The 72,089-nt window shown below is 34.7% G+C and overlaps 2 protein-coding genes and 1 long non-coding RNA gene across 4 annotated transcripts in view; all 3 read right to left on the bottom strand.

Annotated features, from left to right (window-relative positions):
• Positions 1-2,033, bottom strand: part of LOC115724178 (uncharacterized) — a 3,196-nt gene extending 1,163 nt beyond the window's left edge. The window contains exons 1-3 of one of the 2 annotated variants that reach the window (XM_061104119.1): positions 1,685-2,033; positions 1,375-1,533; positions 325-543 (exon numbers count right to left, since the gene is read on the bottom strand). In XM_061104119.1, coding sequence (XP_060960102.1) covers positions 325-543; positions 1,375-1,533; positions 1,685-1,906 — 600 coding nt within the window. In that variant the 5' untranslated portion in view covers positions 1,907-2,033. The remainder of the gene's footprint in view (positions 1-324; positions 544-1,374; positions 1,534-1,684) is intronic. The other variant, XM_061104120.1, reaches the window with a different exon arrangement.
• A 38,741-nt stretch (positions 2,034-40,774) lies between these two features.
• On the bottom strand, positions 40,775-42,279 carry LOC115724060 (uncharacterized). Its single transcript, XR_004012985.2, has 2 exons — positions 41,760-42,279; positions 40,775-41,191 (listed from the first exon to the last, which is right to left on the bottom strand). It is a non-coding gene; the product is annotated as an uncharacterized LOC115724060 (long non-coding RNA).
• A 4,050-nt stretch (positions 42,280-46,329) lies between these two features.
• LOC133031462 (uncharacterized) lies at positions 46,330-49,683 on the bottom strand. Its single transcript, XM_061104964.1, has 4 exons — positions 48,775-49,683; positions 47,406-48,368; positions 46,575-47,089; positions 46,330-46,471 (listed from the first exon to the last, which is right to left on the bottom strand). The coding sequence occupies exons 1-4, from the start codon at positions 49,681-49,683 to the stop codon at positions 46,330-46,332; spliced, it is 2,529 nt and encodes an 842-aa protein (XP_060960947.1).
• Between the last annotated feature and the right edge of the window lie 22,406 nt (positions 49,684-72,089).

The raw sequence follows: 72,089 nt of genomic DNA, 5'->3' as shown, positions 1-72,089 counted from the left end.
TTCTTATGGCTAGGTCCAATCTCCTGGCCATTCAAGGAAAAAGAATTTTGTGCCAATTATGATTTCCCTTACCTAGGTGTATAGTGAACCAGATCGGTGGTCTATCATTTGATACACCAGTCATTTAGAAATTGAGAGTGATTTTATTGAAATCTCAGGAAATTCAAGACAGTTTACTAGAAAAGATATTGCTCAATACAAATAAGAATGTTGTTTTTTAAGTAAAATACTATCAATTTATTAAACTAAAACTAAAAAACGTACTAGATGCTATGTCAAGTGAACAAAAACAATTTTAATCAATCAAAAGTCTATTGCACAAACCTTGGGCTCAAGGACTCCGTCCAGAAAGAATGATGTAAGGACAACCAGTGAAAAAAGAAATGCCAATCCCATAGTTGATGACAGCAGCCAGTTCCTTTCATCTGATAGCTCATTTGTTTTGAAGAGATTCATACAGTGATACTGTGGCTTTGCTGTATATTTTAGTAAAATCAAAGTTGCAGTGAACTCTAGACTTTGAGCCAGAAACAATGATACGGCCTGCGCTAGAAAGAAGAATTGAGCAGATTCCAATCATCAATAGACATGTTGATCGATTATCAAGCTACAGCTTTGTCAGCTAAGATTTTACATACCATCGTCCATTTTATGGAAACTTAAATGATAAACAAAGACCTGAATGCTGGAGAAGAATGCTACTGAAGGTGAGAGTCACAAACTTGTAAATGATACCACAGAGCTAAAAATTTGAAGTTAATCCTTACATAATTTACATATAATATCTTACAATTATACAAGTTACTAGATTTAAGATTATCCTGTAAGTAACAGTGTTCATTTATGTTTCTCAGTCTTTGCCCCCTCTCTTTATTGAATTTTGGTTCCTCGACACTTTAAATCAACCCCCTCTTTATATAAAATAATATTTATATATATATCTGAGTTCAACACTCCATCCCACATGTATTTAATTTTAAGTTTAGTACTAAATCTGTATCATAGAGATATAAAAAGGCAATAAAGTTTCTCTCCATAATCCTTCACTATGTTTTCTCTCTTCTAATTACTCCTTCCTTAGCTTTTTTAATCTTTCATCTTTAGTACCAATAGCATTAACATCCCACATGGTTAAACCATGTGTAGACTGTAGAGTAAAATTCTTATGGCCCAATTTCTAGCTGTAATCCTTACTTATATCGAGTGAGGATTAATTGGAAACTTGACCATGTATGAAGAGGGTCTTAAGCACATTCTGTTTCAAGAAACATTGAAGGGAAACTAAGCCTAGATACTGTTTCATCGTTCTTTCCAAACATAATAAGAAAAATTTGCTAAAGAGATGCATACACACACACATTTATATGTACTGACCTCAGTCTGAGGGTCAAGATTAGGTTGTTGGAGTATTTCAGCCACCACAGAAAACCAACCAAAACTCAAAGGAATGTGTAAAGTGAACATATAAAAGGCCATGGTGCTCCAAACAGTTCCACTGTCCCATGGAGTATCTAGTGAGAGTGCCGAGAAGGTCTATGATTGATTAAAAAGCAAAAATGTCATTCCCATACATACTTCACATTTCATATTTTTATGGTACACAAATAATAATCATCAAATGAAACCAAAACAAAAGAGCTCAATATAGTATATTTCTAATCACCCTTATTGATTTATGTTGTACCTGAGGCTGAGAAGAAGATTGGTGGATGTTGTCGTTTTCAGCGCAGAATCGTTTGAATTTGAAGGAAGCAAGGGAGGTTGGCTTAGAAGAATTGTTGGAGTTGGAGAGACAGAGAAGAGTAGTGGAATAAGAGAGAGACAAATTCAGTGGAGTAAATGTTGAGGTTAAGGTTGAGAATGTAGGGAAGTAGTTGAAAGGTTGGTTGAGGTGGTTTATGATCATTTTGCCCACAAAACAAACATGCTTCTCTCCTCTGAGTCTAAGTACTCTTCAGACACAAACCAAATATCCTAAATCTCGACAGGGTATCGTAATTCGTAAAGCAACTCGTAAATGGATTATGCATACGCCTCCACTAATCAAAATCCCTTATTTCTAATATAGGGCCTTTGAAATTGGGTGTCACTGAATGCAATAATATGTAATTTTTTTTTTTTTTTGTTTTTGTAAAGAGTGTATTTGTTACTTTTTGTTGAAAGTAATTAAAAGGAAACTTATAAAATATTAGAATTTGAGTTAATTTTTATAAAAATATTATCACACGGGAATTTTTTTTTAAAAATATTGTGTTTTTATAAAACAATAGTGGAACACAAAATAGAACAACTAAAAAGTAAAAACAACAATAGAACAACTAAAAAATAAATGTAAAATAACAGTAAAAACTTAACACAGTACACTGTATAAAACTTACACAGTATTTTTAAAAAAAAATTTGCCCCACAATATAAAAGTAAAAAAGTTAGATGTAATTATCCCTAATTAAAAAGTACTACAAAATTTAAAAATTATTATTTTTATGAGTAATTACTAATTATTTTAAGGTGAATTCTTATATCCTATTAAAGTAAAATTATTACAAAAATATAATGGGCTAGCCTATTAAATTTTTATACAGCTCAAATATATTTTATTACTAAAATATTTCTTGCTCACAAAATTTAGTCGCACTAAGGATACGAACCTATGCAATAATAATTCTAATTCTACAACGACGCAACAACTCCAGCTTCAATAATACTCCATTAATTCTAGTGATACAACCTGAAAAAACTAATAACCCAAATTGAAAAATCAACCAAAAGGTTGAGCGTTTAATTAAAAAAAAAAATTGTAGAAAAAATAGTTTGAAACATTAAATTGAACCATGAAGATTAATTCAAATTATGATAAATTAATTATTCTAAATTAAATTTAGAGATTGCTAAGATGTAGATCTGGAAGGAGGTGATCTGGAGTTTCCCGACCAATCAAAATAAGGCATTATATAATCGTCATATTCTAATTGTTTATGTGAAGAAATAAAAATATCCACTAGTTCTAGAAGTTATGAGCTGTCATAATCGAATGGTGTGGTCCCAATGCATAACAATTCTTGTTAGAATATTTCTTAATGTAATAATTATTTTGTAATTGTGTAAAAGGGTCTAGGTCATTATTTTATACAGAGGATAAGTCAATATAAATACAATCATTTAGCCAATGTTTTTGTTGAGTTGAGATTTCATTCCTTTCTTCTTCATTTCTTTTGCTCTTTGTTTTTCTCTAGTTTTCAAACTTGGTATCAAAGTTATTGTCAACACTAGTGGTGTATCTATTTGAGTGAAATGGCTGAACAAACTCCTGTGCATGGCGAACAAGGCTCGACATCAAGACGCATGCCCAGTGGCATTTCTCAAATCTCAACTCCAGCAACAAGTGTCATTGAACCTCATGTAGGTAGTACTCTAATGCAATCCTTTGCTTTGAAATTGGACAGGATCAACTTACGCTATGGAATATAATAGTTTCAACGATAGTTCGTGGTCATCAATTGGATGGGTATCTTAATGGTGCAAGGGTGAAGCCAATCAATTTCTTGCCCTTTAATGTATCTTCAGGTGAAGATGCAGTGGTTGTTAATCTAGAGTTGGAATCATAGATCGTGAATGATCAACTTCTTGTTGGGATTTTATGCCTTAAATAATACTCATTTCAATCTAATCTGATTTGTTATCAATGAAAGATTAGAAGTCATTTATGTTTACATGTAGTTTTCATGTTTATGGTTTAATATATACAAAATCTGGTAAGTCCTGAACATATTGTCTGAAAGTATAACTTGTTGATTTTAATGATCCAGATTACCAAGTTGATTATCTTTAGGTTGATTGATTTCAACATATGAATTTTAGACTTGAATTGAGAATAAAGAAGTAAAACACACAAAGATTTACAAGCTTCATCTGCACTGAGAACACATCTCAGCCGACTAGTGCTTGGGTTCCCCGAACCAGGGTAATCTCATCTACTAATTCTCAAGAGTTTCGTATTACAATCTCCAATTCTCTCTAAAGGAATCTAATACAAACTTTACAGCAATTAGTAATGAATTACCAACAACAATCAAGAATCCTGATTGCTAGTGCACAATCCCTTGTGCAGCAACTGAGTTCTTCTTCGACATTTCTTCAACCTGAAATCCCTTCAGATCTGATGACGAAGTTGACACTGAACTCCCTTCAGTTAGAACTCAGCAACTCCAGGCTCTGATCTTTCCGCCATTGATGACCATCTTCAAGCTATATAATCAGACCTGTAGATACAACAACAAGAATAGCAAGATACGACTCTAACTCCCACGATAACAACTGAATTAACAAACTATTACGATTTAATGGATAAACTGTTTACAGAATGAAACCGACTATTTATACCCAACAAAACAGTCCACCTGGCACTAACTAACACCTAACGATAACAGACTTAACAGTTCGCTAGTGCAGATATAACAGACTGAAACTCCAGACATGACTAGACATTGTACTTAACTAATCTGTCACAAAATAACAACACTTACATTCTCCCCCTTGACAGATTATGTTCAATGACTCAAAAAAAACTAAAGACCACAAAAGAAACAGCAATCACAAAATTAATGCACCAAAAATAAATGTCTTTAGAAATATAAACATAGCAACCATAAATAAAAAAAAATACAAATATCTCCCCCTTCATTGAATATGAGCTGCTTGATCCTCATCTTTGCCAGACTCCACCTGGGAAGGTGGCCCAGTCGACACCAAGGGTGTTGCAGTGAGTACTGGAGACGAGTCAGCTAGAGGATGCAGATCCGGTTGGGCTGGACTGGTGACAGGGGCAAATACTGACGGCTCCCCCTGCACATGTGCGTTACTTCCAGACGTATCAGAGGATGCTCCAAACGAATCTCGATGAAACTCAGGCAGAGAAATGTCAGGCAGAGAATCCCCAGGATAATGGTGCAAAAGAGTAGACTTGATAGTGCGAACCATTTGATACATGGAGGCCTCAAATGCAAGCTGACGCTTTTGATCCTTCTTATAGCATTGTGCAAAAGATTGAAACTCAGAAAACATTTGTACCTGCCAGCTAGAATCCGAAAGCCCTTTGAACATAGGAGACTTGCCTTTACTCACTTTTGATGCAGAAGGAGTGGTTGATGAGGGCTGCCTATTGACCACAGAGAGAAAGCTCTTACTGAGAACAGGATTTTGAACTTAATAGTCATGCGTTGTAAGAGGCGGGTGAGCAGCCATAAGAACTCGTTGAACAAGGCTTGGAAATGGTAGCTTGTTACGAGTGCCAGTAGTTTCTGAAGCTTCAAGTATCCTTTCAAATATGAGAGATGGCAGATCAATGGACACATGAGTTCCTACAGGATACAGAAACTTTCCAATCTCAAGTGTAACTGATGACAAATGAGAATTAGAGAACCAATTGTACAAAGCTACCCGATGAAGAACCCTATAGAAGGGAGTCAGATGAGTGACTAAGATTTCCTGTTTGTCCCAAATATAGTCATCCCTGCCAGTTAGCACTCTACCCATCAAAGTTTGATCTGGATTGAATTGTTTCCCATATGTTGGTTTCCTGATGGACTCAACTTTCAACATGCATGCAATAGTGGATGGACCAAATGGAACTCGATGACCCCTAACAAATGCACTCACACACCCTGGATGACCCTCAGCAATAACAGTCCTATCTAAGTTGGCATAGAATTCTCGAACTAAAATGGGATGAGGAGCAGACAAGTTAGTGACCGTGTTTACCCATTTCCTAAGTTTTAAAAACTCATGCATTTAAGGAAAATCATCTAATATGACCACTTGTTCGAACCAAAGCTCACGACTACCAAACCATCTTTGATAAACAGAAGCTTTGGAGGCATCAACAAAGCATTGTACAGAGGCTGGGTCGACAGTTGATATAGGGGCTTTAGGAAGTTTGGATTTTTTAGAGCCTCTGGACGACTGTTTGGGAGACGAGTCTGTAGATGGGACTGGAATGGGTTTGGTCTTGGATTTCTTTTCAAGTGGTTGATACGTGGTATCACGTGAAGACTTTTGTTTTGGCTGAACTCTTTCACTGGTTTGGGAAGGAATAGAAACCTTAGATGGAGGATGAGGAGGTCCTACGGGTTTGGATGGAGGCTGTAGACTCGACGATGAACGAGTGACTCGTTTTGACACAGACGAAGGGGTAACAACAGAGAAGGACTAGCCTTTTTAGACAGGGGAGGAGCCTTACCTTGAAACGTACGAGGTTTCTGAATGACTGGAGGTGAACGCGGAGACGGAGTCGACTCAGAACTCGAGTGGCGAGCAGAACCACCAACCTCCGACTAGTAAAGGACAATGTCACGACAAGGATTAGACAGATTAGTCTCGACTGTAGATTCGACTGCAGGATCAACAGTAATTGCCACTGATGGAACGAACATAGCAATAGGGGGTACTGCAATGGGAGTGGTATTCTCCATTTTAGAGAGAAAGTTGTGAATGTTGCAGGACTTAGGGTTTCTGAGAGTAAATTGAAAGAGTGAGACTATTCACTTTCCTTAGGCCTTAAGTATAGGCTCTCTGACACCAGCTGACCAGGCAAAGAAAAAGAATGATGATTTTTTTTTTTAAATTTGATCTTTGCCAAAGAAAATGTACACGCCCAAATTGAATAATTTCCACCACATAATACGGCACACAAAACGAAACAAACCAAAGTCATCAGGCAATGAGAGTAGTATAGAGACTTGAAATATTTCAAATATGCCAGCAATATTTGCACACAACCCACACTTGACAAAGAAGATAAAAAAATAGACACTTAGAGATACTCAAAATTTTAGAAAAACAAACAGGGATCGACCGATCAATGAACATGAATAGAGCTTCTAAGTATTAAAAAAAATGCACACCTTGAGCAACAAATCATTTCATCACACCCATCCACAATGATACTCATGGGATCACTAAGACTTGAATCTCCATACGTGTGTGAGCAGTGATCTCATGTGGTCCAAGAAGAGAGGAGATCAGCTGGACCACTCTCTCAATTAAGCATAAACTAATATGTGAATATCTAAGAATGTTGTTTGTTTTTTTTTTTACTATAAAGCCTTTTTTTTTAAAACACTCTGGCTCTTTCTTTAGTACCCAGACATGGCTTTCACTCTCTTCCAGAGATGTAGCCGTCCTCTTTGATCCCCAAGAACTAATACAGAAGGAGCATACTACTTATTAGTAAAAAGTTTAAGAGTGCTCTTCCCATTGCATGTGCAAGAGGTAGCCTTTTTATCTGGGGAAGATTCAAGCTTAGTATCATTCGAAGTAGCTTATAGTAGATGGAGATAGAAAGAACAACACACCGCTCGAGGTACTTTGAAAAACAAGAATACTCATAGGCAAAAAAAAAAATTGATCAGATGACACTAAGAACAGTTTAGATAGTACAGAGACCAATACATGTTCTTAAGTGAGTAAAAGTTTGAGTATCTAAAGCTTTAGTGAAAAAGATCTGCTAATTGATTAGTTGTGGGCACATGAGATATTGACAGCATATTTGAATCAACTAGATCTCGGATAAAGTGGTACCTGATGTCGATGTGTTTAGTTCGAGAGTGCTGCACAGGGTTTTTAGAGATGTTTATGGCGCTTGTACTGTCACAAAAAATTGTCAGTGTGTGTTGTCCATAATCAGTGAGCATTTTGTTCAGCCATATTAATTGAGTGCAGCAGCTGCCAGCTGCAATATATTCTGCTTTTGCAGTAGAAAGTGAGATGGACTGTTGTTTTTTGCTATACCACGAGACTAGATTATTCCCAATGTAAAAGCATCCCCCTGAAGTGCTTTTCCTATCATCTAGACACCCTGCCCAATCAGAATCACTATATCCTACCAAAGATGTATTCGTGTCACAACTATACCAAAGACCATAGTTAACTGTCCCAGCTAGATATTTGAAAATTCTTTTGACCGCAGAGAGATGGGACTGTTTAGGATAGGCTTGATACCTGGCACATAAACCGACACTGAAGGATATATCAGGTCGACTCGCTGTGAGATACAGTAATCCACCTATCATACTTTTGTATAGAGTGGGGTCTACAGGGTCACCAGACTCATGTTGGATGTGGTGTCTATTGGTGTATGTGCATGCTTGACCTGTGAAAATCCAAACTTATCTAACATAGACTTGACATATTTGGACTGTGATATGAATGTGCCATGATCTAGTTGTTTTATTTGAAGTCCTAGAAAGAAATTAAGGTCACCTATCAAACTCATTTCAAACTCACTAGTCATTAAGGTGACAAATGTATGTACTTCACTTTCACAAGTTGAGCCAAAAATGATGTCATCAACATATATTTGGGCAACAAAAATTCCTTTTTCAATATGTTTAATGAATAGAGTGCTATCAGCTTCCGATGAAGTGGAGACTGCATCGTCTTCAGAATTAACTGGGTGACAGCTTTGGGCCATGAATGCCAGTACCTGCTTATCCTCATCTGATCCTTCACTGTCAGTGGAGTTCTTCTCTTCTTCACTATCACTCCAGGTTGCTGCAAGGGCCTTCTTCTTTTTGAGTGTGTTGGCGCACTCAGCCAGGATGTGGCCATATCCATCACACTCTCTGCACTTAATTCCTCGACCTTTTTGATCAGTAGAAGCTTGTCCTTGTTTGAAATTTACACCTTTGTTTTTCTTGAGAAAATTTTCTTTGTCAGCTGGGGAATTTCTTCTGTAGTTTTTTTCAAGAATTTTGCATAGTTTCTTGTTAACGAGGCAACGGTGCCATTCAATTCTTCTAGAACTGGTTTCTTGTTTTCTTGATGAATAAGTGAAATACTCACATCAGATTTTTCCTTCACTACATCCTTCTGTTTCTTGGTTTTCTTCCACCTGGACAGTGACAGCTCATAATTTTGCAAGGACCCGATGAGTTCATCAAGATCAAGTTCCTCAATGTTTCTCACTTCTTCGATTGAGGTAACTTTGGACATGAATCTTCTGGGGAGAAAACCAAGAACTTTTCGAACCAATTTTGAATTTGAGTAAGTTTTCCCCAGAGCATAGGATTCATTGGAGATATCAGACAATTTTGCATGAAATTCTGCTACGGACTCATCCTCCTCCATGGTCAGATTTTCAAAGGCCTTGGCCAAGGCACGCAATCTTGATTTCTTGACAGCATCAGTTCCATCGTTTTCAATTTTCAGCTTCTCCCATGCTTCCTTTGCAATTTCACAATTGGCAATGACCTTCAACTGATTCGTGGAGACAGCATTAAACAGAGCATGAAGGGCCTTCGAGTTGAAATTATCTCTTTCCATTTCAACTGTGGTCCATTGGCTCATAGGTTTGGGGATAACGATTTCATTCTCCATCATCATTGGTTTCCACCACCCTTCTTCTATGGACATCCATACTCTTTCATCTACAGCTCTGAAGAAAGCATGCATCTTGGTCTTCAAGCATCGGAGGTCTCGAGGTAGATCCTCCTTCTCTAAACATTTCCATCCTGCACAGAGAAGTAGAGAACAGACACACAATTGTTTTGTAGTTCTTCGAGAGAGAACTCAGAGGTGGTTAGTGACGACGAATTAATCCTCAAATATGAATCAAGAATCAAGGACTAAGAATCAGACAAGAGTAGGATCTAACACAAATTTTTAGAAAATTTCAAGCTCTGATACCAATTGAAAGTACAACTTGTTGATTTTAATGATCCAAATTACCAAGTTTATTATCTTTAGGTTGATTGATTTCAACATATGAATTTTAGACTTGAATTGAGAATAAAGAAGTAAAACACACAAAGATTTACAAGCTTCATCTGCACTGAGAACACATCTCAGCCGACTAGTGCTTGGGTTCCCCGAACCAGGGTAATCTCATCTACTAATTCTCAAGAGTTTCGCATTACAATCTTCAATTCTCTCTAAAGGAATCTAATACAAACTTTGCAGCAATTAGTAATGAATTACCAACAACAATCAAGAATCCTGATTGCTAGTGCACAATCCCTTGCGCAGCAACTGAGTTCTTCTTCGACATTTCTTCAACCTGAAATCCCTTCAGATATGATGATGAAGTTGACACTGAACTCCCTTCAGTTAGAACTCAGCAACTCCAGGCTCTGATCTTTCCGCCATTGATGACCATCTTCAAGCTAATCAAACATGTAGATACTGTTGGGTTTTATGCCCTAAATAAAACTCCATTTCAATGTAATCCATTTTATTCAACATCAATAAAGAAACAGAAGTATTTTTCATTCATTTGTGTATGTTTTGGTTCACCTTATCAATTGCTTGTCTATTTGATTTATAAATTCATCTGAAACCCTTTTCACATACTTGATCCTGTTTATTTTGTTGTCAACATATTAGAAAGTAAACATGACTATGTGAATAAAGATTCCTAGATTTATCAGACATAGGGTTTACTGATATGATAATCTACAACAGAGTTTACTTGCATTTGGAGAAATGTTATGTTCTTTCCAGAGCATTGGTTAAAGTAAAGCTTAGGTTGGGTGCATGGAGTATGCATCTATTCAAGTCAATATCGCCTAGTTGATCCTAGATCAAATGATCTTAATCCTATTATGATTAGGCTCAATCTCAAGAGGTTATTCGTGTTCTTTGATTTGTTAGTTAAGCGTACTTTTGGGTCAGGGTGATACGTACATTTTGGGAACACGGTAGTGCAATTGAGTGCGAGCGCTAACATAAACATGGAATCTATAGCTTTTATCTGGCGAATAGTAAGTAAAGGATGATCTCCTTCGAGCTTGACCAAACAAAAATAAATGGTGGAGTACTCATTTACCATAAGCTGAAATATCATTTATACGGGGTTAAGTGTTTTAAGGACAAAATACATTGTAGGGTGTAACGGTAATCTAATCCCTTTACAGTGTAGATCATTCATATAGAGGATCGTTGATCAAATTAGGATTATAACAATGGATAACTAATGATGTGTCTATATGGTGGAACATATAGAGCATTCTATATACTGAGAGTGCAATTCTAAGTTCTATGCGTGGATTCAACGAAGAATTAATAAGTTAGTGAATTTTAGTGCTAAATTCTTGATCTACTTATTGGAAGCTCGGTTATATAGACCCATGGTCCCCCCACTAGTTGAGATAATATTGCTTGTAAGACTCATGTAATTTGTTTTGATTAATCAATTATAATTCTCAAATTAGACTATGTCTATTTGTGAATTTTTCACTAAGTAAGGGCGAAATTGTAAAGAAAGAGTTTATAGGGGCATATTTGTTAATTATGATACTTTGTATGGTTCAATTAATAAATATGATAAATGACAATATTATTTAATAATTATTTATAGTTATTAAATAGTTAGAATTGGCATTTAAATGGTTGAATTTGAAAATTGGCGTTTTTGAGAAAATGAGATGCAGAAATGATAAAACTGCAAAATTGCAAAAAGTGAGGCCCAAATCCAAATAGCCATGGCCGACCACTTTTATCGGGTTTATCATCTGATATTTTCATTATTTTAATGTCAAATAATTCAAACCTAACCCTAGTGGAATGCTATAAATAGATAGTGAAGGCTTCAGGAAAATTACACTTTCATTCAGAGAAAAACCTGAGCCTTCTCTTTCTAAAACCCTAGCCGCCACTTTAAACTCTCTTCTTCCCTCTTGAATTTCGAACCAGTTAGTGATTAGAGTAGTGCCCACCCACAGCAAGTGATACCTCAATCATAGTGAGGAAGATCGCGAAGATAGACATTCAACAAGAAGGAGTTTCTGTTGGAAATTTATTTTACCAAGATCTTAGATATACTCACAAGTATGTTTATTAACATCCTAAATAAAAACTTTCTAAAACGATAAATTAAACACATATAAAGTTTAAGAAACCTTACATTGGGTGCAGCGGAATAATATGACTCCTTCGGTTCAGATATCTAGCCCTTGATTCCTTTCTGTAGCAGAGCATTATCAATATCTGAACCTGGATCTCTTTCTCTGAATCTTTGATGCTGAAACTCCTTTGCTGATGATCTTTCTTCACGATCTTCCTCACTATGATTGAGGTATTGCTTGATGTGTGTGGGCACTACTATAATCACTAAGATTTTCGAAATTGAAGAGGGAAGTAGAAAGAGAAGGGTCAGCCAAAGATAGGGAGAGAGAAGGCTCAGGTTTTCTGAATCAGAAGAAGTCAGAAGAAAAGTATATCTTTCCTGAAGCCTTCACTATCTATTTATAGCATTCCACTAGGGTTAGATTTGAATTATATGGCATTAAAATAATGAAAAAATCAACTTAAAATACCTACAAAGGTGGCCGGCCATGCACTTAGTGGACTGGGCCTTGCTTTTTGCAATTTTGCAATTTTAACACCTTTTGTATCTGATTTTCTCAAAAATGCCAATTTCCTAATTCAACCATTTAAATGCCAATTCTAACTATTTAATAACTATAAATAATTATTAAATAATATTGTCATTTATCATATTTATTAATTGAACCATACAAAGTATCGTAATTAACAAATATGCCCCTATAAACTCTTTCTTTACAATTTCGCCCTTACTTAGTGAAAAATTCACAAATAGACATAGTCTAATTTGAGAATTATAATTGATTAATCAAAACCAATTACATGAGTCTTACAAGCAATATTATCTCAACTAGTGGGGGGACCATGGGTCTATATAACCGAGCTTCCAACAAGTAGATCAAGAATTTAGCACTAAAATTCACTAACTTATTAATTCTTCGTTGAATCCACGCATAGAACTTAGAATTGCACTCTCAGTATATAGAATGCTATATATGTTCCACCATATAGACACATCATTAGTTATCCATTGTTATAATCCTAATTTGATCAATGATCCTCTATATGAATGATCTACACAGTAAAGGGATTAAATTACCGTAACACCCTACTATGTATTTTATCCTTAAAACACTTGACCCCGTATAAATGATATTTCAGCTTATGTGAAATGAGATCTCCACCATTTATTTTCGTTTGGTCAAGCTCGAAGGAGATCATCCTTTGCTTACTATTCGCCAGATAGAAGCTATAGATTCCATGTTTATGCTAGCGCTCCCACTCAATTGCACTACCGTGTTCCCAAAATGTACGTATCACCCTGACCTAAAAGTAGGCTTAACTAACAAATCAAAGAACACGAATAGCCTTTCAAGATTGAGCCTAATCATAACAGGATTAAGATCATTTGATCTAGGATCAACTTGGCGATATTGACTTGAATAGATTCTACGGTAAGTTTAATTAAATCTAAGTCAAAGTTCAATATCGGTCCCTTCCGATGCATACTCCATGCATCCAACCTGAGCTTTACTTTAACCAATGTTCTGGAAAGAACATAGTATTTCTCCAAATACAAGTAAACTCTTGTTGTAGATTATCATATCAGTAAAACCCTGTGTCTGATAAATCTAGGAAACTTTATTCACATAGTCATGTTTACTTTCCAATGTGTTGACGGCACAATAAACAGGATCAAGTATGTGAAAAGGGTTTCAGATGAATTTATACATTATGTACATATAATCATGAAATAAATCATGTGAACCATGCAACATTAAATGTTATTTCTGATCTATATTAATAAGTAAATCTGATTATATTGAAATGAGTTTTATTTAGGGAATAAAACCCAACAAACTCCCACTTGCACTAATATAAAACAAAAAGTGCGTTTCAAATAATCTCAACACCTTGATATACAAATCAAGTGTAGTAGTAGTAAACTCCTCGTAATAGGATCTGAAAGGTTGAATTAAACACAACCTTTTCTCCACCATTACTCTTCCTTTAATCACAAAATCATTGATAATGTGAAATTCCTCTCTATATGTCTACTCTCTTGGGATACTGGATTCTATACCTTTGGCAACTACTTTTGGTTAATCAGGAAATTAACACTAGTAGTTTAAGGCAATTTCAAATGGTGCCAAAGATGTATAGAACTTTCCTTAGACTGAATAAGTACCTTTCCTGCATCTTTAACATTCAGTCTCTCTCTGGTAGACCTAGAGACTTCAGATAGGTTTTTACACTTCTCCAAAATCACTATTCCACCCCAGAGTAACCACCATCTTATCAGAAAGATTTACTAGCACAAAGGCAAATTTCGAAATCTGATATGGTGTAGTCTAAGAGTTTTAAACACACCCTTATAGACTAACATATAGTTCCTCTTCTTAATCTTAAGATTTACTTGATTGTCTTCCAATGTTCTTCTCCTGGATTAATCTGATACCTACTCATTACTCCCACTCAACAGCAGGTGTCTGGTCTAAGGCATACAAAAGCATATCTAAGACCTCTCACTGTTGATATAAGAAATTCTTTCATGGCTTTATCTTTTCTGGAATAGTGGAAAATTTTCCTTAGATAAATAAAATCTATGTCTAAGAAGTTGTGAAGCTTCTATAGATTGCCATTAGAAAGAAAATGCTTCAGCATCTTGCTAAAATAAGTTGCTTGCATTAGAGTAAGTAAATACCAGGTATACCACAAGCCATAGGTTTAGATAAACTCAAACCTATAATACTAGGAACAGGAAGTTTGTTAAGTCCATAGAATAGACTTATTAACTAAAATTTCCTTTTATGTCCTTGTAATAGAAAACTTTAGGTTATTCCATGTGAATGGATTAAACCATAGTTCTATTGGCTTTCTTCTTAGTTTCTTATCTTGACAATCCATTACTTGTTTAAACTCACAAGGGATTTTAATCACTAGTGTCTCCCAAGTCATAAGAAGGTGAGTTCCTAGAAACTCTCCCACTACGACAAGGTACCGTGAATTATGTCGAAGAAAACTAAATGGTATTAACCTCTTTGGTTGTGACAAAACAACAGAGGCAGTGGGATCATCATATGTCAAATAAGATGATAGAACACTTTTGGAATCAAGAATTAAATATCTCCTTTATTTGCTACTTGTTTTCAGACTTAGTCATTTTCTTAGAAAAGTATTATTTGTTTGAACAAACACTTTCTTATCTATTGACAATGGGATGGTCCACCCATAATCACTTAGAATAGCTAACAAACCATGGTTAACAGTTCTAGCTTTTCTTAAGAGTTTGATTAGGTCATCCATGAATCTAGTAATGATTTACATTAAGTACCCAACCATTACATCATTCTGAAATTGTATTACCATAGAAGGATTTAGGCAACGACTAGTAACTAATCATCAATATGCAACTCGAAATTTCTGGGGAGGTAAGTTTGGATATAATTCAAAAATCAATTTAATGATCTTTGAACTGCATATCTACTAACTATTTCTCCACCCCTATCAGTTCGCAAGATCTTTAACCACTTACCTTAATGGTTTTAACCATTGCTAGAAATTAATGAGATTTTTCAAACATTTCAAATTTCTTGCTAAAAGGTATAATCTAGAGTTATCATTTTAAGAATACAACGAAAAACTCATATCCACCCCTGAATGTACATCCATCTGCGAATGAGATGAATTACTTTCAGTGGATATAGGCATATTAACTCTTTGCAGAGATTGATCTTGTCAAATCCACTATGAACAAGATACAAATGCCATAGATTAATAAAAATTTGGTTGTGTCTTTTTGATGACTTAGGTTTAGTTACATCAAAGAGTTCATAGAATAGTGCAAGTGGATCTTGGTCACAGAATACCTAACTCACATTCCATACAGTTTGAATCCATTAATAGAAGATGGTATTAAACACTTGATAAAGTGTAACTGTATTGTATTCTAGAATTAGAAATATAAGAAAATTTCTATTTGGAATCTAAAATTAAAGTCAAAGACTTAAATTTATACCAAATATAATGAGTAATTCTATCTTGGACCACCACTACTAATACAAACTCTAAGTTTGATTTGCCCTTACAAGTAGGAGATATCTAAGATTGAGGATTTATATCAATTGGGAATAGAATTTCGGGATTATAATCATATGCGTCATTTAATTTCTTAAGAGAAAATATAATGACATGAAATGATTTATAGACCATTCATCCAATGATATATTATTGAGCTAATTCGAAATGAATAAGCTAAGAGGAATTAGGATAATTTCGTTTAAAATAAGAATCCAACGATGCTTCGATTAGCGAAAGACAAAGTAATCTTATTTATATAATCTTCTTGTTTCATATTGTAAAAATACTAGTCTAAGGAGTCATCAATTGATGAACAGCTAGATGTTGCATATACAATATTTATCTTTCGAGATCTTACACTATTATGTATGTCTAATGGTGAAAATCCATTAGGGATTTATCTCATTAGAAAAACAAACATGTTAGACCAACAATGAAGATTTGAAATTAAACTACAACTTAATAACAGAAAATAACATGGTTCAATATAAATTCATACACAATTCAGAAATTATAAACATATAGCAAGTAGGAATGACTAGTGAAAATACTAAAACATATAATCCTAAATAATTTCCAAGGTTTTCAACAAACTGATACAGTGTCCCAGTAGGCGAGAGTCAAAGCATCATTTATTAAATAGAGTTGTCAGCTCATCTAAAATAGAAACCATTCTAGCAACCTTTTATTCGATCAAAATAAGAATCCAACGTTGTCCCGGTAGGCGAGAGTCAAGGTTATTCTCATTTTATGAGCTTCCACCATTGTTTCATGTTTTATGAGTTTATCTCTAAGTAGTCACCGTAGGGGAGAGTCTAAATGGAGACGAAAACTCACAAAACACTTATCAAATGAAATCTTACGGTGTTAAATGCGTTCAACAAATAACCATCCATAGGGGGACGAAGTCTAGCGTCTCGAGGTTATATTGAAAACATTTAACTTTTGTAAGACCAACAATGGAGATCGAATATCTTAATAATAATCAAGCTCATTATTTAAAGTGAGTTGTATTTTCTTTGATTTTCTTTATTTAATCTATTTATTTTAAATATATATTTATTTAAAATTTCCAATTTAGAATGAAAAATTCTAAATATAAATTTTAATTTAATATTTATAATTTTTACTTAGATGGATATAAAAATAACATGAATTATTTCCATCTTAGTAATAATTTCCAATAAATATTTAGAAAAATATTCAATTTAAGTTATTACAAAATTAATATAAATTAATTTACAACTCAAATTTAATTTTCTATAAATATATATTGCATTTCGAAAAATTAAAGTATTTAAGAATACAATTTTCGAAAATGCATGTTAAAATAAAAAAAAAATCCTGGAAAAATTATTCTAATTTAATGTTGGCCCAAAATTAATTAATAAAATTAATTTACAACAAAAAATATAATTTTCCTATTTAATTAAATATATAAGAAAAATTTCAAATATTTAAGTATGATGATGAAAATCAACTTAAATATTAATTTTCTATTTAATTAAATACACTAGAAAAATACTTCAAGCAAAAATATCATCTATCTAGATTTTCCTTTGACTAATTAATTCAATTTCTAATAATATACTTTAATTCAATTTATTTTAAATTAATCAATAAATGAAAAAATCATTGATTTAAGTTGATCCAAGAATTAATTAAAATAAATAATTAATTTACAACTTAATCTATTTTTCAAGATAAAATTCGAAATTCTAGCATTTAAGAAATGCAATTTCGAAAATTGATTAATAAAATAAAGAAAATATATATTTTGAAAATTATTTAAATTTAGTTGAAAAAATAAATTTCAACTAAAAATAATTTTCTATTTAATTAAGTGTCATGAAAAATAAATATTTAAGTATCATGATGAAAATCAACTTAGATATTTAATTTTCAAATTAATTAAATGTATTAAATTCAAGAGATAAATAATTAAGTGTAGAGAAGGCTAAATTATTAATCTCTAGTTTAATAATAGGAAAAATATACTTAAAATAAATTGTACCAAAATTAATTATATAAATAATTAATTTCACAATGTATAATATTTTCCTATTTAATATTAAAAATAATAAGTAGTCTAGAAATAACTATCTAGAAAATATCTTATTTGACTAAGTATTTTTTCCACAAAATTTGAAAAAATATCTAATTTAAGTTGTATTAGAAAAAATCTAGAACTTAAATATTTTCAAATTTAAATTTAATTAAATATCAAAAATTAAGTTGTAACCACTTAATTTGAAAATATTCCATTTTAAGTTAGTATTCGAAAAGATATTAACTTAAAAAATATCTAAAGAATCTTAATAACCAATGCCTAAATTTCCTCAACTTAATTTTGAAATTGAAATTCAAAAGATATTCAGATTTAAGTTGGTTAGTTGTAGATAACTAAATATCAACTTAAATAAGAATATTTAATGAAAAATTTAAATTAAGTTCCAAAAAGAATCTAGATGGTTATAATTCTATATTTAATTAAATACAAGAAAATACATATAATTTAGCTTAGAATAAAGAATTCTTTAAACTATAAATTTCTTAAATTAATTTCAAAATAAATGAAATTAATTATGTTGATAATCAATTTTATTAGGTTAAACTAGTGTAATTAACCTAGTACAGTTGTTCAAATCAGGCAAATGGGCCTTCACAATTGGGGTGGTTCATGTGAGGAGGTGCTGGGTTCAGTATGTCGTACCCACTTCTATGGCTCCCAACTCTCACACAAGTCCCAAAAGAGAGGAATTTAACCTTAATAAGAACAACTGTTATTGATTGAATAAGCCCAATAACTAAATGGGCCTAAATAAATTCTATCAAGAACTATGATAATTTATTTTAGCAACAACAACCTATATGTATCCATAATCAAATTAAACACATAGGCTCACACAGGCACACTTTGGATGGGTCCTATCATGTTGCTAGGTCATACACAGATGAAAGAAGACTGTAAATATACCTGTTACAAATTATTAACTTGACTAAGGGAGCCATCAGATCATTAGATCTGGCAAAAAGTAACCATGACTATTTGAAATCAAGTAATAATAGGTTTTGAAAACTTACAAACAAGCTAAAACACATACTCCTGCAACAAGGTTAGCTGGATAGTTGGATGTAGGATTTATTTAATTTTAAATTAAATAATTAATTAATTAAAAAATAATTTTTCGAAAATTAAAAAAAAATTTGAATCATTCAAAAATTAAAAAAAAAATTAAATTTAAAATTAAACCTACAATTTTGAAAAATTAGGTTTCAACCAACCTAAATATCATTTCAAAATTTGCTAACTACTTTTAAAATTTAAATGTTATTTTATAAATAAAAATTAGAAAAGATGAGTTAAATATCTTTTTCAGGTTTTAAATTTAATTTAAATAAATAAAATAACAAAATTTAAAAGTTAGCAAAATATCTTACATCTATTTAAAATTACATGATTATAATTATCTTATTTTAAATTTAAATAAGGTCAAAATATCTAAAAAAGATTTAATTTAAAAAATATATATAAAATCTGACCTTAAATTTAAAATTAAGATAAGATATAATCAAATTTAAAAATAAGATAGATTTTTAAGCAAGAAGATAGATACTAATTCTATTCAAATTCAAATTACACTAATATCTTGAATTAAATTTAAAAAATATTAAATTAATTCAAAATGATAATTAGAATTGAATTAGGAATAGTAATAGTACAAATACAAAAGTATACAAAAAATCGGAAGTTAATTCCATGAAAAAGCATGAAAAATCGAAGAAAAACGAAAAAATAGTGAACTGTACGGACAGTTTTCGCGATCGCAGGAAAATTTCAGCACAGCTCCGATTTTTTCGAATCTTCAAAAAATCATAACTAATTCAAATAAAATCGAAATTGAGTTCTGTAAAAGGCTAACTTGCTTAATTTTTTTCCATAATATTCAATAAAAATAATTCCAGAAACAGAATCGCAATTATTTTTCACGAAAATTTACAAACATCAATCAATCATCAAATAACACTCAATACAACATGATACCATCCAAAAACATACAAAGAATCGTTTTAAAGTCCAAATTTCTTGCAAGTAAATCAATTACCATGGCTCTGAGGCCAGTTGTTGGAAATTTATTTTACCAGGATCTTAGATATACTCACAAGTATGTTTATTAACATCCTAAATAAGAACTTTCTAAAACGATAAATTAAACACATATAAAGTTTAAGAAACCTTACATTGGGTGTAGCGGAATAATATGACTCCTTCCGTTCAGATATCTAGCCCTTGATTCCTTTCTGTAGCAAAGCATTATCAATATCTGAACCTGGATCTCTTTCTCTGAATCTTTGATGCTGAAACTCCTTTGCTGATGATCTTTCTTCACGATCTTCCTCACTATGATTGAGGTATTGCTTGATGTGTGTGGGCACTACTCTAATCACTAAGATTTTCGAAATTGAAGAGGGAAGTAGAAAGAGAAGGGTCAGCCAAAGATAGGGAGAGAGAAGGCTCAGGTTTTCTGAATCAGAAGAAGTCAGAAGAAAAGTATATCTTTCCTGAAGCCTTCACTATCTATTTATAGCATTCCACTAGGGTTAGATTTGAATTATATGGCATTAAAATAATGAAAAAATCAACTTAAAATACCTACAAAGGTGGCCGACCATGCACTTAGTGGACTGGGGCTTGCTTTTTGTAATTTTGCAATTTTAACACCTTTTGTATCTGATTTTCTCAAAAATGCCAATTTCCTAATTCAACCATTTAAATGCCAATTCTAACTATTTAATAACTATAAATAATTATTAAATAATATTGTCATTTATCATATTTATTAATTGAACCATACAAAGTATCATAATTAACAAATATGCCCCTATAAACTCTTTCTTTACAATTTCGCCCTTACTTAGTGAAAAATTCACAAATAGACACAGTCTAATTTGAGAATTATAATTGATTAATCAAAACCAATTACATGAGTCTTACAAGCAATATTATCTCAGCTAGTGGGGGGACCATGGGTCTATATAACCGAGCTTCCAATAAGTAGATCAAGAATTTAGCACTAAAATTCACTAACTTATTAATTCTTCGTTGAATCCACGCATAGAACTTAGAATTGCACTCTCAGTATATAGAATGCTCTATATGTTCCACCATATAGACACATCATTAGTTATCCATTGTTATAATCCTAATTTGATCAATGATCCTCTATATGAATGATCTACACAGTAAAGGGATTAAATTACCGTAACACCCTACTATGTATTTTATCCTTAAAACACTTGACCCCGTATAAATGATATTTCAGCTTATGTGAAATGAGATCTCTACCATTTATTTTCGTTTGGTCAAGCTCGAAGGAGATCATCCTTTGCTTACTATTCGCCAGATAGACGCTATAGATTCCATGTTTATGCTAGCGCTCCCACTCAATTGCACTACCGTGTTCCCAAAATGTACGTATCACCCTGACCTAAAAGTAGGCTTAACTAACAAATCAAAGAATACGAATAGCCTTTCAAGATTGAGCCTAATCATAACAGGATTAAGATCATTTGATCTAGGATCAACTTGGCGAGATTGACTTGAATAGATTCTACGGTAAGTTTAATTAAATCTAAGTCAAAGTTCAATATCGGTCCCTTCCGATGCATACTCCATGCATCCAACCTGAGCTTTACTTTAACCAATGTTCTGGAAAGAACATAGTATTTCTCCAAATACAAGTAAACTCTTGCTGTAGACTATCATATCAGTAAAACCCTGTGTCTGATAAATCTAGGAAACTTTATTCACATAGTCATGTTTACTTTCCAATGTGTTGACGGCACAATAAACAAGATCAAGTATGTGAAAAGGGTTTCAGATGAATTTATACATTATGTACATATAATCATGAAATAAATCATGTGAACCATGCAACATTAAATGTTATTTCTGATCTATATTAATAAGTAAATCTGATTATATTGAAATGAGTTTTATTTAGGGCATAAAACCCAACAGTTTCAGCACTAAAGAAGGAGAGAAAGAGATTCAGGTTCAGATCTTGATAATACTCTGCGACAGAAAGGATAAAAGGGTTAGAGATCTGAACGGAAGGAGACATTTAATTTCGGTTCACCCAATGTAAGGTTTCTAATACTTTATATGTGTTTATTTCATAATCGTTTTAGAAGTTCATATTTAGGGTGTTAATCAACATACTTGTGAGTAGATCTAAGATCTTGGTAAAATAATTTCCAACAACTGGTATCAGAGCCAGGTTAATTGATTTGTTTGCAAGAAATTTGGACTTAAAACGATTTGTTTGACGTTTTGGATGGTATCATGTTGTTTTGAGTGCTGTTTGATGATTGATTGATGTTTGTGAATTTTCGAGAAAAATAATTGAATATCTGTTTCTGAAATTATTTTTATTGGATAGTATAGAAACAATTAAGCAATTTACTTTTTTACAGAACTCAATTTCGATTTAATTTGAATTAGTTATGATTTTTTGAAGTTTTGAAAAATATCAGGGGTCGTGCATTAACCCACGCGCGCGGACGAGGGGCAACCTTCGAACAACACGCGCTCAGACACGGTTTCCTGTCTGAAACCGAGGCTTCCGCGTGCGGAGAGGCTGCTAGCAGCCTCCTGCACCGAGGTTTCTCGATCATGCATGCTGATACGCGCGCGCGGACAGTATGCAATGCATACTGTCCGTACAGCTCGCAATTTTTTTGTTTTTCTTCAATTTTTCATGCTATTTCATGGATTTAACTTTCGATTTTTTGTGTAGTTTTGTATTTAGACATTTACTATTCCTAATTCAATTCTAAATATCATAATTAAATTAATTAATTTTTTTAAAATTAATTCATGATATTAGTGTAATTTGAATTTGAAAATAGTAAATATCTATCTTTTTTGCTTAAGTATCTATCTTATTTTTAAATTTGATTATATCTTATCTTATTTTTAAATTTAAGGTCAGATTTTAAATTTTAAATTAAATATTTTTTTTAAATAATTTGACCTTATTTAAATTTAAAATAAGATAACTATAATCATGTAATTTTAAATAGAAGTAAGATATTTTGCTAACTTTTAAATTTTGTTATTTTATTTACTTAAATTAAATCATAAAATCTGAAAAAGATATTTGTTTATCTTTTTTTTTGTTTTATTTTTATTGAATATTTAATTTATAAAATAACATTAAATTTTTAAAAGTAGTTAGCAAATTTTGAAATGATATTTAGGTTAGTTGAAACCTAATTTTTCAAAATTGCAGGTTTAATTTTAAATATTATTTTATTAATTTCAAAAATATATATATTTTATTATATTTTTTTTTCTATTTTTCGAAAATAAATATTTTTTTTAATTATTTTTCGAAATTTAATTATTTAAAATTAAATAAATCCTACATCCAACTATCCAGCTAACCTTGTTGCAGGAGTATGTGTTTAGCTTGTTTGTAAGTTTTATAAAACCTATTATTGCTTGATTGCAAATAGCCATGGTTAACTTGTTGACAGATCCAATGATTTGATTTTAACTCATGGTTCCGCTGGTCAAGTAAATAATTCGTAACAGGTAATTTTTACAATCTTCTTTCATCTGTGTATGACCTAGCAACATGATAGGATCCATGCAAATTGTGTGCCTGTGTGAGCCTATATGTTTAATTTTGTTATAGATGCATATAGGTTGTTGTTGCTAAATAAAATATCATAGTTTTTGATAGATTTTATTTAGGCCCATTTAGTTTTGGGCCTATTCAATTAATAACAGTTGTTCATTTTAAGGTTAAATTCCTCTCTTTTGGGCCTTGTGTGAGAGTTGTGAGCCATAGTAGTGGGTACGACATACTGATCCCAGCACCCCCTCACATGAACTACCCCAATTGTGAAGGCCCATTTGCCTGATTTGAATAACTGTACTAGGTTAATTAAATTAGTTTAACCTAATAAAATTGATTAGCAACATAATTAATTTCATTTATTTTGAAATTAATTTAAGAAAACCATAGTTTAAAGAATTTTATTCTAAGCTAAACTATATGTATTTTCTTGTATTTAATTAAATATAGAATTATAACCAACTAGATTCTTTCTGAAGCTTAATTTGAATTTTTCATTAAATATTCCTATTTAAGTTAAAAAAATTAGTTATCACTAACTAATCAACTTAAATCTGAATATCTTTTGAATTTCAAATTCAAAATTAAGTTGAGGAATTTTAGGAATTGGTTATTAAGATTCTTTAGATATTTTTTAAGTTGATATTTTTTCAAATATTAACTTAAAATGGAGTATTTTCAAATTAAGTGGTTACAACTTAATATTAAAATTTTATTAAATCTAATTTGAAAGATATTTAAGTTTTTTTTTTAGATTCTTCTAAAACAACTTAAACAAGATATTTTCAAATTTGTTCCATTTTATTCGAATTTATTTTTCGAATTTAAATAATAATTGAAATGTAATTAAAGTTGATTTTTTTATTTAAACCAACTTTAATTTGTAATTTTTCATTATTATAATACGGAATAAATGATTAAATAAAATACATATTTTAAAATAATGAGCTTTAATCAAGAGACATTCGATCTCCGTTGTTGGTTTTACATAGCGTTTGTTTTAGTGGGTAATCCTCCCTAATGGAGGAACGTTCATTAGCAAGTTCGCACCGTTTAATCTCGAAAGATAAGTAGCTTTGTAAGTGTTTTATATGGTATGGATCACCTTAATGGTGGCGACCATATTTGACTTGCAAAATATGAAACAATGGTGGAAGCTCATAAGATAGAATTGCCTTGACTCTCGCCTAAACGGGACAACGCTGAATTCCAATCTTGATCGAATAAAAGGTTGCTAGAATGATTATCATTTTAGATGAGTTGACAACTCTATTCAATGGATGATGCTTTGACTCTTGCCTAAACGGGACACTGTATCAGTATGTTGAAAACCTTGGAAAATAAACTATGTTAGATTTAGTATTTTTATAACATATTTGATTATTTGTTATTTTCTGAACATGTGTATGAATTTATGAACCAAAACCTTACTTCTGTTTTATTGATGTGTTGTAGTGCCAATATGAATAACCCTCACCCCGATCCTCTCCTAGTTAATATCTTAGCAAAAGAACTCTATAGTGTGAAAATGCATCCTGGTAGTTGCATAAACTCGCACCTGTTGATGATGAATCTGAAGTTCCAAAAGGCAAATCTACTAGGGATTGATTTATCAAGAGAACAATGGGTCCAATTCATTCTTAATAGTCTTCCTCCGGAGTATAATGAATTTGTTGTTTCTTACATGATCAACAATTTCAACTCCTCCGACATGGACAAGCTCGAAGTAGAATTATGTGCCCATGAACGGAATCTGATTGCAATGGGACCTCCTGGGTTTGCAAATCTTATGAGGAAAAGGATTAAGCATGAAGGCTCTAGCAAAGCTGCTTCTTCAAGTACAATTATCAGACATAATCTTCTATGTTTGAATTGCAATGAAAAGGGACATCAAGAAGAACGATGTCCCCGGCTTCTAAACAATTCAAACGAAGGTAATGCTTTTGTCTTTGAATCATGTGTTTTAGAGAACGACAAATCCGCTTGGATTGTTGATTCTGGGTCTACTAACCATGTATGTTCTTCACTGCAGCTGCTTGAAACTTGGGAAAATCTGCTTCCAGAAGAGTTAAAGCTTAAAGTTGGTAATGGCGAGTTAGTGTCGGTCAAAGCTAGAGGAAAAGCCCGCATCAAGTTTCAACAAAGATTTTTAATTTTAGAAAATGTTTTATTTATTCCAAACTTTAGTAGAAACTTGATTAGTGTCTCATGTTTGCAAACACAATCTTATATATTGAATTTTTCGAGTTCTAATTGTTCAATTTCTCGTAATGGATTTCAAATATGTGTTGCTACCATGGAACAAGGGCTTTATGTTTTAAGACCAAATACACAAATCTCACTAAACAGTGAACTTTTCAATGTAGCTAAACCTAGAAACCTCAAAAGAAAAGAGATTGATAATGATGATCAAACTTATCTATGGCATTTACGTTTAGGTCATATAGGCTTTGATAGACTCAATAGGCTAACCAAAGACGGTCCATTGAAAAATGTCGTCCTAGGTGAATTGCCAGTATGCGAGTCCTGCCTGGAAGGAAAAATGACTAAACGTTCTTTCTCTGCAAAGGGAAAGTGTGCCAAACAACCCCTAGGGTTAGTGCATTCCGATGTCTGCGGACCTTTGAATGTAAAAGCTCGAGGTGGTTATGAGTATTTTGTCACTTTCATTGACGATTACTCTAGATATAGTTTTCAATACCTAATGCAAAAGAAATCTGAAACGTTTGAAAAGTTTCAAGAATTTCATGCTTTGGATCAAAACAAATTAGGTAAAACATTAAAGATCTTGCGAACTGATAGGGGTGGAGAATATATGGATATGCAGTTCAAAGATCGTTTAATTGAACTTGGAATTGAATCCCAATACACTGCCCCAGGCACTCCACAACAAAATGGAGTTGCAGAAAGAAGAAATCGCACTCTTTTGGAAATGGTTAGGTCTATGCTGAGTTATTCAACTCTGTCTACGTCCTTCTGGGGATATGCTATACAGATGGCTAATGACATTTTAAATGTTGTTCCATCTAAAGCAGTCCCTAAGACACCCGTCGAACTTTGGAATGGTCGTACACCTAGTTTACGCCACTACAGAATTTGGGGGTGCCCTGCTCATGTCTTGAGAAAGAAAGAAGGCAAACTTGAATCACGAACTGAAGTGTGCATGTTTGTCGGAAATTCTAAAGAGACTAGGGGTGGACTATTTTATAGTCACAAGGATAACAAAGTGTTTGTTTCTACAAATGCTACTTTTCTTGAAGAGAACTATATTAAAGACAACAAACCGAAAAGTAAAGTTGTTTTAGAGGAAATGCTTTCAGATATAACTCCTTCCAATGTTTCGTCCTCTTCCACTCAAGAAGAGGACAATCCCACTCCCTCAGTCGAACCTACTGAGAAAACTACTACCAAAGTTCCTGTTCAGAAGATCACCGCTCCTCGTCGTAGTGGGAGGGTTTCAACAAAACCAGCTCGTTATGGCATGAATGGTGAAATCAATATGGTCATTGGTGACGGTAGTGAAGACGACCCATTAACCTATAAACAGGCAATGGCTAGTCTGCAACGGAAACGATGGTCAGCCGGCATGGATTCAGAAATGGATTTCATGAAAAAGAACAAAGTCTGGGAATATGTAGACGCACTTGATGACTATCATCCAATAGGATGCAAGTGGGTTTACAAGAAGAAAAGAGGCGCTGGAGGCGAAGTCAAAACTTTTAAAGCTAGACTTGTAGCCAAGGGTTATACCCAAAGAGAAGGCCTGGACTATGAGGAAACTTTTAGTCCTGTTGCCATGCTCAAATCCATCCAAATTCTTCTCTCCATAGCTGCTGCTTTCGATTATGAAATCTGGCAAATGGATGTCAAGACTGCCTTCCTTAATGGGGTACTTGAAGAAACAATCTATATGGAGCAACCAGAAGGCTATGTTCTTCCAAGGCAGGAAAAGAAAGTTTGCAAACTAAATAGGTCTATCTATGGACTTAAGCAAGCTTCTCACTTATGGAATAAAAGGTTTGATGAAATCATCAAGACCTACGACTTTCTTCCAAGTGAAGATGAACCTTGTGTTTACCAACTCAAGGAAGACCAAGTAGTAGTATTCCTGGTCCTTTATGTTGATGACATTTTTATTATTGGAAACAATATCAAGAAAATGACTCACATCAAGGAATGGCTTAACACTCAATTCGATATGAAAGATTTGGGTGAAGCATCCTATGTTCTTGGTATTCAGATTATCAGAAACCGGAAGAATAGATCTCTTGCTCTCTCTCAAACAACCTACATTGACAAAGTTTTAGAGAGATTCTCCCTGAACAACACCAATGGGGCAAATATGCCTTCTAGATATGGTATTCGTCTATCTAAGGAACAGTCTCATACTGATCCTCAAGAGATAGAGGACATGGCGAAAGTTCCCTATGCTTCTGCAGTTGGAAGTCTAATGTATGCAATGCTATGCACTAGACCTGACATCTGCTATGCAGTGGGAATCGTGAGCAGGTATCAGTCTAATCCAGGACAGGAACATTGGAATGCAGTTAAGTATATTCTGAAATACTTAAAGAGTACAAGGAATCTTGTGTTAATCTACAAGGGTGGTGCTTTAAATCCCATAGGCTATACTGATTCAGATTACCAAGCATGTCTTGAAGACAGGAAATCTACATCTGGGATGATGTTTACTCTTGGGGTGGAGCAGTGGTTTGGAGAAGTGCAAAACAAACTGCGATATTGGACTCGACGATGGAAGCTGAATACATAACTGCAGCAGAAGCTGGTAAAGAGCTTGTCAGGCTAAGAAAATTCTTCACCAGTATCGGTGTCGTGCCTGGAATGGAAAAGCCTCTGGTCCTACTTTGTGATAATAATGGAGCAATATCCAACAGTAAGGAACCTCGAAGCCACAAGAGAAGCAAACACATAGAAAGGAAGTATCACATCATCAGAGAATATGTGGCAAGAGGGGATGTACTAGTAGAGAAAGTGGACACAGAAGACAACTTAGCTGATCCATTCACCAAAGTCTTGGCCGTGACTGCATTTGAAAAGCACCGTAAGAATTTAGGATTAATTGATATGTACTGATTAGTTTTATATTAGTGCAAGTGGGAGTTTGTTGGGTTTTATGCCCTAAATAAAACTCCATTTCAATGTAATCCATTTTATTCAACATCAATAAAGAAACAGAAGTATTTTTCATTCATTAGTGTATGTTTTGGTTCACCTTATCAATTGCTTGTCTATTTGATTTATAAATTCATCTGAAACCCTTTTCACATACTTGATCCTGTTTATAGTGTTGTCAACATATTGGAAAGTAAACATGACTATGTGAATAAAGATTGCTAGATTTATCAGACATAGGGTTTTACTAATATGATAATCTACAACAGAGTTTACTTGCATTTGGAGAAATGCTATGTTCTTTCCAGAGCATTGGTTAAAGTAAAGCTCAGGTTGGGTGCATGGAGTATGCATCGGAAGGGACCGATATTGAACTTTGACTTAGTTTTATTAAACTTACCGTAATATCTATTCAAGTCAATATCGCCTAGTTGATCCTAGATCAAATTATCTTAATCCTGTTATGATTAGGCTCAATCTCAAGAGGTTATTCGTGTTCTTTGATTTGTTAGTTAAGCGTACTTTTGGGTCAGGGTGATACGTACATTTTGGGAACACAGTAGTGCAATTGAGTGGGAGCGCTAACATAAACATGGAATCTATAGCTTCTATCTGGCGAATAGTAAGTAAAGGATGATCTCCTTCAAGATTGACCAAACGAAAATAAATGGTGGAGTACTCATTTCACATAAGCTGAAATATCATTTATACGAGGTTAAGTTTTTTAAGGATAAAATACATTGTAGGGTGTAACGGTAATCTAATCCCTTTACAGTGTAGATCATTCATATAGAGGATCGTTGATCAAATTAGGATTATAACAATGGATAACTAATGATGTGTCTATATGGTGAAACATATAGAGCATTCTATATACTGAGAGTGCAATTCTAAGTTCTATGCGTGGATTCAACGAAGAATTAATAAGTCAATGAATTTAGATTATAAATTCTTGATCTGCTTATTGGAAGCTCGCTTATATAGACCCATGGTCCCCCCACTAGTTGAGATAATATTGCTTGTAAGACTCATCTAATTGGTTTTGATTAATCAATTATAATTCTCAAATTAGACTATGTCTATTTGTGAATTTTTCACTAAGTAATGGCAAAATTGTAAAGAAAGAGTTTTTAGGGCATATTTGTTAATTATGATACTTTGTATGGTTCAATTAATAAATATGATAAATGACAATATTATTTAATAATTATTTATAGTTATTAACTAGTTAGAATTGGCATATAAATGGTTAAATTTGAAAATTGGTATTTTTGAGAAAATGAGATGCAGAAATGATAAAACTGCAAAATTGCAAAAAGTGAGGCCCAAATCCAAATAGCCATGGCCGACCACTTTTATAGGGTTTATCATCTGATATTTTCATTATTTTAATGCCAAATAATTCAAACCTAACCCTTGTGGAATGTTATAAATAGATAGTGAAAGCTTCAGGAAAATTACAATTTCATTCAGAGAAAAACCTGAGCCTTCTCTTTCTAAAACCCTAGCCGCCACTTTAAACTCTCTTCTTCCCTCTTGAATTTCGAACCACTTAGTGATTAAAGTAGTGCCCACACACAGCAAGTGATACCTCAATCATAGTGAGGAAGATCGTGAAGATAGACATTCAACAAGAAGGAGTTTCAGCACTAAAGAAGGAGAGAAAGAAATCCAGGTTTAGATCTTGATTATACTCTGTGACAGAAAGGATACAAGGGTTAGAGATCTGAACGGAAGGAGACATTTAATTCCACTGCACCCAATGTAAGGTTTCTAATACTTTATATGTGTTTATTTCATAATCGTATTAGAAGTTCATATTTAGGGTGTTAATCAACATACTTGTGAGTAGATCTAAGATCCTGGTAAAATAATTTCTAACAGATACAACAACAAGAATAGCAAGATACGACTCTAACTCCCACGATGACAACTGAATTAACAAACTATTACGATTTAATGGATAATCTGTTTACAGAATGAAACCGACTATTTATACCCAACAAAACAGTCCACCTGGCACTAACTAACACCTAACGATAACAGACTTAACAGTTCGCTAGTGCAGATATAACAGACTGAAACTCCACACATGACTAGACATTGTACTTAACTAATCTGTCACAAAATAACAACACTTACACAGTCATTCACAATTACAGTGATGTCAACACAGTGGAATGTGATTGTGATTATATGCTTCAAAAGACAAAGTCCCTGATTCATCAGTGCACTGGATTTACACTGATGTGATAATTAGCGATAAAGTGCACTTACACTTTGCATAAGTGTTATGTTCTTTCCAGAACATTGAAAAAGTATGCTAGTTTCGGATGTATGGAGTATACATTGGACTGGGACCGATATTGATCTTGGTAAAGATATTATATTCTTACCATTGTATCATTCTAAGTCAATATCACTGGTTGATCTTCGATTTTGGTTCAATCTTAGGAGTGCTATTCATGTTCTTTGATTTGTTAGTTAAGCCTACTTTCTAGTCAGGGTGATACGTACATTTTGGGAACATGGTAGTGTGATTGAGTGGGAGCGCTAAACATAGATATGTATTCTATAGCTTCTATCAAGACATAGGAGTGCAACGATGATTTCCTTCGAGCTTGGCTTAATAGAGGTAAATGGAAGAGCTCTTGTTTCAGTGATTATATATTAGTTCACTGAAACATCATTTATAAGAAGCTAAGTATTTTAAGGATAAAATACATTGAGGAGTGAAACGGTAAATTTATCCCTACTTGGTGTAAATCATCTATAGAGGATCTTTGATTATTGAGATTAGAATGATGCTTAAATGTTTATAGCGTATCTATATCGTGGAACATATAGAGCGTTCTGTATGACTGAAAGTGCAATTCGAAGTTCTATGGTGGATGCAATAAGGAATTAATAAGTTAGGAAATTTGCTTGGTAAATTCTAGTTCTACTTATTGGAATCTCGGTTGTATAGGCCCACGGTCCCCATACTAGTTGAGACCATACTGCTTGTAAGACTCAGATAATTGATTTTAATTAATCAATTATAATTCTAAAATTAGACTATGTGTAGTTTATGAATTTTCACTAAGCAAGGGCTTAATTGTGAAGAAAAGAGGTTTTAGGTCTTATTTATTAATCAAGAGACTTTATTAAGTCTAATTAATAAATATATTACTCGAAATTTTATTTGATAATTAATTTTAATTATTAAATAAATAGTTTTGGCATTTTAATGGTTAGAATTAGAAAAATGGCATTTTTGAGAAAATAAGGAAAAATTTTATCAAAAGTGGGGCCCATTACTATGGCCGGCCACTTGGATGGTAATTTCTACTTAATTTTTGTATTATTTTAATGCCTAATAAATCCTAACCTAAACCTAGGTGGTTGCCTATAAATAGATAGTGATGGCTCACACTTAAAAGATGATGAAATTTCTTTCCTTTAGGAAAAAAATTGAGCCATCTATTCTATACCTATATTCGAACCAGGCCCTCTCTTTTCTTCTTCATATTTTCATACCTTGAGCGATAGAGTGAGTGCTCAAACACATCAAGTTGTATCTCAATCATAGTGTGTAAGGCTGTGAAGAATCCAGAATCAAGAGAAGGACATTCGGGCCCAAATCTTGGTGATACTCTACTAGAGACAAGATACAAGGGTTATAGATCTAAGTGAAAGGAGCCATTAATATTCCGATGCACCCACTGTAAGGTTTTCTGAAACTTTATATGTGTTTATTTACATTGTTTTAGAAATTCATATTTAGGATGTTAAATAACATACATGGTAGTAAATCTAGATCTTGGTAAAACATATTCCAACAACTGGCATCAGAGCCATGGTAATGATTTACTTTCATGAAATATGAATTAAAACGATGTTTTGTGTTGATTTGGATGGTTTCATGATGGTTTATGTGCTTATATGATGATTGTTTGGAAATCGTTGTATATGTTGTAAAAATATTTTTTATTTTGATCTCAAAATATTTTTATTGGAAAGTAGACGAAAAATTAATGAATTTAGGCTTTTACAGAACCTAATTTGGATTTTTTATGAATTAGTTATGATTTTTTGAATTTGGATGAAAATATCTTGTTTTGGATGCACGTGTGCGCGAGCGGGGTTGAGTTTTCACTCGGACAGCACGCGCCTTCAGACACGGGCTGACCGAGGATTCTCGGACATGGCCCTGTCTGAAGGCCTGCTCATGCCAAGCTCCCTCAGCCAACACAGGCTGCACGCAGCCCTTTTTCTCGGCCATTCCCTTGCATCCGCGGGCGCAGGGGTATGAATTGCATACCCCTGTGCATCAAACTTGTTTTCTTCATATCTTTTAATTCAAAAATCGTTTTTCATGGAAACAAAAGTCAAATTTTGGTAGAATTTTGTGTAGAATCTGAATGTTCAATTAAAAATCTAATAGTCAGAATAAAATTAATTTTTAATTAATTAAAATTAGTTTAAGATATTCGTAGGCTTTAAACTTTGAAAATTTGATTTCTCACAAAAATAGCCTTATGGTTAATTTTAAAATTTTAGATTATTTTATTTATTTTATTATAAGATCAGATATTATATTTTTTTTATTAAATATGAATGATCTTATTTTGGTATTAAAATATTATTTTTTAAAATAATCTTGTTTAAATTTTAAAATTTGCTAACCATATTATATATATATTTTTTAAAAAAAAATTTGTTATTTTTGTAATATATTTTATTAATTAAAATTATAAGATTAGGAGTATGTTAGTTTTAACATTTTATCTTATTAGACATTTTTTTATTAAAATTAATTTTGGCAAAAATAACATGAAATTTAAAAAATTGGTTAGTTTAGGTTTGAATAGAAATTTTAGGTTTTCTAACCATAAAATTTTCAAACATATTTTATTTTATTATTTTTTAATAAAATTGAAAAATATTCTAACCATAAAATATCTTCTTTTTTTTTTTCAAATTGTTTATTTTATGATATTTAATTTATTAAAATTATAAGACTAAGAATATAATATTACGAATATCTATTTTTTTTAAAAAAAAATCAAGATATTATATTATAGTATCTTATTAGAAATTTGAATAATTTAAATTTTGAATAAACTTGAAACTTAAAAAATTGGTTAGATATTTTTAAATTTAAGTTAGAATTTAAGAAATTTAGGCTTTTTTTTGAATTTTTTCAAATATTCTCTAACAACCTAAATTTAAATTCTAGTTAAGATACATATTTTAAATTTTAAATTTTAAAATAGAGAAATTTTAGCCTACTTTCCAGATTATCTGTTACTTGTTTGGTTTGTATTGTTTGATTATTTAATTATATATTCAAAAAAAAAAATTTTACAAACCTATTATTTATTTGATCTAAATTGCTATGATTAACTTGTTGACAGATGCAATGATCTGATTTTAATCATAGTTCAATTGTCAATAGATCTTATAAATAATTTGTAACAGGTAAATTTTGCAATTTCTTTCATCTGTGTAAACTTAGTAACATGATAAGTTAGGGGGCCTTTGTAGTGGCTACGACATATTGAACTCAGCCCTCCCTCACATGAACCACCCCAATTGTGAAGGCTCATTTGCCTTATTTAAATAATTGTATTAGGTTAATTATATTAGTCTAACCTAATTAAAATTGAATTAGTAACATAATTAACTTTAAAAATATATGAAATTTATTTTTCATTGAATATTTTAAAGTTAATTTTAGAAAAAGACTTAGTTAATTGAAATATATTCTAGATAGTAATTTCTAGTGACTACTTAGATTTTCTAATATTTAATTAGGAAAATATTTTAAGTTGAAAATTAATTATTTATTAATTAATTTTGGATCAACTTAATTAAAAATATTTTTCCTACTATTAAATTAGAATTAATAATTAAGTTTATTTTATGCTTGATTATTTAATTCTTATATTTAATACATTTAATTAAATTGAAAATTAAATATTTAAGTTGATTTCATTCTTGATACTTAAATATTATTATTTTCAAAATATTTAATTAAATAGAAAATTATTTTTTTTAAGTTGGAAATTTTAATTTCAGAACAACTTAAATTTGAATAATTTTCAAAATATATTTTATCTTTATTTTATTAATTATTTTTTTTTTTTCAAAAATTGCATTTATTTTATTTAAATGCAGAAAAATTTGAAATTTTTATGAAAAATAGATTAAAGTTGAAAATTAATCTGATTTGTTATCAATGAAAGATTAGAAGTCATTTATGTTTACATGTAGTTTTCATGTTTATGGTTTAATATATGCAAAATCTGGTAAGTCCTGAACATATAGTCATTCACAATTACAGTGATGTCAACACAGTGGAATGTGATTGTGATTATATGCTTCAAAAGACAAAGTCCCTGATTCATCAGTGCACTGGATTTATACTGATGTGATAATCAGCGATGAAGTGTACTTACACTTTGCATAAGTGTTATGTTCTTTTCAGAACATTAACAAAGTATGCTAGTTTCGGATGTATGGAGTATACATTGGACTGGGACCGATATTGATCTTAGTAAAGATATTATAATCTTACCGTTGTATCTTTCTAAGTCAATATCACTAGTTGATCTTATATCAAAAGATCTTAATCCTGACATGCTTAGGTTCAATCTCAAGAGTGTTATTCATGTTCTTTGATTTGTTAGTTAAGCCTACTTTCTGGTCAGGGAAATACGTACATTTTGGGAACATAGTAGTGTGATTGAGTGGGAGCGCTAAACATAGATATGGAATCTATACCTTCTATCAGGACATAGAGTGAAACGATGATTTCCTTCGAGCTTGGCTTAATAGAGGTAAGTGGAAGAGCTCTTGTTTCAGTGATTATATATTAGTTCAATGAAACATCATTTATAGGAAGCTAAGTGTTTTAAGGATAAAATACATTGAGGAGTGAAACGGTAAATTTATCCCTACTCGGTGTAAATCATCTATAGAGGATCTTTGATTATTGAGATTAGAACGATGGTTAAATGTTTATAGCATATCTATATCGTGAAACATATAGAGCGTTCTGTATGACTGAGAGTGCAATTCTAAGTTCTATGGTGGATGCAATAAGGAATTAATAAGTTAGGAAATTTGCTCGGTAAATTCTAGTTCTGCTTATTGGAAGCTCGGTTGTATAGGCCCATGGTCCCCATACTAGTTGAGACCATACTGCTTGTAAGACTCTGATAATTGATATTAATTAATCAATTATAATTCTAAAATTAGACTATGTCTAGTTTATGAATTTTCACTAAGCATGGGCTTAATTGTGCAGAAAAGAGGTTCTAGGTCTTATTTATTAATCAAGAGACTTTATTAAGTCTAATTAATAACTATATTAAATGAAAATTTTATTTGATAATTAATTTTAATTATTAAATAAATAGTTTTGGCATTTAAATGGTTAGAATTGGAAAAATGGCATTTTTGAGAAAATAAGAAATTTTTTTGTCAAAAGTGGAAAAATTCCAAAGTGGGGCCCATTACTATGGCCGACCACTTGGGTGGTAATTTCCACTTAATTTTTTTATTATTTTAATGCCTAATAAATCCTAACCTAAACCTACGTAGTTGCCTATAAATAGATAGTAATGGCTCACACTTAAAAGATGATGAAATTTCTTGCCTTTAGAAAAAAAATTGAGCCATCTATTCTATACCTATATTCGAACCAGCCCCTCTCTTTTTGTCTTCATATTTTCATACCTTGAGTGATAGAGTGAGTGCCCACACACATCAAGTGGTATCTCAATCATAGTGTGTAAGGCTGTGAAGAATCCAGAATCAAGATAAGGACATTCGGGCTCAGATTATGGTGATACTCTGCTACAGACATGATACAAGGGTTAGAAATCTTAGTGGAAGGAGCCATTAATATTCCGCTACACCCACTGTAAGGTTTTCTAAAACTTTATATGTGTTTATTTGTATTGTTTTAGAAATTCATATTTAGGATGTTAAATAACATACATGGTAGTAAATCTAGATCCTGGTAAAACATATTCCATCACTTCTTCTCTTGGATGGTTTAGATAAATTTATAAATCAGAAAATGATCATGAAATAAACATGTGAACCAAGAAATATATTAAACAAGTAATAAAATAATTGTGTTTCTTTATTGATAAATGAATTTTTAAGAGTACATTGAAATAAAATTTTAGTTAGGGTACAAAACCCAACAATTTCTTGTTCCAAAATTACCAAGCATGAACATCATTGGAAATAGGGGTGTACATAAATTTTTGTAAACCGTCCAACCCGAACAACCTGTCCAAACCAAACCGAGATAACCCGACGAAAATGCAAACCGAAAAATCCGACGAAAATATAACATGTCCAGTCTTTATATTGGGCGGGTTGAAAATAATATCAACCCGAACTAACTCGACCAACCCGATTAAGAAAGTTTTATATATATATGTTTAATTATATATAGTATATATATTATATAATTTATATACATATTTATAAAAAATAGAAAGTTCAAACTACTATATTTTTTTTATGGTGGATGATTTGAACTTTAAATTCAATCTTTATATTTATCTCATTATCACAATAACTAAAATATAACAATTGAATGTAAAAATATATAAATAAACATTAGTGCTCGGTTTGGACGGGTTAACCCGACTAAACTGACCAATTCATTAAATAAAATGTAACATAAACTGACCAAATCGACCGACGTACACCTCTAATTGGAAACAAATGGATTTTCAAGGAAAAAAAGAAACTTAGATGGCACTTTTCAGAGACTCAAGGCACGATTGGTTGCCAAGGGCTTTAATCAAAGACCTAGAATCAATTTTGGAGAGACCTATAGTCCAGTTATAAAAGCTTCCACAATGGGAATCATTCTTTCAATTGTTGTTTCAAAGAATTGGAAAATCAGATAGTTGGATATCAATAATGCATTCTTAAATGGCAACTTACAAGAAGATGTTTACATGCTACAACCTCAGAGTTTTGAAGACCAAAATCAACCTGAAGTAGTGTGCAAACTAACTAAGTCTCTCTACTATTTAAAGTAGACTCCAAGGGCCTGGTATGAGAGGCTAAGAGCAACCTTACTAAGCTAAAAATTTACAAAATCAAAGGCAGATTCCTCTTTGTTCTTCTACAAAGTACTTGGGAATCTTATTATGGTTCTAATATATGTTGATGACATAATTAAGAGGGAACAATGTCGCTAAACTAAATCACTTCATTGATAAGCTGAATGACATGTTTGCTCTAAAGAATTTAGGACCACTCCACTTTTTCCTTAGAATTGAGGTGCATAGAGATGAAACAGGTCTTTATTTGAATCAAGGAAAATATGTTAAAGAGCTACTTGTTAAAATAGGAATGATGCATCTCAAACCTTGCACCACTCCTATGACAGTAAGTAAAACTCTGTCAAAATCAAATAATGAACTTCTAGCAAACCCCATAGAATATCAAAGCATCATAGATGGCCTGCAATGCTTGACACATACTAGACAAGATTTATCTTTTGTTGTTAGTAAGTTAAGTCAATTTCTACAGTCTCCTACCACAACACATTGTAGTGCAGCAAAAAGGGTGCTTTGATATTTAAAGGGAACAGTCTAACATGGTCTTCACATCAAACCTTCAGACAGACAGGGTACTCGGATGCATATTGGACATGTTGTCCTGATGATAGAAAAATATTATTAGACATTGTGTTTACTTTGGAGATACATTGGTGTCCTAATCATCCAAAAAACAGGCAAGTGTATCTCAATCCAATACAGAATTGGAGTACAGGGCCCTTGCACAAGTAGCTACTGAAATTCCTTGGATACAATCTCTATTGAAAGAGTTTCATTTCCCTTTACCATGTACACATGTCACATGGTGTGACAATATACGAGGTAGTGCTTTAGCTGCTAGTCTTATTTATCATGCTTTCATAAAGTACATTGAATTATATGTTCATTTTGTAAGAGAAAAAGTGATTAACAAAACACTTAAAGTTAGATATGTTCCCTCAAGTGATCAAACAGCTGATTGCTTAACAAAAAGCTTGAGACAAGACAGATTTCATTTCTTGGTGGAAACACTTTGAGTTGTTGAAACACCCTTAAGTTTGAGATGGGTTGTGAAAAAATAAAAATATCTTATTGGTTCTAGAAGCTATGAGCTGTCATAACCGAACGGTGTGGTCCCAATGCGCAACAAATTCTTGTTAGAATATTCCCTGCTGTAATGATTATTTTGTAATTGTGTAAAAGGGTGTAGGTCATTATTTTGTATAGAGGATAAGTCAATAAACATACAATCATTCAACCAATCATTCCTTTCTTCTTCATTTCTTTTCCTCTCTACTTTTATCTGGTTTTCAAATTGTTGCATTAACGTTGTTTTTCAAAAAAATTATATTAGAATTAATCAATTCTAATAGCGACATTAAACTAAATTAACATTCATCGTGTGTCATTGATCTGACCACATAACTTTGATATTTTTGTTGCAATTGAGTTGTTGTACATTTGCCTTTTAGTTTTATTGATGCTCAGAGAATTGATGTAGCAATACTTATACATTGATCATGCTACATAATTTTTAGTGTTATTTGAAGATATTTCATAAGACAATTCAACACAGAATTCGCATAAAAAAACAATTCTAATATGGTTAGTTTGTTCATATTTTAACATTGGTTGAGTTGATGTTGATTTACAGTGTTCTTACAGTTGATTCTTCACAAAATAATCTCAAACTACAAGCATTTGTTCATTAGTCTAATAATAGTTGGTTAAATTTTTTTCTTAACAATACCCAAACACATGGTTTATACATAGTTGCTAGAATGTTGTTTGCACGTTGTCAAATAGTTTTCTTACTAACATCTTATAATGAAAAAATCATGGATCAAAATTGGCAATGCATGGCTCATATACATGAAACGATATTGTGGTTAGTTTGTTTATAATAACAAGCAAAAGTTATTTTTTGTTTTCAAGTTGTATAATAGTCACCTTATAACAAACGTATTATATAACATATCAATTCTTGTGCCTGTATTATGAATGCCATGTTGCATTACAGTTTTTTTTTTATAGATTTCTAATAATTGATTATCAATAATTAAAATTTTAAAATTTCAAGAAATGAAACTAATTCTATTTCTACAATTTAGTCATGAAATGTAGACAATTTGGTCAATAGGCATCTTGGTAAACACTACAATAATATGCCAAAGCAAAGCAATTAGATTTTTTTTTTTTTGATAATTAAGCAATTAGAATTTGAAGATACAAAATTATAATATCAATTTTTAGATAATGTTGTTGTAATATAGTTTTCGTACAATTTTCTTTTCGTTTTATGGATGATCAAACAATTGATAATGTTGATCGAAGCTACACTATTTTTAATATTTTTAATAGGTATTTCATACAGAAAATCCAAAACATTGCTCATATAAAAGGCAATTCTAATACGATAAGTTTTTTATATGATAATGTTGGTTGAGTTGATGTTAATTTACCATGTTCTTACAGTGGATTCTTAACCTGAAACTAAAAGTCATTGTTGATCAGTTTAATAATAGTTGATTCTACATTTTGTTAGTAATATCTGATTGCATGCTTCGTAAAGTAGTTGCCAATACATTATTTACGCATTGTCGAATAGTTGTCTTAAAATTTATAAGAAAAAGTTTAGAAATCAGAATCGGTGATACAAGATTAGTATAAAGGAAAATCTATTATCGTTAGTTTGTTTATATGTACTTTTGGTTGAGTTGACTTTACAATAATTTATTAACAATACATAATTACATGCTTCGTAAATTAGGTGAACATTTACTTTTTTCTAGATGTTTAATAGTTGTTTTACAAAACATGTACCATCTAAATTACTACTGGACTTATATTATTAGCGATCTATGACATTTTAGTTGTTTCCAGTTGTTTAATAGTTTCTTTAAACTTGTATTGTCAAAATTATAGGAAACGAAATCAATTTCATTTCTACTACAGTTCAATGGACGGTTTGATTAAGGAATAAATTATGTTAATTAAGAAGAAAATAAATCCATGAGTCATAGGACACATGAAAAAACAAGAAGATAATAACTCCATGTTCTTGTTCATAGCACTAAAATAGAATAAGTGCAGATAAATCATCGTTGTTGATGAAATTTTCCTAAAAGTTACATTTGGAGGCACATTGTTCTCAACCAGCACATAAGATGCAAATGGCTACAGATTCCTCTTATCATTCTCTATTGTAGATTTAGAAAATTATAATACATGGAGTTGGTTTTTGGTAAAATTAGGGTGAAATATATGGGATCAGAGAAAAACAATGCTTGATCTCAGACATAAATTTCCAAGAAACAAAAGAATTGAGTAGCACGAAATATTACCATCACATCCTTTAATTTTTTTTTTCTTAATGTTGTCAATAACACTGTAAGTGCAAGTAGAGTAGCACTTGGACTTAAAATAATCAGAAAGATGGAACTTGTATTCTCAATCCTGCAATGATAAAAAAACAAAAATAAACATGATAATGATTACACAAATAGTTTTAAAACTACCCTGAAACTATACTAAAATTAATAAAAAGTTATTCACGCAGTACACCTAATTCATAACCAGTAGGTAAACTATATTACAACCATACATAAAAATCATATGCCAAACACCCAAAACAAAAAAAAAATCTAACATACATTACACATAATAATCTTCCAAAAAGCAACAACAAAATCAACAAGCAAGAACGACTAAACATAAAATATGGAACTATTAGAAATATTTTAATAAACAACACCATACTAAACAATCGCCAAAGAAGTAACGATTAAAATAAAAAGTAAAAAATAAAAAAATAGTACAAACACTCATTACAAATAAAATCTAAAATATATAAAAATTAAAAAACAACTTAAACCTACACTAAATCAATAAACCTACACTAATAAAATAACAAAATAAATAAAATATATGAAACCCTAAAACTAAAATCACATATAAAAACACTTTAAAAATAGAGACAAAATACATAAATTAGAGCAAAATGAAAAAGAAGCTATAATGAAACCTCAGTCAATTTATCGACATGTTTCTTCTCCTTTTAACTTCTGATGTAGTACTCTTATCAATTTCATTCCTCTTCGATTTCTTCTTCATAGGACGACCTTCATGTTTTGTTACTGGTTCAACAAAATCTTCATTAAAATCACCATCTTCCACAATGGCCCATTTCCCTTTGTATTTTTTGGCCATCGATTTCACACTCATTACTAGAGCTTTAGAAATTTTAGTAATGAGTTTCTTTAGAAAGAGTTTTTTCACGACAGGAGATGGAGAAGACGATGAAAACGTAATAGCTATTTATATAGGAATTTATAGAAAAAAAATGAAAAGAAATTGTTGGATGGTTGAGAAATGAAGCAAGGATTGAAGCTAGGAATCCTAGGGAATTTTTTTTTTTCGAGAAATAGATTTTGATTGTGGTTTCAAAATGAAAATTGAAACTAGAAAAAAAAAAAAAAAAAAAGAAGAAGAAGAAGAAAAGGAAGTAAGGAAACGTGAGAGAAAGGTTTGAGTGTAATGATTACGGGAAATTTGATAAATTATGCTTAAACATTAGGGGTGGTGTTTAATTGTACCACCATTTTAAAAATTTTATAACTATCCTCATCTTTTATTAGTGACCCCAAAATACCCCTCTCCTCTAACCCAAAAAATTTGCCTCTTCTCCCTCTCATCTTCATTCACGCACTCTCTCTCTCTCTCTCTCTCTCTCTCTCTCTCTCTCTCTCTCTCTCTCTCTCTCTCTCTCTCTCTCTCTCTCTCTCTCTCTCTCTCTCTCTCTCTCTCTCTCTCTCTCTCTCTCTCTCTCTCTCTCTCTCTCTCTCTCTCTCTCTCTTTCACTCTCTCTCACTCTTCACGCACTCTCTCTCTCTCTCTTCACACACACTCCCTTTTTATCACTGCCGCCGACCGATCCTCTCCCGGCCGACTGCCACCTCCACCATTTTCTCCCTCAACCTCCACATCACTCAACAAAGCAATGGGTAAGTGTTTTTCTTAGTAAATAGTGTAGTTTTTTGTTGAATTGCATGGATCTGAACGTTGTTAGTTGTAATATGTGACTTTTGTGTCCTTGAAATGGAGGTAGAGTTTGTGGCTAACAGTCTGTGTTTTTCTGGGTTTTTTTGTTTTTTGCAATTTTATGCGACATCATGCGATGTTTTGTGCGATTGCATGAGAAATCTGAGGTTAGGGATGACATGATTAATTTTGGCGACTTTGTACGATTATTATACGATTTTATGTGCGATAATGATGTTTGGCGATTGGTGTGCGATATGTTGTGCATCGTTATGCGATTTTGTTGACTATGTGATATTGTGCGACTTTATGCGATTTCTTTCCTTTGTTGTGCGATTATTGTGCGACATCATAACTGGTTTATATTATGTTTGTGTAAAGCGATTATTGTGCGATATTGTTCGATATTGTGTGCGACATAGTATGGTGATTTTTTTATGTAAGTCTGTTTGTATTTCTTTGGGACAGATTCATCTGTATTTGTGCCAATACTGTATGATGGCGTTTGGACTTTGGAGGTTTTCAACTGGGTATTTGATTCCTCAAAAAGTAAGACATTGATATTGGACGTTGACTGTACACTGAAAAAGTTGCGTGAAGTTTTGCATGAAGAGTTGGAGGTGGACCCCTTGGTGTATGAATTGAATTTAGAAGTTCTTTACATGTACATGAAAGGCACTAAGTTTCCACCTAAGGTTTTAGTGAAAGATAGTCAACTACAAGTGTTCTTGAGCATGAAGGCAAAAATGAGTGTGGACAACTTGTTGCCACTATTTGTGACAAAGGTGAAGAAGAATGTGAATTTGGAGCAGACTCCCCGAAATGTAACCCCTAGAAGTGTTGTTGGGACCTTTGTCCCAGAAACTGATATGGGGGTTGGTTTGGACGAGCAATTTTGCACTAATGTAGATGATGAGAGAGTGGGTATCGAATTTCATCATTCAGATGAGTTTGATGCTCCCTTTTACAACAATGATCCTGTGGTTGATTTGGGTGTGGATGATGATGTGGCTACAGATGTACCTCCCCTGAGGATGGAACTAACTCCAAGCAACCAAGTAGAGCGACAAATAAGACCCCCCCGTAGTGAGAATCGCCAAACACCAGGAACTAGTAGCAGTCGGCCAGGTCCTTCTGATAGTGCTCCTGTATCTGAATTTGAAGTTTCTACTAAATTCAAACCTCTTGTGTGGACAAGGGAAGACATAGAGGAAAATAATGTGTATACAACATCTCTTAGTGGTACGCCTTCAGGAGAGATATATCTTGGCAAGTTGTACAAAAACAAGGAAGAATTGAAGAATGTAGTGGGTAGGTATGCACTGAAAAATAATTTTGAGTGGATGGTAAGTAAGTCTGGCACTGATGTGTTTTACGTTACTTGTAAGGATGAAAATTGTAAATGGAGATTAAGGGGAACGAAGAAGGCACTTTGTGACATGTTTGAGGTTACTGTGTTTCACAACGAACACACATGTAACTTGGATTCTAGACATTCTGATCACCGGCAAGCAGCACCGTGGGTCATTGGTCACATTATTAAGAACAAGTACACATCTGATGGATCTAACTACAAAGCAAAAGACATACAGAGGGATATGTTTGATGAATATGGCATCAAGATGAGTTATGAGAAAGCTTGGAGATGTAGAGAGAAGGCAGTTATGTACAAGAGGGGTACTCCAGCAGAATCTTATACGAAATTATATGGTTACTTCTACATGCTGGAACAGAAGAATCCAGGCACTATTACTGACATTGTCAGCGATGATAACCGGTTCAAGTACTGTTTCTGGTCACTCGATGCTTGTATGAAGGGATTTAAGTATTGTCGTCATGTGATTAGTATCGACGGAACATTCTTGAAGACGAAGTATGGAGGAACACTGTTAGTTGCTGTTGCGTACGATGCAAACAACCAATTGTTTCCGGTAGCCTTTGCAATTGTTGACAGTGAGAATCATGACTCTTGGAAGTATTTCTTGCGGAAGTTGAAGGAAGCCATTGGTGAGGTTGAAAATCTTATGTTCATATCGGATAGGCATCAAAGCATTGAACATGCTGTTGATGTTGTTTTCCCAGAAGCATGCCACTGTGCATGCTTCAAGCATATTACTATGAATGTCAATCACAAGTTTAAGACTGATGTATGCAACAAGCAAATATGGCTTGCAGCTTACGCATGGAACAAGACGGAATGTGATAGGCATTTTGAGGTGCTGAAACAGATGGACCCTGCCATTGCTACATACGTCGAGCAAATAGGGTTTGAAAAGTGGGCTCGTCTTTATTGTCCAGGCGATCGGTACAACATAATGACAAGCAATACTGCCGAAAGCTTCAACAAGGTGACAGAAGAATTCAGAAAATATCCAGTAACTATTTTGGTTGACTTCATCAGGTTCACACTTCAAAATTGGTTTGCTTCTCGTCTCGAAAAGGCTAGTAAGTGCGCTACTCCTTTGGCTACTACTTTTGAAAATGATTTAAAGGATCAACATAAAGATGGTATGTTCAGGAGTGTCCTTCGTAATGGTGCAAAATTGTTCAACGTTGGTACAAGTCCTCAAGGTGAGAGAGGTGGTGATGTGAACTTAGTGGAGAGAACATGCACTTGCGGACTTTTCTAAACGCTCAAAATCCCTTGTCCCCATGCATGTGCCGCAGCAGTTAGTCAGAATGTGAGCGTGTACATACTTTGCTCTCCATATTACACTGAAGAAACGTGGAAGAAGACCTACGATGCCACAATTAATATTGTTGGCGAGGAGGATGACTGGGTACTACCGGAACATATCAAGAACATAAGAATCGGGGTACCAGTGGAGAAAAAACCAATAGGTCGGCCTAGGAAGAGCAATGCACGTAGAAGACCCACGAAGCGTCGACCATCTAGTGGTCAGGTGGTAGTGGAACCTCGTCATTGTTCGCTATGTCACGGTTCAGGGCACAACAGAGCTACATGCAAAGCTCGAGTTTGAACCATTTCTCTAATATTTAAATGAATATGTGTTGTAATCTGCAATTTTCTCCTAGATTAATACTTTTTTGGTTTGTTTACCGACTTTTAGGCGACATTATGCGATTACTGTGCGATTTTTAACTGACAGAAACTTGTTTTTTAGTTTGTTTTGTTCTGTAATTTCTGGCGATATTACGCGATTATTGTGCGATTTTGTGCGATGTTAACTGCACAGGATCTTGTTTTTTAGTTTGCTTGGTTCTGTATTTTTTGGCGATATTATGCGATTAGTGTGCGATTTTTGTGCGGTGTCAAAATAATCGTGATTGTTTAGTTTGTTTGGTTCTGTGTTTTTTGGCGATATTATGCGATTAATGTGCGATGTTAATGCGATTCTTACCAAAATAATTTTTCAAGATGTCATGATTTGACAGGTATTTATCAAAAATTAAAAAAATAAAGAAATTAATACAGGCAACAATTTAAATAGCTTTAAATTTACTTGTTATATATAATTTTGGTGAGATTATAATACAATTACAAAAGGGGAGTTTATGTGTATAAGAATAACATTAGAAAAACCTACAAAAAACTACCATGTCAAGTTCTGGTAAAATAGGTCCACACACCACCTATGTCTAAAGGTGAGCATGTTATCATCATGAACATGCTCCAACGACCTTTCCAGCATCAAGTGCTCAATGTGCTCCATGGCATACATTCCACAATTGCCACTAAAAAAAATACTAAATATTAGCGACAATTAAGTTAAGTAATTCATAATGGAGTGCAAAATTAAATTACTCAAATTATACAAAAAAAAAAAAAGAGATTCACCTGCTGTTTGTTTGTGGTGCAACCTCAGATGTAACTCGTCTATAATGCAGGGGTAGGAGCTGACTGAGATCACCCAACTCCACCGGATGTACATAATTGTTGTATGGGAAATAACCGCTAGCTCGGATTAGATTCGCAAATAGCTCGCTGTAAGGCTTCAAATATGACTCCATGCGTGCCTCAACGGTGCCACCGATATCAGAATCATATACAATGATCTCCCAGTTCTCGATATCCACCTCAACTGCCACCCAGTGGCGCTCTTTGGGAAGGTGCAACACAAAGTATATGTACTTCTGCTTCTCCCAACATGGCAAGTATCTGTGCGGTATCCCCTGCACGTAATTCATAACGCCCTCATCCCATTTCATCTTGCTCTTGTCACCCTCATACATATTCCAAAACATGGAAAAGAACTGTGGAGCAGATGTATCCAAAACTACACCTTTTCGAGTGTAGACTTCTAGGTACAGGGTCCGTCTTCTTCTCAATAAGTGCGCCATGTCATCAATTTGCTGTATTCCAAAAGAAAACAGTAAGACAGAAATTGCATAAAAGTCGCACAAATATCGCATGAAATCGCACAAATTAATTACCAAAATTATTTCGAACGTCGCACAAACATCGCACATAAGTCGCAACAAATACACAAATCACTGAATAATAATCGCACACACATCGCATATAAAATTGCATAAAAGTCGCATAACCAGATTAAACATTAATTGCAAATATAACATATAAATCGCATATAAATCGCATATAAATCGCATGTAAGTCGCACAGAAAATGAAAAACACAATAAATTAATTCTGTTAAGAAATAACTTACAGCATCGTCGAGCCATTCGTTCAACACCATCAATTTCACGAACCAAGATCTAGTGGCTTCGCCAGTGTGAACATCCCTAGGACGGCCATTGTCCCTAGCATAAGTAATCCACTTCTGGAAAAACTTTAACAGCCGGGGGTCCGCCGGTTTCAGTGTGTCTACTACCACGGGCCCATGTCTTTGTTTCTTCTTCCCAGCTGTGTAGTCATTCAAGAAAACCGGCTTCCGCTTTCGCCTAAGCCTACAGAATTCCACCCCATCTGGTGGCCCCTGCAACTCTTCCACATCCTGAGATTCTGTATCACCCAGCGAAATGACAATGGCGTTTGCAGGAGTAGAAGGAACGTCACATACGTCAGGTTGCCAGTCTTTTGGGTAGACATCATCATCATCATATGTCAGCGGTGATGGATGTACCGTCTGTAATGGCTCTGCCGTGTCGGATGGATGTGTGGGGTCTGATTGCTGTGCCGGCCCTGATGGTTGTGTCGGCTCCGAAGGTTGCTTCTGTAACAAACTTATCACGGTCGCAATTTGATCCATGATAAGATTCTTCATCTCTTTCTGACTTCTTTTGAAGTCAGCCTTCATCTCAGTCTGGGCAGTGAGAATCGCAAGTTGTTGCGCTTCTACCTTCTCCAACCTCTTAGCCAACAAGAGGTAGTCGGAGTCATTGGGTGGAGCAGAGCTTGGGGGCACAGAGGCAGATGCTGGGGGCACAGTGGCAGATGTGGAGGCGTCTGCTGTTTCCTTGGGTGGGGATGGTTGAATAATTTTGGACCTTTTAACATATTCTGCCACCCGTTGGGCTTGGGTCTCGAATGCGGTCGAATCTTGCGCCCCGGCTTGTGTTTCTTCGACCTCATCTAACCCCATTTCCACTGTGGGCACCTCACCCTCACAATTGTTCTTCCAGTAGTCGACCTCCCAATTCCGAGGATACAAAATTTGAAGCACAACCATCTGAAAGAAAGCCAAATAAACATTTAACATTCAAAATCGCACAGTAATCGCAAATAAATCGCATAAAATCGCAGACACTGACAAATAAACAAGTACCGATTATCGCACATAACTCGCACAAACTCGCACACATATCGCCAAAAAAATCAGAATAGCAACAAGGTCAAATCGCACACATATCGCATAAAACTCGCATAACATCGCATAAAATAACTGTTTTAACACTAACATAATAAATCGCACAAAAGTCGCCAAAACATCACATAACATCGTATATGAAAACAGATTGACAAACAGAAACATGCAGAAATCGCATACATATCGCATTAAAATCGCTTAAAATCGTATAAAATCACAGTTTCACAATTTAAATACCAAAGAAACAAAGAAACTAAGATTGACATACCCTTTTCTCAAATAGTGCAGCCACGTCAGGTTGCTTCACATCATGTCTCGTAACGGAATCAGGAGTACTCCAATTCAACATTCGAGGGAATCTAGTCCCTCTGCACTGCCCATACTTCTTCCCCAAATCTTGCATCACCTCGAAGGCCCAGTATTGCAGCGCCGGGGCATATCCATAGACATTGTACTTTGCCTCCGATTGAGTAATTTTTTTCTCCGTCTTCCCTTTCTTCTTCATCTTATCTTTAGTAGAGACCTTATCAATGTAATTCTTCCTCAGGTCACTCATACTCTTATTTGTGGATGACAATAACTTCTGATAAGAAAGGAGGCCCCACGGATACTCGAAGAAGTTTTCAACGTTTTCTATCAGCTTCAGCATATCCGTCCAGATATAAACACCCTCAGCCCTTGATAGAAGAACACCCTCGACAAATGCGCACAGCCCCAACTTGTACACATCGTCCGCCACATCGCAGGACTCAAAAGCTAGCCAAAGGGTTTTGAAAGTGACCCGTTTGGCATTATTGAGGTAGTCCCGCAGTATCCGATCAGACTCACATAGTGTACTCAAATCTTTTGTTGAGGGGCCACCGCTCATCTTTAGTCTGGTGATCAAACCAAACTCAGACCGCCCAAATCTGGCATCGGTTTTACCCACGTAAAACCAGACTTCATCATTTTTCACCTCAGTCACTTTCGTTTTCCTCAATAGCACTTGATGCACAATCACCCCAGAGAATTTCAAATCACTGGCATTCCAAAAAACTCCAAAGGGAGTTTCCTTCACCCTCTCAGTCAAGTTGAAGGCTTCAAACTTAGCCTTTATTGAAGCAAAGTACCCATTTCCTCTGTACGTGATACGGCCTGGAAAATGCTCAGCCAAAGGTAGAATAAGTTCAGGAGCCATCTGCATTTACAAGATACATTAGACAACATCGCATAAAAATCGCACCAACATCGCTAAAAATCGCATATTTTTTCAATAGTGAAGTAGAATCGCATACAAATCGCACATGAATCGCATAATATCGCCAAACAAATACAGATCAAAACTAACTAAAACATAAGATCCTGTCAGTTAACATCGCACTAACATCGCCCATAATCGCACAAAATTGTTAAAATCGCATAACCTATACTATATATCATACATCGCACAATAAATCGCACAATGTCACCTAAACGTCGCTAAGCATACTAAAAAGTATTAATTTGGGACCAAATCGCACAAAATCGCATATAAATCGCACAATGTCGCACAATAATCTAAACCACAAACCAGGGCTTCACAGACTCGTGTTATGTCGCACAAAATCGCACATGGCATCGCATAAAATCGCACAAATACCTAAAAACCCAGAAAACAAGTTTTAATCGAAACCCATCTTCATCCCACAGTTTTATTGCACAAATCATCCCAAATAACATACAAAATAACAACTTCCAATTCAATACTAGATTCAACCACATATTTATGCATTTAAAGGAGAAATTCAAAGATAAATTATACAATAACTAACCTTGATTGCTGCGATTGGGGTTGGTGGGATTCGACTGGTGTGGGTGGTCGTCGTAGGTTCGTCGTCGACTGGAGTTCGTGCTCGTCGTGGGTTCGCTCGGGTCGATTGGGTTCGTCGCCGTGGGTGGCCGTGGGTTCGTGTGTGTGGGTTCGTGGGTGAGGTCCGGTGTGGGTTCGTTGGTTCGACCGGTGTGTGGGTTCGTGGGTGAGGTCCGGTGTGGGTTCGTGGGTGAGGTCCGGTGTGGGTTCGTGGGTGAGGGCCGGTGTGGGTTCGAGGGTTTGGCAGTCTGTTTGGGAGAGGGAACGAAGAGAGAGAATGTAGAAGAGAGAGAATGAGTGAAAGAGGGAATGAGAGAAGTTTGAAAAGACAGGGGTATTTTTGGAAGAAAATTGAAAGAATGGGATAGTTTTTTTATGTGTGATAATTGGGTATAATTAAACACATAATCTAATGTTTTAGCATAATTTATCAAATTTCCCAATGATTACATAGTGACATCATCATGTATGTATGATGTGTGAGTAAGAGGTAATTTAACAATTATTTTTTTAAAAGTAAAAATATATTTATTTTTGATAGAAAAGTAAAAATATTTAAAATACCCTATACAGGTATTTTTGTAATAAATGTTATTTTTTTTTATATATATTTTCTATGTAAATTTTTTTTTTATTCTTTACGTATGGAGGAGGTTCTAATGATTACATTTTTAATGTAACCATTATGGTTACATTTTTTTAGCCATCGGATCACTATTAAATGGTTGTGATTAATTTGGAAATTAAATAAAAAAAAATAAAAAAATGACCTGTAACCTGATAGTAACCTGTTAATTTATTTCCTTTTAAAACTTTATTAAGATTAATTATATTTTTTTTTGAAAGAAAGATTAATTATATTTTAAAATTAAATTAAGTATAATTATTAATTAATATTTTGCAATTTATTATTAAATAAGGATCTTTTAGCAATTTATTTTTTTTACACTTAAATTATTTTAATTTTTATAACAAAACTCTTAATAATTTAAAATTATACATATATAATTTTATAATTAAATAGCTTAATTGTTAAAATAATTAAGCTACGGGATTTATATATAAATAAAAAAATTATTTATAAATTTTAATTGCTAAAAAATGTCTTCTTAAATATTTATTTAATTACTTAAAAAATAGTTAATTATAATTAATAAATTCTAAAAATGGAATTTTTACTTATTGGTAATCTGCTATTACAGGTCAAAAAAAAAATATAACTGTTGACCGAGGTTTTCGGCAACTAATAAAATATTATAAACTTACTGAGCTGTAAGAAAGTGAGAGAAGGATTTTTACGTGGTTGGGGCATTAATGAGCCTTAGTCCACGAGTCTCTATTATTTATGGATGTCTTTAATACAAAGAATATATTTGGGAGTGTTTCACTCTTATGAATACAGAGAATGTTCTTGGTGAGTATTTACTCTACTTGCTCATATGCAGCCCAAGATTCTCGATCCCATTTAATGAGCTTTAAGGGGGTATTTATAGTGTTTTTGGTGGGGTGATCCCCAGACTTATCCTTACAAGTGTATCTGTAAGTATCCATAAAGTTGGGTATTCCCAATGAATGTACCATGGGTAATGCATGGTCAAATCCCTAGGTGCTGTAGGGTTTTTATGTGGAATGTCCTTATTGCCTTTTGATTGACGTGACTCTTCACAGTGTAGCCGTCGCTAGACTTAAATGATCATTACTGTGCTGCTGCTGGTTGGAGGTTGTGCTGTCAGACTTTATTGCGTGTAGCAGTCCCAACACGCTTCCTCCCATGCGGCATTTAATGCGACTTGATTGCTCAGGAGAAGCCTGACACCTCGCGGAGATGCCTTAGCACTATTCGAGCTTCCGGGAGCGTATGAAGTTCCATGTGCCTTCTCCGGGGGCTACGTCCTGTACGCTACCTTATGGCATAAAGACTTAGCAAATATTGTGAATTGCTTGATCCACGTGTCCTTATCTGGTTGGTACACGTATATTGGGCAAAATCAGGGGCAACATTTACCCCCCAAGCCTTGTTCTTTTGAAAAATGAAACAAGGCTTGTTCAAGTGCCTCCGGTTGACTCCTCGGTTTCCTGGCACAAGCTTTGAGCGCGTGAGGGTGTATTTAATGATGGCTTTTAATGCAGCGATTCACTTTTTGCAGGGGTCGATTCGTTTCGCGCCCATTGATTGATACGGCGCATTAATGGTGTCAGACGGATACTCAAACGTTTCCACCGCCTTTATTGCCAATCGATCTCGTCCGTTGATCTTTGAGCATTCGAATCGTGCGCTTCCCCCACCGTTCGATTGGTAGGTGATGTCGCCTGTTCCTCATGCAGCCTTGCCTATAAAAGCCACCACCTTTTCTTCATTTCGGTTACTTCCCATTTCTTGCCAACTTTGCCCAAATTTCCCAGAGAGAAAATTCTCAGACCTTAAACAAGGCCTTTAAACACTTTGCAATTTTCCCCAGTTCCTCTTCGTTCGTTGCTATCAGTCTTTCTTGTCTCTATTCGATTCACAACAGGACCCCCAGTTTCAACACTTCATCGTAAGTTCTTTGCACCCTTTGCTTTATTATTGAATGGCATGCTATTACTTATCCGTTTGTTCTTTTCTGGGTTTGCATTCGAAGTTTCTGGGCATGCAAGTGTTTAAATCCTTCGTATAATTGGTTTGAGTTTACTGCTCTAGTGATAGGATTGCTGTTGTCACGCCTCTATTGTTATTATTATTTTTTTGTTAGGGGACCCCCATTCCCTTTTTCTTACTTTAGGGTTTGGTATGGGGCCTAACTGCTGGAATCTTACTCTTTTTACGAAATCAAAAAATGTCTGCTTCTGGCTCAAAGTCATCGAAGAAAAGTGGTAAGTGCCTGGCTACCCTTGAGGAGGTCTCCCAGGGACCCGTTGCCCAGGAGGGGTACAAGTCCCGGGCGACCGGATGGGAAGCGGCCGAGCTTCACTCCACTCTGACCTGTCCCCATCAATTGGAGAACATTGCGGAGGTTGCTGGAATCAAGCCTTCCACATCAGGGACCTACCATCGACCACCTCGCGACGTGGAGACGCCCAACCATAACTACGGCGGTTTCGGGGCCTGGAGCCAGACGCATCTGATGGCTGGGGCCATGCTTCCTCTTCAAGATTATTTTGTTAATTTTTTAGTTTTTGTCGGCCTTGCGCCATACCAACTTATTCCCCAAGCATACCGCCTGCTTTCAGGCTTATTTATTTTTTATTCTGCCCGGGGATGGTGATCTCCCCGCCCGGCGGAAATTTTGTATTTTTATGAACTTGTTTCCGTCCCCAAAAAGGGGGACAAACTTAAGGATGGTTTTTATGGGTTCCGGGCCCACCCTGCTAACGAAGGGGTGGTCCCATATAACAGGCAAACTCACGTTAAGGAGTATCGCCATCGTTTTTTCTTCTCCTCCGGATTCCGGGCAGTGGACCATCCGGAGCTCCTTACTGAGTGGGTGAGGATTCCTCCCTATGAACGGACTGCACCTACTCAGGCCTTTCTTCGGAGGGCCCAGGCCCTTGCCTCTTACGACCGGGCTGATCTTGACGTCGGGGGTCTGGTCACTACGGAGAACTGCAGGAAGGCAAAACTCATCCTTCCGCATCAATCCGTGGAGGACTCTAACCTTTCCCGGGTTATTTGTCCCAACGTGAGGGCACCGGTCGCGAAGAAGACCTTCCGGGACGAGATCATTGCCACGGCAGAGAAGAAGTACCAGGAGTATCTCTACCGAAAGGCCCAGGAGAAGGCGTACTCTAAGGCCCAGGCAGCTTCCGGGAAGGCACTTCGCGTGGGGAGCCCGGTGGAGAGAAGGAGTCAGGTGATTGCCGGGAAGCCCCTTCACATTGGGGATTCAACAGAGAGAAGGGCTCCCAGGCCACAGCCTTCAGCTCAGGAGCCGAACACTGGGGCTCCTGGTGCCAGCTCTTCCGGCGCCGGCGGTAAGTCTCCTTTGGTAGTTCATTATGTTCCTTCTGTTGGCGAGTATGCCAGTCTTAGGCCCGTAGGGTTCGACGAGCGCCTTTATAGATTTAGGATGCCCTCGACCTGGTGGGGGGATCATTTGAAGGAATTTTATTTTTCAAACTTAGGAGATTTCCTAGGTCGATCCTGGATGGGTTCTGGTCCTCCGGAGCCCGTTCCCTTAGGTCCTTCAGCTTACATTACATCCAGCTGGTTCCGGCCTTCGGACAGCTATCTCGGAGGTGATGCTGCCAGCATCAAAATTCGGAACTTTGCTAGGGCCGAATTAGAGAGTCGGGGTAGGACTAGCTTGCTTGCCATATCTCGTGTTGGTGGTTTCCCACGGATGTTCTAACACTTGCTTTCTTTTGTTGTAACAGGTGCTTCTATGGACGCCATTTTGGCCGAACTTGCTGGGGTTCACACTCCTGAGGCTCCTCCTGCCTTTACTTCTTCCCCGATGGCCCCCGCTTTAAAGATTTCTTCCAGCGCTCCTCCAGACACTATTGATTTAGTGGATGACGAGGAGGTGCTGCCGGGAGAAGGTCAAGAAAAGCAAGGGGGCTTTTCTGAGGAAGTTGAAAAAGGTGCAGGAGGGCTCCGGGCTCTTCTTGAGGAAGCTAAAAAAAGTGAAGAAGAGCAAGAGATTGCTCTGATTCGCAAGCCTAAAGGCAAAATGATTGCCCAGGAGGAGCCCAAGCGGCCTCGGAGGGCTGATACTCCGGCCCACAGCCTTGATGGTGGGGTCTCTCCCATGGAAGAGCATACTGCCCCTCCCAACATTGTGCTGACTCCGGTTCCTGGAGACGAGGCGAGACAGGAGCTCCGGATAGCTAAACACAACTACGCCATGGATGAATACTCCCGGGGGTATGCTGAGGTGGAAGCCCTTAGGAGGGTTCTGCGAGTTGAGGTGCAGGACACCATCAACAACCCGGGGTACCAGGATCCGTGGGACCTAAATTTGGATCCCCTATCAGACTGGTTCCGTCGCTTCCTCGGGCCCACCTTAGCTCCCTTTGCTGCGGAGATGACTGGCGAGTTTGCGTCTCAGCTTACCCGGTGCGCGCCTAAGCGATTCGCTACCTGTGCATCCCTGAACTCCATCTTCCAAGTCCAGGATCTCAGCCACTCCCTCACTGTGGTAAGTGTTTTGTAATTTTGTTTTTCCGCTTATTCTTTTTTGGAGATTCTTTCTTATACTTGTATTGTTGTTTAGCTTGCTGCTGAAGCTGGCCGCCTCTCCAAGAACATAATTAACCATGGCTTCGTCCTGTCTGATTTTGGGGACATGAACAAAGTCAGGAAGGTTCTTCAGGATCTTACTGCGGAGAGGCAGCTTTACCAAGACGTTGCTGAGCGCCGGGAGGCTGCTGCCAAAGCCAATGAGGAGGAGGCTAAGCGGAGGCAAGCCCAGGCGGAGGCGATGATTCGGGATGAGGCCCTGCGGAGAGACAGGTTGGAGGCCAAGCACCAAGAGGAGCTGAGGGCGGAAGGTGAGGCCACTGCAAAGGCCAGGCGGGAGCTCCGGGAGGCCAGGGAAGCCTTGGACGAGATGGTTGCCAAGGTGAGATCCTTAGAGGAAACTCACCAGGCAAACTTAGAGTCCCGGGCCGCTCTGGCCGCGGAGCTGAAGGAGCTCAGGGACTTTAAGGAACAAGCCTCAAAGAAGGCAAAAAGAGCTGAGCTTCTTTCTCCCGTTTCCTGCGGCCGGTGCCCTAAGTGCTTTGATGATGGCGTCTTCATGGCTTGTTCTACCAATGACCAAAATATCAAGCTTACTTTCTACCCCAAACCTGAGGAGATGATCGCCAAATTTCGGGAGAAGAAGAAGAAGCTTGATGCCATGGTGGAGGCACGCATCGGACCTCGTCTCCCTCCGCGCATTGATTAGGCCGCTCGAGATTAACCCAGTACAACCAGGATTTCACCCACTTCCCTTTTTATATATATATTTGTTTATATACAGCTATTTTGAGACAATACATTTATATAGCTGTTTTTTATTTAGAGGGGAGACAATTTCTAAGGCCTGTCCCCGAGTCATTTGTATATATTTTGACCTGCCCTTTAGGGCTAGGATATTTATACGTGATCTTTTTTTATGCACATATTTCTCTTTTTGACCTGTCCTTTGGATCAGGATTTTTTACTTAGTTTGTTTTCTGTCTGTCCGTGCGGTATACCCTAGTACCCCCCTGAGTGGCATAGAAACTTTGTTTTTAAGGCACTCAGTTTTATTTTAACATGTGGAGGATGTATACATTTAGACGGTACAAACTCTTTAAACAAAGTCTAAGTTACATTCTTGGCTATTGGTAATATTTTCTGAGGTGATCTGCATTCCAGGCTCTTGGCACAATGGTTCCATCCATTCTCTTTAGCTTGTAAGTGCCTGAGTCGATTTCGTCCTGGATTTCATATGGTCCTTCCCAATTTGGCCCAAGTACCCCCACTCCGGGTTCCTGGGTGGCTGGGAAGACTCTTCTTAGGACCATATCCCCAATAGCGAATTTTCTGTTTTTAATTTTAAAGTTAAAATACTTGGTCACCTTCTTTTGATAAGCTGCCATCCGTATTTGAGACTCATCCCGGAGTTCTTCAACTTGATCCAAGGCCTCTTGAAGCAAAGCTTGATTTGTGGCTGGATCGTAAGTCGTTCTCCTGTGGGACGGGAATAACGTTTCTATCGGGACCATCGCTTCACAACCGTACGCCATTGAAAAAGGCGAGTGGCCGGTCGTGGTTCTGGGTGTCGTCCGGTAGGCCCATCACACTCTTGGCAACTCTTCAGGCCAGTTGTTTTTGCAGGCCAGCAGCTTTTTCTTCAAGGTGACCTTTAGGATTTTATTGACTGCTTCCGCTTGACCGTTTGTTTGAGGTCTGGCCACCGCGGAGAAGCTTTTCACTACTCCGTGTTGGTTGCAGAAGTCAGTAAATTCCTCGCAATCGAATTGCTTTCCATTGTCAGAGACTATTTTGTGAGGCAAGCCATATCGACACACTATGTTTTTGATAACAAAGTCTAGTGCTTTTTTAGCAGTTATGGTCTTCATGGGCTCAGCCTCCGTCCATTTGGTGAAGTAGTCTACTGCTACTATTGCATACTTTACTCCTCCTTTTCCTGTTGGCAGGGACCCAATAAGATCTATTCCCCATACCGCGAAGGGCCAGGGACTAGTCATCAGAGTGATTTCATTTGGAGGAGCTCTCGGTATGTTCGCGAACCTTTGACACGAATCACACTTTTGGACGTAGTCTATGCAATCTCTTTTCATTGTTGGCCAGAAGTACCCCTGTCTCAATATTTTCTTTGAGAGACTGGGTCCTCCCGTATGATCTCCACAGAACCCTTCATGAACCTCTAGCATGATTTGTCTAGCTTCAGGGTCCGATACACACCTTAAATAAGGCATGCTGAGTCCTCTTCGGTAGAGAATTTGATCCATCATTACATTACGATGAGCCTGATACTGAATCTTTCGAGACAGTGCCCTTTCTCGGGGCAACTCACCTTTTGTTATGTATTTTATGATGGGGACCATCCAGCTGGGTTCTTGCCCAACCGTTATCATGGTCTCTTTTATTTTGATGCTTGGCTCTGCCAAGCGTTCCACTGGTACTACCCCCAACTCTTCGATTTCACTATCTGAGGCTAGCTTAGCCAGACAGTCTGCGTGAGCATTCTTTTTCCGGGGGATTCTTTCTATTTTGTAGTCCGTGAACTCGTGGAGTAGTTCCCAGACTATTGTTACATACGCGGCCATTCGCTCGCCGCGTGTTTGGTATTCTCCGGATAACTGGTTTACGACCAGTTGGGAATCACTATAGACTTCCACTCTTTTGGCTCCCACGGCTTTTGCTAATTTCAGTCTTGCTATTAGGGCTTCATATTCGGCCTCATTGTTTGAAGCTGCGAAGTCGAACCGTAGGGCTGCCTGGAGTCGCAGTCCGGTTGGTGATATCATTGCTACTCCGGCTCCGGAACCATTTTCATTGGAGGCTCCGTCTACAAATACCCTCCAAGTGGGGATTGGCGGTACCGGCATATTCGTGGTAGCCTCGGCTTCGTTGCATTCAGTAATCAAGTCCGCCAAGGCTTGGCCTTTTATAAAAATTCGGGGTACGTAGTGCAATTCAAATTGACTTAGCTCCATTGCCCACTTGAGGAGCCTTCCGGATGCTTCAGGTTTTTGGAGGACTTGCCGGAGCGGGTGGTTGGTCAGTATCTTGATCGGATGTGCTTGGAAGTATGGCCTCAATTTCCTTGACGCCATCAGGAGGAAAAAAACCAGCTTTTCAATGATTGGGTATCTTGTTTCGGCTCCTATCATGCGCTTACTGACGTAGTACACAGGATGCTGAGTTTTCTCTTCTTCCCGGACTAGGGCAGCGCTGACCGCGTGTTCGGAGACAGCCAAATAAAGAAATAGGTCTTTTCTGAGAACGGGCTTTGATAGGATAGGAGGCTTGGCCATGTGCTCTTTTAGCTTCTTGAATGCCTCCTCGCACTCGTCCGACCATTCAAACTTTTGGCATTTCTTCAATATGTTGAAGAAGGGTATGCACTTGTCCGTGGACCGAGAGATGAAGCGGCTTAAGGCAGCTACCTTTCCAGTCAGGCTCTGCACATCTTTATGCTTTTTGGGAGATGGCATGCTCAGGAGAGCCTGGATTTTTTCCGGATTTGCCTCAATCCCTCTTTGACTGACGATGAAGCCCAGAAACTTTCCTGACTTGACCCCAAAGGTGCATTTCTTTGGGTTGAGCTTCATGCCGTATCTCCGGACCACTTCGAAGCATTCCTCTAAGTCGCTTGCATGGCTGTTGCATGCTTTGGATTTGACGAGCATGTTGTCTACGTAAACCTCCATGTTTCGCCCCAGAAGGCCTTTAAACATCCGGTTAACCATTCTCTGATAGGTTGCTCCGGCGTTTTTCAGTCCAAAGGGCATGACTAAGTAACAGTATACCCCCTTATCGGTCCTGAAGCTAGTGCACTTCTAGTCTGCCGTATGCATCTTTATTTGATTGTACCCAGCATAGGCGTCCATGAAGGATAACAGTTTGAACCCAGAAGTGGCATCTACCATCTGATCGATCCTGGGCAGCGGGAAGCAGTCCTTCGGACAAGCCTTGTTTAGATCAGTGAAATCTATACAAACTCGCCAAGTTCCGTTCGGCTTGGGCACCAGGACCGGATTGGCTAGCCACTCCGGATAGTACACGTCGCGGATCATGCCGTTAGTCAATGCCCCTGCTGTACCCCCCGGTGTTCCCTGAGGCATACCCACAGTCGCCTGGCCCGGATTGAGGTGGGGCAACCTATTTTTGATCCATTCGTAGAGGTGGCCTAATCGGATTAGATTTTCAATCTCGTCCTTGAGATTCTTACATTCATTGGTGCTATGACCGATGTCGTTGTGGTACTCGCATCTCTTGCTCGGATCTCTCCAGGAGCTATCCCTGTACAACGGTTGTGGTCTCCGGTAGTGTGTATTTTGCCTAGTAGCAAAGTACACACGCTCTTGGGAGTCCGACAGCTCCGTGTATTGAGTATACTGGGGGGTGTACCCTCTTTTCTGGCGCTTCTCCCCCGTCCGGGTGCTACCCTTGGAGGACCTTTTACTCCTCGAGCCCTGGGAAGGGCCTGTCAGGCTAGCAGCCGGAGTAGAGTGCGAAGGAGTTTATCCATTCATTCCGGACGGGTTGCCGAAATGGGATGATGCTGGTGCCAAGGCCTGGCCCTGGCTATATCCGGGGGTAGCAGAGAATTGTATGCCACTGGCTTATGGAGTTGCGGTCGGGGTAATACCCGAGGGCGATACTCCGGGAGTATATCCTGCTATCCCGGTGGGATAGTATCCTCCGTAAGCCACGATTTGGGCTTCTTCGAGGTTGATATATTTTTGAACTCTCTTCTGGAAGTCCTGAAGGCTAGCAGCTCCTTCTTGCTGTAGTTCATTCCAGAAAGGAGTCCCAGTGCGGATGCTTGCTTGGAGAAGTGCAAGCTGTTGTCCGTCGTTAACTTTCTTGGTTTTCGAGGCTTCCTCTCGGAACCTCTTTATATAATTCTTCAAGGTCTCAGTGGGCAGTTGCTTGATGTTAGTCAAGGCACTGACCTCCAGGTTGACCTTTCTTGCGGCGACAAACTGTCTCCGGAAGTTGGTCTATAGCTTGTTCCAACAGCCCACAGATCCCGGTTCCAATTTTTTGAACCATTCCTCCGCGGACCCGCTTAGAGTAAGCGGGAAGCACAGACATTTGGCGTCATTGCTGACCCTCATGACCGTCATGACACGGTTGAACCGTGACAAGTGGTCGCTAGGATCGGAGTTCCCGGTATAAGCTGCCATTTCGGGCATCTTGAAGTTCTTAGGGAGCTCCGCCTCTAAGATGTGCTTAGCACATGGCTCCCGATCCTCGCTGTCTGAGTCGGAGTCGTCTCCTTTCTGTCTCCGGGAGACTCGGGCAATGTCTTTTCGCAGTATGGCGAGTTCCGCCATAATTCCTTCGTTTAACGTACCCGTGGAGACCGCGGTTCCGTATCTTTTTTGGTCAAGGTGATCTCGGAGATCACCTTGGTTCCCATTGATTTGATTTCTCAGATCGACGGGAGGACACCTCTGTCCTTTTCTCCCTCTACCCCGGGGTTCCTGGTGCACGGAAACGCTTTTCCGGTCCTCTCGATCCTGAGGGCCAAAGCTCCCTTTTTGGGGCTTGCCCCTTTGCGGACCTTTCCCTTTAGGGAAATCTGAGCGGACCTTTCGCGGATCCTGCGCCTTTTTCTTTCGCCCTGGGGTAGAGGTAGGGTTTTTTGTTTGGTTCCCTTCAGCAGGGTACCTTATAGGGCTAGGCTCCCTAGATTTCTGCTGTTGGGAACTAGGCGAAGACGTCGCTGGCTCCTTGCCGAGTCCAGCGGTCATTGCCTTGGGGTGCACGTGAATGCCAGCTGCCTCCATGGCTTTTTGCATGGCCAGCATCACTTCTTGCATTTTCTGGTTTTGCGCTCTCTGAGCTTCGATCTCGGCTTCGTGATCGATAGCTTTTTGTCTGAGAAGCACTAATTCCGAGTAACTACCTTCGTCGTAGGCATACTCATCGAGGTTTCCCTCGTAGTCATCATCTGGAATTCCTTCCTCTTCCTCGGAACCCTCAGCTGCTCTTGAGGCTACATCTTCCTCATTCGGGTCTTGAGCATCTTCAAGAGGGCGAGGCTGACGAGTACTTCTAGTCTCCACCATGTTTGTGAAGTCAAGTGTTCGTTTACAGTGGCTTTCTTCAGCTCTCAATGAAAGCACCAAAATGTTGACCGAGGTTTTCGGCAACTAATAAAATATTATAAACTTACTGAGCTGTAAGAAAGTGAGAGAAGGATTTTTACGTGGTTGGGGCGTTAATGAGCCTTAGTCCATGAGTCTCTGTTATTTATGGATGTCTTTAATATAGAGAGTATATTTGGGAGTGTTTCACTCTTATAAATACAGAGAATGTTCTTGGTGAGTATTTACTCTACTTGCTCATATGTAGCCCAAGATTCTCGATCCCATTTAATGAGCTTTGAGGGGTTATTTATAGTGTTTTTGGTGGGGTGATCCCCACACTTATCCTTACAAGTGTATCTGTAAGTATCCATAAAGTTGGGTATTCCCAATGAATGTACCATGGGTAATGCATGGTCAAATCCCTAGGTGCTGTAGGGTTTTTATGTGGAATGTCCTTATTGCCTTTTGATTGACGTGACTCTTCACAGTGTAGCCGTCGCTAGACTTAAATGATCATTACTGTGTTACTGCTGGTTGGAGGTTGTGCTGTCAGACTTTATTGCGTGTAGCAGTCCCAACACGCTTCCTCCCATGTGGCATTTAATGCGACTTGATTGCTCAGGAGAAGCCTGACACCTCGTGGAGATGCCTTAGCGCTATTCGAGCTTCCGGGAGCATATGAAGTTCCATGTGCCTTCTCCGGGGGCTACGTTCTGGACGCTACCTTATGGCATAAAGACTTAGCAAATATTGTGAATTGCTTGATCCACGTGTCCTTATCTGGTTGGTCCACGTATATTGGGCAAAATCAGGGGCAACAATAACCATATGGTAACAATAAAAATGTAACCATTGAATAGTTATCCTTTTACGTATATATCATTTATTAAAATTTAAGTATATGTAAATAATAAAATAAATTATAAATGAGAAGGTACTTTTATAAATTTGGTAAATATATCTCTTAATTTTTAATTAAGAAAAAATAAATTAAAACTTTTAACAATTTAGTAAATATGATCTATATCAAATCAACATACAGTTTTCTTTTATTTTGGAAAACAAAAATAAAATTATACTCTATATTTCATTGTTTTTTTTTTGTGTGTGTGTGATAATATCATTAAATTTATGTCTATAGTAATTTTTTATTCATACTTCATTAAAAAAAAAATAAAATATAATAATATAGTTAGACTACACATGTTAAATTATAATTTCTTAAATATCATTTAGGATATATAATTTGTTTGGTCATAAAAATTGGATGTATATCATAAAATTATAATTAATTAGTTAAAAAATAACAAGTGAACAAAAAGACTAAAAACAAAGTCACAAAATGACAAAAAAAAAACAAGATGACAAAAAAATACTTGTCATTCCAATCTCTTATTTACAGAGATTAGAAGAAGTGCAAAGGAAAAAATAATAAAATAATGTTGACAGTATAGCTCCAATGTGTCGCTATATGCAAATCAACGCTATAGATGAGGTAAATTAATTTTTCATTTTGCATTTATTTTTTAAACTTTTGAAATATATTTGACAGATTAGACCATCTCTGGAGATGTAAAAATTGTATTATATTTATAAAATATAATTTTATAGTAAATTTATATCAAATTTTAGCTTTATACTTCAATGTATAATTATAAAATTTTGTTGTAAAATTTAATATTTAATTAATGTTTTTTTTTAAAATAAAATCTAATTACTTTATAATCAATTTTATTATTATTTTAATATGTAAGACAATAAAAAAAATAATATAAATGTTTCATAATTTAATATGATAGTTAAATATATTAATAAAATAATATAAATAACATAAATATAAATAAAAAAAGTAGTGTATTTATTGTGGTGTAAATTTTACATCAAAGTAAATATAATGCTAAATTTATATCACTTTTTGATATACTATTAGAGTATACTTTTTGTTAAATAAGCTATATTTTAGCTTTTCACCACTTATTTACACATCTATTAAAGATGCTCTTAGCTATTATAAAACACTTGCAGGTGAGTTAAAATAACTTATGTGAAAATATAATTTTTTTTTGCCAACTATGTAAAAATATAGTTATATGTCAAAATTTACTTTCCATTAAATGAAGTATATGCTTAGCTATTTTAGTGTAAGGACTATTTTTTTTTACATTAGTTACAACTATTCATGCATTAAAATATTATTTTGTTCTTCTATAAATCTTTTTCTCCTTTTCAATATTCTATTTCTTTTGGATAAAATATTTAAATGATGTAGAAAAAAAAATTAATAAGTTAGGATACAATATAAATAAAGAAAATACAATTTAAATGAAGCATTTTAAACTAAGAAAGTGTAGAGTACTTTACTCTAAATGTTTGGTCAAAATAGAGCAACTAATAATAATGAACTATGTTCAATAATCGCCATCGGTTCACATCACCAACAGGCAACGACAAGACGTTATTAATGAGTTATATTCTTTTTTTATATATATAATATTCAGTATTTATTTTGAGACGCTAAGTACTATAATATTAATAACTTTGCGAAAAGAAAGGGAAGACTATTATAATATTAATAAGAAGGAGATGATGAATGATCAATGGAAGAAATTGCATTAAAAATAAGTCAAATTTATATTGTTTGGACACACATATCACGATGGCGATGCCGCCTAGAGATGGCCTCCATTTTTGCCCAATGGGTAAGGACAAATTATGAGTCATTGATGATGTCTTCAAAGGGTTGAAACTATAACTACACAAAGCTACGAGCAAAGGCTCATATCTGATTTTTTTTTTATTTATTAATTAAGAAATAGGCTGCTTACTTATAATTTTTTTAAATTATATGTATATATATTAATTAAATAATAAAATTGTGTAATTTAAAAAATATATATTTATTTTAAAAAATAAATAAATTTATATAAAAAACACTAAAGAATTTTAAAAAAATTATCCATACAATTTCTCATATAAAAAATAAAAACACATAAAAAATATATTCAAATGTATATTATAGCGACGAACTATTAAAAATTAAATAATATTCACACAAAATATAAATGTAAAATAAAAAGAAGATAATAAATTTATAAAAAAACTCATCATATAATTTTAAAATAAGTGTTATCATCGTATCTTACTTGTAGTTACCACTATATTTAAAGTTGATATCATCACCGTATATCACTTAGTTATCATTAATATTCTTTCTATTACTCCGTATGTAAAATAAATCAAATAATAGTCTGTAAGTACTCACTTTTATAATCATATTCTCTTATAAATTAATTACTTGCATATCTTTATGTATTTTAGCATATGTGAAGGAAAATGGACTAATAAATAATAATTAAATGTAGAATTTTGATATATTTTGTATATTTGTTAATATTAATTGTATATATTCTCTCTCTAAAATAATTATATATGGAGATAACATATATTTATTTATTAGTGATCATGTATGGTTTTATAGTTTTTTTTGAGATAATTAATGATCTGTAATTAAATAAAATAGAATGAAATAATTAGAAAAATGATAAAATAAATAAAAGTACCTAACTCATTCCTCAATTTTATAGCTTTATTATTATTATTATTATTATTATTATTATTATTATTATTATTTATTGACTGTATTTTTAACAATCGACGCGAAATCATAATAAATAAGATTTAAACTAAAATCGTAACAATAAATGTAATTCATGACACCAGAAATTACAATAAATGTAAAGATTAAAACACTTAGTTACCTGTAAATGATGTTTTAGTGATCTAATATATAGTCACTGAAACAAGAGCTCATCCATTTACTGCTATTTAACTAAGCTCGAAGGGAATCATCACTTGACTTCTATACACCAGTAGAAGCTATAGATTCCATATTTATGTTTAGCACTCTCACTCAGTTATGCTATCATGTTCCCAAAATATACGTATCACCCGGACCCAAAAGTAGGCTTAACTAATAAATTAAAGAACATGAATAGCACTCCTGAGATTGAGCCTGAGCATATCAGGATTTAGATTCTCTTAATCTAAGATCAACTTCTGATATTGACTGGGAAAGATACAACGGTAAGTTTATAATATCTTATCTAAGTTCAATATCGGTCCAATCCAATGTATACTCCATACATTCGAAACTAGTATGTCCTGGAAAGAACATAACACTTACTCCAAGTGTAAGTATACTTTATCGCTGATTATCACATCAGTGTAAATCCAAAATACTGATGAACAGGGACTAAGTCTTTTGAATCATATAATCACAATCACATTCCACTGTATTGACAATACTGTAATTGTGAATGAATATATGTTCTGGATTTAACTGATTTTGTGCATATATTAAACCATAAAAATGTAACATACATGTAAACATAAATCACTTCAAAATTATATATTGATAACTAATTAGATTGTAATGGGTTTTATTTAGGGCACAAAACCCAACAAACTCCCACTTGCACTAACATAAAACAAGTTGTGCATTACAATCAATCTTTCGTCTCAATCCTCTGATCAAGTGTAGTATGTTTGAATCCACCCATATTTCCGGAACCAAGTTCATAAAACTTATGAAGCCTCCTTAACTATATGCTTTACTCATCAAGGGATACTGAAATCCTTACTGTCCATTAAGTACATCTGAACAAACAGAAGACATATCTCTCAAATTTTAAAATTTGGAATTGAGATAATGCAGTGTAGAATTTTCTTCAGTAAAATAACTTTCTGGTAATTTCGAATTTACAAAGTTATATCTTCTTTGATGAAGCTTGAATTATTATAGATGGGTTTTTACACTCTTCTACAATGATTCCTCCACCCCCAGAGTAACCACCATCTCAAAATTCTTTATGAGTCGGTGTGGATATTAGGATCACTAATGCATAGTTCCATATAGGCCACTTTCATAAATCTTTCTTGATTGTCCCCTAATGTTCCCCCATTTGATTACATCTCAGATGGCTCCCACTCAATAGCAGATGTCTGGTTAGAAACTTTTAACCTTTTACTACTGTTATGAGGGATATCTCGTTGTGACTTATTATCTTAGTCTGAAACTGTAAGTTTCTCTAAGACTAGGTCAACAACATGCAGTCTAGTATTTGAACTGTAAAATACTTGCTAGAGATTAAGCAATCAAATCAAGATAGCATAAAATGTTATGAGGATTAGAAATCTTGTCTCAAGTCATTCGAATAGACTATGCAAGAATTCTTCTATCTTATTTTCATAATTCTGATAAGTTATTTCTATCCATGTGAATGGTTAGATTTGTTTTATCAGAGGTGTTCTTAATTTCCTATCACAAGTGTCAACCAAATGAAGATGGGTAAAAAATTTTAATATTCTCCCACTCAATTAAGGTAATGTGATACATTATCAAAGAACTTTATTGGTATCATTATTTATTACAACAGTAAATCTAAACTGGAACATATAATCAAGATTAAGGATTTATTCTGATAATAGCTAATTTATTATATTACTTCCATGTTCAAAATTATGTGTCACAAAGAGTATTGAGGAATAAAGTCCACCCCTAAGTATATAGAGATTATGATCCACCCCTAAAGGTTGTAAAGATCATGATTCCCTAAGTGTGATAGAAAGTCTGTGGAGTTGAATATAATCCAGAGTTCATTAGATATAAAAGATCGTTGAACTGCATATTCATTCTTAACTTTTCTCCACCCCTATCAGATAAAAAGATCTTTTTATTAAACAAATTCTCAATAATTGTTTTAGAATTAACAATTTCTAGTGTTTATGTAGTAATAACTCTGTAAGGAGTTTAAATAACTATAGAATTTGTATCAATAATAAAAACACATACACATACAAACATAAGAAATATAACAATTGGTAATTGATTTATAAGATAAAGTACTGAAGCTCAACTCATAGATTGCAATTAAAACTTTATTATAAACAAAAAAAATGTTTGCAATATTATGAGAAACGAACAGGGAATAAAATCCCAAACTTGAAATCCAAATTGTTTGAAAAATTAAACAATTAATTCAAAAAAAAATGAGCTTCTTCTTTATCATAGACGACCTCCATCCACAATCCAGCTTTCATATCCAACCCGCTAAGATAGCATCCGAGTTTAAGAAGCTTGAGCTATAAGAAGAATAATAAACAAGGTTTGTAGTCCAGAATTAATAATCCAAATGGATAATAATTCACTAAAATACATCAGTTTATAAAGAAATACCTTGTTTCTTTGCAAGAAGCTTAGGACATTGGGATTTCTAATGGCCTTTCTCATTGCAGTTGAAACATTTTCCTTTTGGTGTATCACCAGAAGCTCCAGCCTTTTTGTTCTTAGCTGCTTTCGCAGCTTGAGCTCGCTTCTTGGCATTTTTCCACTTCTTCTTATTATTGGATTGGAAGTAGAAGCAACGTGTGCCTCAGGATTACTCGTCCTATTACCATTTCCAGAATTCTGAGGTTTATTCCCTCTTTTCTTGGGACTTCCAATCAAATTTTCATATGTCTGAAGGTCGTTGATTAAAGTATGAAAGTCTTGTTCCTTCTTATTCGTGACATAATTTGATGTATAGGGCAGAAAGTCTGGAGTCAAACTATTCAAGATGAGACTCACTTGAGTAGTCTGATCCATTTCAGCACCATGATTCTGGGCTTCCTGGAAATAACTTTCCATTTGGAGAAGGTGATCACGCACATTCTGATGGGGTTCCATCCGTGCGTTGATGAATTTCTTAGTCGCGTCAAAGCGAGACTGGATAGATGCCATACCAAATAGCTCAGTTAACTGCGTCATGATTTCTGCAGCCGTGATAGTGTTAACAAACCTTGTTTTCAAGGTGTCAACCATGCTGGAAAGCATGAAGTATCGAGCTTTGTTATTAGCATTCTGCCAACGCTCAAACTTCTCTTTAACAGCTTTGGTTGCATTGTCACCTGGCTGTTCAGGAGATGGCTCAGTCAACACAAACAGGGCACTTTCACCTATGAGAGCAAAATTAATGTTCTCTCTCCATTTTGGGAAGTTAGCTCCATTTAGCTTATTTTCAGTTAATAGTGACAACATGGGATTCGACGTTGCAATTTAGGATACTACAAGATAATAAATAGAAATCAATTATGGTTTAACACAAAATCTTATTCAGAAATTATTAGCACATAGCAAGTAGGAATGACTACAGAAAATACTAAAAAATACAATCCTAAATAATTTCCAAAGTTTTCAACAAACTGATATCAGTGTCCCGTTTAGGCGAGAGTCAAAGCTATCATCCATTGAATAGAGTTCTCAGCTCATCTAAAATGACAAACATTCTAGCAACCTTTTATTCGATCGAAAAGAGAATCCGACGTTGTCCCGTTTAGGCGAGAGTCAAGGTCATTCCTATTTCATCAGCTTCCACCATTGTTTCATACGTTTGTAAGTCTTATACAATCGCCACCATTAGGGTGATCAGTACTAATATAAAAAACTTACAAATATACTTATCTTTCGAGATTAAACGGCGCTAACTTGCTAATGAACGTTCCTCCATTAGGGAGGATTACTCACTAAAACAATAGCTATGTAAAACCAACAATGGAGATCGAATATCTTAATAATAATAAAGCTCATTATTTAAAATGTATTTTCTTCTATTATTTATTTATTTTAAATATATATTTATTAAATTTTAAATTTAGAATAAAACTCTAAATAAAATTTAATTTAATATTTATAAAATTAAACTCAGATGGTTAAGAAAATAAAATGAATTATTTCCGTCTTAGTATTAATTTTCCAATAAACATTAAGAAAATTACTTAATTTAAGTTGTATTAATTTAAATTAATTTGCAACTCAAATTAAAATTTTCTACAAATATATATATATTGTATTTCCAAAAATATATAATTTTCGAAATACATTAAAATAAATCAAACTTTACTAGAAAAAATACTTCAAGCAAGAATACTATCTATCTAGATTTTCTTGACTAATTAATTCAATTTCTAATAATATATTTTAATTCCTTTATTTTAAATTAATTATTAAATGAAAAAATCATTGATTTAAGTTGATTCAAAATTAATTAAAATAATTAATTTACAACTTTAATCTATCTTTCAAGATAAATTTAAAATCATCTTGCATAATCAAATATAATTTTAAAAAATGATTAATAAAATAAATAAAATATATTTTGAAAATTATTCAAATTTAAGTTGTTGTGGAAATACCCAACTTAAAATAATTTTCTATTTAATTAAATATCATGAAAATAACAATATTTAAGTATCATTATGAAAATCAACTTAGATATTTAATTTTCAATTTAATTAAATGTATTAAATTCAGGAAATAAATAATTAAGTGTAGAGAAGGCTTAATTATTAATTTCCAGTTTAATACTAGGAAAAATATTCTTAACTTGAATTGTACAAAAATTAATTATTGAATAATTAATTTCACAATCAATAATATTTTCCTATTTTAATATTAGAAATAATAATTAGTATAGAAATAACTATCTAGAAAATATCTCATTTTAACTAAGTATCTTTTCAATATTTGAAAAATATCTGATTTAAGTTATTATAGAAAGAATCTATAATTTGCAACTTAAAATTTTCCAAATAAAATTTAATTAAATATCAAAATTAAGTAGTAACTACCTAATTTAAAGATATTCCATTTTAAGTTTAAAACCAACTTAAAAAATATCTTTTAAAAATCTCCAATAACCAATTCCTAGAATTCCTCAACTTAATATTAAATTCAAAAGATATTCAAAAGGAAAATTAGTAATAACTAATTTATAACTTAAATAGGAATATTTAATGAAATAATAAAAGTAAGTTTCAGAAAGAATCTAGTTAGTTAAATTCTTTATTTAATTAAATACAAGAAAAATACAAATAGTTTATCTAGAAATAATATTCTACAAACTATGTTTTTCTTAAATTAATTTCGAAGAAAGAAATTAATTATGTTGTTATTCAATTTTATTAGGTCAAACTAATTTAATTAACCTAGCACAGTTATCCAAACCAGGCAAATGGGCCTTCACGATTGGAGTTGTTCATGTGAGGGGGGCTGGATTCAGTATGTCGTACTTGTTGGGTTTTATGCCCTAAATAAAACTCATTTCAATATAATCATATTTACTTATTAATATAGATCAGAAATAACATTTAATGTTGCATGGTTCACATGATTTATTTCATGATTATATGTACATAATGTATAAATTCATCTGAAACCCTTTTCACATACTTGATCCTGTTTATTGTGCCGTCAACACATTGGAAAGTAAACATGACTATGTGAATAAAGTTTTCTAGATTTATCAGACATAGGGTTTTACAGATATAATAATCTACAACAGAGTTTACTTGCATTTGGAGAAGTGCTATGTTCTTTCCAGAGCATTGGTTAAAGTAAAGCTCAGGTTGGATGCATGGAGTATGCATCGGAAGGGACCGATATTGAACTTTGACTTAGATTTAATTAAACTTACCGTAAAATATATTCAAGTCAATATCGCCTAGTTGATCCTAGATCAAATGATCTTAATCCTGTTATGATTAGGCTCAATCTTGAAAGGCTATTCGTGTTCCTTGAATTGTTAGTTAAGCCTACTTTTAGGTCAGGGTGATACGTACTTTTTGGGAACACGGTAGTGCAATTGAGTGGGAGCGCTAGCATAAACATGGAATCTATAGCTTCTATCTGGCGAATAGTAAGCAAAGGATGATCACCTTCGAGCTTGACCAAACGAAAATAAATGGTGAAGATCTCATTTCACATAAGCTGAAATATCATTTATACGGGGTCAAGTGTTTTAAGGATAAAATACATAGTAGGATGTTACGGTAATTTAATCCCTTTACTGTGTAGATCATTCATATAGAGGATAATTGATCACATTAGGATTATAACAATGGATAACTAATGATGTGTCTATATGGTGGAACATATAGAGCATTCTATATACTGAGAGTGCAATTCTAAGTTCTATGCGTGGATTCAACGAAGAATTAATAAGTTAGTGAATTTTAGTGCTAAATTCTTGATCTACTTATTGGAAGCTCGGTTATATAGACCCATGGTCCCCCCACTAGTTGAGATAATATTGCTTGTAAGACTCATGTAATTGGTTTTGATTAATCAATTATAATTCACAAATTAGACTATGTCTATTTGTGAAATTTTCACTAAGTAAGGGCGAAATTGTAAAGAAAGAGTCTATAGGGGCATATTTGTTAATTATGATACTTTGTATGGTTCAATTAATAAATATGATAAATGACAATATTATTTAATAATTATTTATAGTTATTAAATAGTTAGAATTGTCATTTAAATGGTTGAATTAGGAAATTGGCATTTTTGAGAAAATCAGATACAAAAGGTGTTAAAATTGCAAAATTGCAAAAAGCAAGGCCCAATCCACTAAGTGTATGGCCGGCCACCTTAGTAGGTATTTTAAGTTGATTTTTTCATTATTTTAATGCCATATAATTCA

Source organism: Cannabis sativa, chromosome 9 (genome assembly GCF_029168945.1).
Source record: "Cannabis sativa cultivar Pink pepper isolate KNU-18-1 chromosome 9, ASM2916894v1, whole genome shotgun sequence".
In the NCBI taxonomy this organism is placed as follows: domain Eukaryota; kingdom Viridiplantae; phylum Streptophyta; class Magnoliopsida; order Rosales; family Cannabaceae; genus Cannabis; species Cannabis sativa.
Note: the sequence above shows the minus strand (reverse complement) of the source record. Positions and strands in the feature narration are given on the sequence as shown.

What these genes read in the sequence shown, in the direction of transcription:
- LOC133031462 (XM_061104964.1), bottom strand. Translation starts at nt 49,683, where the DNA reads ATGGCTCCTGAACTTATTCTACCTTTGGCTGAGCATTTTCCAGGCCGT. An exon ending in CTGCACTATTTGAGAAAAGG is followed by an intron (nt 48,369 to 48,774) that starts GTATGTCAATCT and finishes GCTTTCTTTCAG; the next exon opens with ATGGTTGTGCTTCAAATTTT. An exon ending in GCACCACAAACAAACAGCAG is followed by an intron (nt 46,472 to 46,574) that starts GTGAATCTCTTT and finishes TATTTTTTTTAG; the next exon opens with TGGCAATTGTGGAATGTATG.